We start from the raw sequence: 72,089 nt of genomic DNA, 5'->3' as shown, positions 1-72,089 counted from the left end.
AATTTTAGTTTTTTAGACGGCAAAAAGGGGTCACGGTTTCTCAATCCACCCCGGTGTCAGCAGTCAAGGCCTTGAGGCGTTCCAAAAGATCTCTGCTGGCCGCATTGCCCATGATGGAAGATGGTATGTTCAGTTCCGCCATGGTATTCATAAACACATCCCATCCTTTAGGTACATGTCTGCTAGGAACAGAGCGAGTCTGGGTGACGGCCCTGACTAAGTCGAGCATGTTAGAACCATTAACCACAGAGCCTTTGTAAACAAAAGACCCTTTATCGTTCCATGAAGAGAGATTTTTATCCTGGCCCAGCTTATTTAGCAATTCTAATGCATTTTTATAACGCTTTTCACGTTATCCAACACCTCTTGAGCAACAGAGTCTGAGGTCTTTGGTGTTTCTGGGGGTTTGGCAGTCACACTTTGTTCTTGTTCCAGTAGAAACAGACTTATTTTCCCTTTATCCGCATTGCTCTGCTTCACATACATTAGGTACCTTTGAAGCACGGCACTGTAAAGTTGAGCCTTTTCGTATTCGGCCAAATCAGTTCTTTGAAGAATAGACTTCATTTCTGCATCCAGTAAGTGAGTTGCGGTTGTTCTGATATTTTCCTCTGCCAGAGGGGGAGCCCTTAATTGCTCCAACTGGTGGCTGGGCACCAGGAACATTTTTTTCTGCATACTCCATTATCGATTAGTTAAAAGCCCCGTTATCAGAGGGATAGCAAAACTTAACAGAGGTCTGATAAACCCCCCAGACTGCTTTACCAGATGCTTTTTTCTTTTAAGTGAAACCCTTTTGTTACACAAAGTTTTTATAAGCGTGCGTTTCTTTTTCAGCACACGCACTTGATTCTGTGTTAAAGGTACGTTTCCTTTTAAGGTATCGAGCGCTAGATCATCAGAGGCTGAACACAGTATAGCCCTCCTTTGCTGCGGGGATGATTTGCTAAGTAATTTTAAAAGGCCCAGGTTTCTCTTCACGCAGCTAGACATGTTTTCGGTCAGCAGCCACGGCTGTTAAAAAGCGGCCTGCCGATAAGTCATCTCTTTTTATACCCAGCTGTTGTTCTTTTCAAAGTATAAACTGCCGGCCAGCCTGGAGGGAAAAGACCAGTTCTTAGTCTATAAGCTTCTGGTGTGGAAACATTTAAATCCACCACCAGGTAGCCATAAGGTCTTTTGGTAGCATCCTCAAAAGCTTCTAGAAAGAATTGAGCTTTGCCGGGGTACATTTGCCGAGCGAGCGTAGCAATTTGTAATTTATCCCTGGGTTTTTGAACAGTACCATGTACTTTGTGTTTAGGTAATCGTGCGACTCTTTTTTCCCTGACAAAATACGTTTTGAACTATATACATAATGCTCAGGTTTCTGTGATGCATGTACTTGGTAAAGGCTTTCTCGATTTCATCGCTTTCACAAGCTGAGTTCATCAGATCATCTATGATAATCATATTTACTTTATTAGTAGGAAACAAACTGTCATAGTCAAAAGCATCAGGCAGACCCTCCACAAAATTGATAAAGGGATATTTACAAAGCAGTTCTTTATACAGAGGTTGCCAAAAACTGTAACACCACACGATATTCTCAGGTATAACAGACAGTGTGTGTTTGGCATTATCCAACACGTTTTTTATAAAGTAACTTTTCCCATAGTTGCTAGGCCCCGCGAGAATTGCAGAAAAGGGTTTCCACCTCGTATCCATTTTTTTTCAAAAGCCGTAGGGCAGGGTTTTAAAACCTTCTCCTAGGACCCTCTTGTTGTAAACCACTTTGTGTCTTTTTAAGGGTTTTTGTCTCTATTTGCCACTGGTTTTTGTTTCTTCTGCTGCACCTCTATCTTTTTTAAGGTGTTTTCTTGCAGACCCATGCAATAGTCCAAGATGAGATCTTTCAAACTGTCGAAGTTGATCTTTTCACAGTTTACTACGTTTAGGGTAATACCTTTGCCTTTCATTCAGGCCTTTCCACCCGACAGCTTATACCCATAGGCCTGCCGACACAAACTCGGCGATGTGTTGATCTGGCGGGATCTGACTCGTGAGGTCCCCTAAATAATCCCCCAGAGGGGGATTCCAGTCACCCTCCCTTTTCACAAATATCACCGAGTCAGTGTCGTGGTACAGGCACCGCTCTTGCAAACCGTCTAGGAGGTTGTATAATTCTAAGCAGGCATAAGCGGTGATGAAACAGGCTATGAAAACATTGGTATTGCCAGAGACAGAGTACCGTTCTTTTGTGTGCTTCCATGACATGCACGCTGTTTCATCATCGATAAACTCGCAGGATGAAACCTCATAATTGGGGGAGAACAGGTACTGCAAGAGTTCGTCAGGGTCTCTCACGATACTGGTGTTGGGTAGGTTGGATCTTTGGCTGAATTTACCCCACAGAGAATTTAAAAACAGTTTAGCAATTTGGGATTTAGCAGGGTTTGATCTGATCTCATGTTGGCATAAATGCATGCCTTCTTTCTGGTAGAAATCGCTAACGTAGTTATTTTGTTTCTCCTCGTCTGTGCACCAACTGGGATACCCTGAAGCCTCTTGTTTCTGGCGGAGGTGTAATTTTATGTACTCTGAAAAGAGTTTCAGATTTTTCATTAAAATGCCAGATTTCATAGATTTTAGCCACCGCGTACCCCTTCGCTATGGCCGCGTTCAATTCCACCGTGCACCAAGTCCCCAGGATGGCCCGCTCCTCGTCAATATGGGTACATGTCTCCTGCTGCTCGGTTTCCGCACAGGTTCGGCATAGCGGGAACATAAGCTTGCCACCCACTCTGACAGGTAACAATGGGAAAAAGAGGCCTCGTGGGGGGTACACTAACTTTTGCAATTCCAAAATAATTTGCAAGGGGTCCAAATTTGTCATAGACTATATCGGGGTGTTCGATAGGGTATTCTTTGGTTTTGTTTACGAAAGGGTACAGGCTGGTAAAATCATAAGAGTGGATTTCTTCCCTGGGGTTAGGCTTGTAATATAGGCGGATAGCGTTTGTCCTCCCCCCAAAAATAGCATCCCTAGGCACGAGAGGCTGGGGTAACTGGGCTTGGTTTAAAAAGTCTGCAAGCTCCCTGTCTGTTTCTTTCATCACCTCCCACTCATGCTCCCAAAGAGTCCTCACTACAAAACCAAGTCGTTTCAGATAGTCGGTCTTGAGCTGCGTCTTGTAATAAAGAAACCCAAAAGATGTCCCCGTCATAGGATTTTGTGCTTTTTCCACGATAACAGGTGCCAGAGCCGTGGAAAAAACACCCGTTAAACTCAAAGGCTGTGCGTACCCCATCAACATCAGCATAACTGTCTAAAAAGTAGGGGCCTACCTGTAGTTCCCCACCCTGTAAAGCGTGCCATATTTGTATATCTTCTTTGTGAGAGATATACAACAGCCACTGAATAGATGGGGTCGAATATCTCTTTTTCTGCCTGTGATAGTTGTCTGGAGGAAGAACAGCTACCATGTTAGGCTCCAAAAACATAAACCTGTACATAGCCATGCAGACAGATGCCAGTGTTATGTACCGGAATGGATCTATACACAGTTTTACCTTGGTGAATTTACCAGGTTCTTTCTCTACTACATCTCCCTTCTCCGTCATTTTCATAATCTCTTTTCTGTATAGGATACAGGCCTGTCTCAAAATTTTTACATCCTGCTGACAGTAATACGCGAGCTCATTCTGCAAGTCTAACGCCTCAGAGCTGTGGTCCCGACACCAGTCGAGAAACTGTACTTTTTCTCTGGGCATCATGCTTTCTACACCATAGTGCTCCATGCCGGGCATAGGCCCCACGTAATTTTGATTTTCTAACGTGTTAAAGTGTGGAAAATACCCTTTGCACCCTTCAAACGCCATCGCCTGCGGTAGCTTGCTAAGCTTCATGGGCAAGAAGTTTAAAGAGTCTATAAAATGAATGCCCAGGGCCTTAACTTCCACGCACATTAGTTTACTACCCTGAGTGATCAGTTCTAGGCCCATCTTTTCCGTGAGTAACTGTCTAACAATAAAGTATGCATCATAACCTTTAGAATTATGTGCTAGGAACGTGTAGTCCCAAAACTCTTTGACAGTAAAGGTCTTCACAAACACAGAAAGACACTCATCACCCTTAAATTTCCAGGATTTTTCTGGCTTTAGGGACATAGCAAAAATGTAATTGGGAGTGTGCACTCCGGTCTCCTGCGTGCATTCAAAATCATAAAAAAATATACTTTTCTGAAGATTCGGGCTTTCTAAGGCTGGCTATAAAACAGAGGTGACGGCCTACATCACCAACGATCAAACCCTGACACTGCTTACACCGTCTCCCTTTACACATATGCCGCTTGTCCACGTAAGACTGACACTTCTCACACGAAGTTTTAGACAGGCATTCAACTTGGTTTTCTGATGCACAGTTGATATGTCTGTCTAAACACTCTTTGGACCGACAATACAGTCTACAGCTAGGACACCGCTGCTGCACGCCCACGCTGTCTGAGCACGTTACGCTCAAGCAGGGGCGGCAACGATACCCGCAAGAGTGGTCGTGGCTGTACATCGTGTGGCAAAACTCACAATAAATTTTTCGCTCCAAACAACTTTTTTACATCCAGAACCCCATAGTAATGCTCATCGTGCAACAGGATAAAATAAGTCTTGGGGTACACTGTGCCCCCCGTTTTAAAAAAGCCCCAGCTGCCTTTCACCGTATACAGCACCACCTGTATGTTAACTCCTAAATGCTGTTCAAACTTTGCTATGTCACTGAGCAGAACCTTTTTTTGATCTGACCACCCCAGTTTCTCATGTAACTCTCTCGCCTCCGCTAACAATTCCGCGTCCATAGGTTTACGATCGGACATGAAAGCCAAGAGCCCATGCGCAAAACACAAATTGGTACCGGTGTAAGTCAGGTCTACTAAACACTGTATCTTTTTATGAATAATTTGACTATTAAGGATAGAATTTAAAACTCTACGAGCGCCCCCACCCCTGTTTTTTACAACTGTCACAACAAGGCGCAATGTCCCATTGACATGCAACTCTATTGCTCTGTAGCAGCTTTGAGGTCTGATTTAAGAAATCCTCAGCAGACAGCTCATCCCTAGTTCTTTTGACCGAAAATAAAGAGTTAGTTAAATTACGGCTCTCTAAACGTAACTCAACATAATCATCAGGGCCTACTCTACCATTAATGTCATCGAGCACTAACTGTATTCCCCGGTGTATGGCTTCAACAACCTCCTGAGCTGAATATATTTGCTCAAGATTAACAAAACGAAATTCCTCACAATACACCGACCCCCCAAATCTGAATACTTCACGTTGCCAACTTCTCACTCTCTCCATATACACCTCGGCATTTTCGGGGTTACTTGGGGGTTCCTCTAAGGGATCATTAGCGGCATCTTCTACATCAGATGCTATTTGAGAGTCAGACTCTGAGGTGCCTCCATGAGGGTCATTGGGAGTAGAACGGGACCCGTCTAGAGAGCCCTCTGGGGAATTTGCTAAACCAGAGTCTGAGTCCACCTCCCCATTTTCTGACAGGCCAGTTTGAGAGCCTCCAGTAGGGGGCATTTTTTTTCTTCCCTCATTACCTCTTTAGTCCTTTTTAAAATTTGTACAACAACCCAAGCGTGGAACTTTTTGGCAGCCATCTGTTTATTCCCCAAGCGCTGTCCCCCCTTGTTTACACATGAGCTGATGTGTACCCTGGAGGGTGCCCCTTTTACCCAGGCCCCTTTTCATGACTAGTCATGCCTGCTCAGAGCCACCCTTTCCAGCCCTTATGTTTTTCAGCATGGCTCTGAACCAAGCATCATATTTTCCCCATTTCTTTCTAGAATCCCGTTCTTTTAGACTACCTGAGGATACATCCTCCACCACTTTTCTGAGGGAAGCCTCAACCCCTTCCCAACTACTAGAATATGGGGGAGCTGTGACAAGCTTATGGTTTTGGGAGAATGGTTTGTCAGTTCTTGGTTTTTAATTCACAACCCCTAGAGTGCATGCTCCGGGTTTGCGCACATTCAGAACCCCTAGAGTGCGTGCTCTGGGTTTGTGAATGTGGGTGTTTTCGCTCACAGTTTCCTCAGGGCTTGGTGTGGTGGTGGACACTGAGGAACTGGAGTTGTGGTGGCATGGTTGTTTTTTACCAGAGTCTTTTGTTTTGTCCTTGGGTTTGATGTATATGAGGTTTGGACCGCCCGGATGCTTCACCTGCACTCTTGTGCTGTTTTGCGTTGTTAAAGGTCTCAAAGCAGATTCCTGGTTCGTTGGCAGTTCTGGAGGAGATGTCCTTGTATCTCTGATTACAGCATTGTCAGAAAAGTTGCCCAGGCCTATGAGGGCGAAAAAACAACAACATTTTACAAAAACTGAACTTTACCACCTCTCACCCACACCTATGTATTTACTTAAAATACAAAACCTCATAGAACAACCAAACCAATAAGCAAAATATATTTACAGGGCTTCATCCATCCATCAGTCACTGATGCTGGTGAATTTTCCTTTTCAGCCATCTCTTTCCTTTTTCTTTTCAGCTTGTTTTCCCTCTGGTCTAAGGATCTCTCATGTTTTGACTGTACTGTGGAACAAAGTGAAGAAGGGGTGGATTTTTTGCATGGCCACACCCTGGGGTTGGGAAGGACACACTGAGGAGAAAGGAAAACCAGGGGAGAGGGATAGTTCAGTGGTTTGAGCATTGGCCTGCTAAACCCAGGGTTGTGAGTTCAATCCTTGAGGGGGCCACTTGGGGATCTGTAGCAAAAATCAGTGCTTGGTCCTGCTAGTGAAGGCAGGTGGCTGGACTTGATGACCTTTCAAGGTCCCTTCCAGTTCTAGGAGATGGGATATCTTTTTTATCTTAGTAGTCAAATGCATTTTAATATTTAGGGAGGAGTTGGAAGACACAATGGGTATTGTACAAACAAAAAGTTTCAGAGTAGCAGCCGTGTTAGTCTGTATCTGCAAAAAGAACAGGAGTACTTGTGGCACCTTAGAGACTAACAAATTTATTAGAGCATAAGCTCTCGTGGACTACAGCCCACTTCTTCAGATGCATATTTATTCCATTCTATGCATATTTGTTTCCTGAATATGATTATACTGTATCATTTTGTACTTAAAGTTCTGAAAGCAAGGAACGGCATGTAACCAGCTCATGGAACAGTGGAATCCATCTTGTGTCTGTACTTTTCCACTAACTGTGCTGGGGGCTTTTGCTTGGAAAAATGAAGCTCCCTCTACATGGCAGAAGCTATAAAATCTGGTAGCGACATCATCACTTGGCCTCACTTCACCACAACTCAACACCAAAGATTTTAGAACCTGGGACTGAACTGGGGCTGTAGTCCCAGGCTGAAGGGATTTCTAGCCTGTGTATGGAAGATTGGTGGATTGTTTGTACCATCAGGGTGACACACTGTTTGATTCAAAGCCTGTCTACTGTATAGAACTTAGATTGTGATGTTGTTTATTTCTCAGATTTCAACTTTGTTCTTTACACTATTACTTATAATCACTTAAACAAGTGATCTTTCTGTAATTAATAAATCTCTTTATTTTTTTTACTTAATACAGGATGTAGTATTTATTTATTTATTTATTTATTTTATCTAATACAGGATGTTGTTTGAAATGTAAAAGGATAATCTGCTCCGGCTGATGTATTGTCCTCTCCACATTGAGGGAGGGGCAGACTGGGAAATAAACCTATACTGGTCAGGCTTTTGGCCAGGGCAAGAGGGTACAGCTCTTGGGTCCTAGGCTGGAGAGCTGAGGGGAATTGGTTGGAGACTCTCTATTGTTGTTTCATGGATGGCTAGTGAAAGCATTCATGTACCTGCAGCTGGGTGTGTCCCTGTCTGTGTATAGCTGTGTAAGTGCAAGACCTGAAAGGATTGCAGCTTGTCACAGCCTCATAGTGTGTGAGGGGGCCCAGATCGGTATGACAGAGGGCTCGATGGTCCCCTGTTCCAGGGTGCACCCCAGGGAATTCTTTCACCCTCCCCCCCCTCAGTGAAGAGGCCCTGGAAGACCGTGAGTCCATTTCCTTGTTGTCATGTGATCACTTACTGACAGAGAGACCGTGGTTATGGAAGGGAAATCAAGACACTTGGGTTCTGAGAGACAGTCTCTATATGACTTTGGCAAGTCTTGTCTCCCCGTGCCTCAGTTTACCAATCAGTGAAATGGGAATGGTTCTAGTGACTTTCTTTTGTTAGGTGTTTTGAAGATGACTCAATGAAAGTTGCTACACAGTATGATGATAGTTACTGATGAGAAGCACTGATCTCTGATCCCTTAGTGACTGCCCATGTGTTTGCACTAACTGCTTGTGTCTCATCTTAGTCAACTTTCTCCAGATCTCTCTGTCTACTATCTACCCATCTATCCTGAGAATTTACAGGATATCAGATCCTCAGGAGAGTTGGGCATTATCCCTAGATTTGTACTCATCAATTATAATTTTTAAATATATACACACAAACGTACAGAGCAGCCAATTCCTCTCTGATTCAGCAGAGAGCCCAAGAGTTCTCATCTCCCTTTGGGAAGGTGCCTTAATTACTGTTTACTCCTAAAGATAGATAATTAGGACAAAAGTGGATACATGCTTGCCTACAGCCTGTTTACATTCAGATGCTCTCTTCTCTAGAGGCTGAGCGAACCCCATTGGGACTACACAGAGCTATATTATAAACTGTGCACACCACTGTATCGGGTCTTGGCATGGGATGTTGCAGATGATGCTGGGGTGAGAAAGGTGCGGGTCATGGATACCTGAGTGGGATTCCTAAGGAGGACACTTCCGTCTCAGAATTCACAGGTACCCATCTCTTGCTGAGGAGCTCAGCTGATTGACAAACTTTGTGAAACATGGGTGTGGAGGGATAGAGAGTAAGTCTGTGGTACAGTCCACTCTGAACAAACATGAAACTTCCCAGGGCCCTTCCCATAAGAGATGAGTTTGCTAAAGAATTACTGGCCAAAATGTCACTCTTTTCTGTGCACCCTTGCACATCCTGCCGGATGGACTCCAGCCCCAAGGTGGTGCATTTCAGTGACACAGTGAATCCTTCAGGATGAAAGGTGTTAGTAGATGTGCAATACAAGGCCGTAGTTTGCTCTGTACCCAGTGAGGCAAAATTCCCCTTGGAGAAAGAACTGAGTACAGACATCAGGAGCCAACTGTGTGTTAATGAACAGACACTGTGACACTTTTGGCTTGCATTTCAAGGCTCTGTCTGTTAATGGAGCAGAGGGACAGGGGATGTTACCTGAAGTTTATCTGCTGAAAAGCTTGGAGGTGCTAGGGCTCCACACTAGAACAATAATGATTTTTTTTAAAACATGGTTAACACATACTTTCTCCTAACTTCTTTCGAAAAGTTTGCTGAATTGTTATGCCTGAAACTTTAAAAAAAACAATTCTGATTGAAGCAGATACCTAGCATGGGAAATTTCAGTCTAAACACCTAAAATTTGGCAAACTTATAAGCAACTTAAAAAGAGGTCTTCTAATGGAAGGTGTTAGACAGCCTTAACTACAGGTGATGCCACCAGCACCACCTACAATGGCCAATCCATTTGTGAATCCCATTCTTCTATGCTCTTCGCTCCAATAATATTAGTAGCAAGGAGTTCTACAAGCCAAATATGAATTGTGTTAGCAATTATCTCTTCTCAATGTTATATGTTTAGACCTTAAATTTAACAAAATATTCCCTTGTTCATGTTTTAAGACACATTAAATATAAATGCCTGATCTACTTTCTTAATCAATAGATTCATAGTGTTTAAGGTCAGAAGAGATCATATGATCATCCAGTCTGATCTGCTGTAAAACACAGGCCCATTAAATTTCTTCAGTTACATCTCTATTGAGCCCAAAGACTTGTGTGTGTGACTGAGGCGGGGTCTACACTAGGATTTTACATCATAGAACAATAGAGCCATAGAGTTATAAGGGAATGCAAAGGACAGCTAGTGGTAAGACAGAATAACTTTCCTCCACCTTTTCATGGCAGCTTTTCAAGTATTTCAAGACCACTATCATGTCCCCCATTAATCTCCTCTTTTCCAAATAAACATACTGGTTCCTTTGGCTTGCTCATACGGCTTGCATTCTATCCTTTGCATAACATTTCTTACTTGCCTACGGATCCTTTCCAGATTCTCTATATCCTTTCTATACATTGGTGACCAAGATTGGACACATTACTCCAACTGAGACCTAACCCGCACCGAATAGAGGAATACTATAACGTACTATGACTTGCAGATGATGATTGCCAGGTTTTGACACGATTTGTTCTTGAAAAATCCAAGGTGACCTTTTCACCTTATTATCTTCTAGATGTTTACAAATTGATTCCTTAATTATACCCATTTTCACTGACATTCTCTATGTTAGGTGTCGAAACACCACCAACCTTCTTGATGAAAACAGTGAAGGCATTAAGCACCTCTGCCATTTCCACAATTTTTGTTATTGTTTTCCCCTCTTCATTTAGTAATGGATCTACCCTGTCCTTGGTCTTCCACATTCTTCTAATGTACTTGTAGAATGTTTTCTTGTTACCCTTTATGTCTCCAGCTAGTTTGATCTCGTTTTGTGTCCTGGCCTTTCTAATTTTGCCCATACATAAGTGTGTTATTTGTTTATATTCCTCCTTTGTTATTTGACCTTGTTTCCACGTTTTGTAGGATCCTTTTTTGTTTTATAGATCATTCAAGATCTCCTGGATAAGCCACTGTGGTCCCTTGTCATACATCCTATCTTTCCTACACAGTGGGATAGTTTGCTCTTGTGCCCTTTCTGATGAAGTGGGGGATTTTCATGCAGAGGAAGTGGGACACAGCATCTTTGGGTGTTATTGGTTTAACGAGGTGAGGGGAGAGGGAGTTTGTTGTTATAAAGGACCGGAGAGGGAACTTGGGACCCCAGCCAATGCCCTGGAGAATGGACACCCCAGTGACTGGTGACCTGATGACCCGGAGACGCAGCGCAGGAGTCGCAGTTGGTTCTGGCCAGTGGGAGGACCATGGGCTGCGAAGAGAGGACCCAGTGACCCAACCAGCCGGTTCCAGCCAGAGGAGGCCAGAGGACAGAAGAGGGGAGAGGAGGTCCAGTGACCCTGTTTACGACCCTGTTTACCTGGAGAGAAGACAATGGACAGAGGCGGGGCTTGGGGCCGGTGATATCAGATGCCCAGCTGGGAAGCAGGAGGGCTCTGGGCTGGAAACAGAGAGCAGGCAGAGCCCAGCTGGATGCTGGGAGACTGGGATGTGCAGGGCTGAGGGAGGCCAGGCCTGAGGGTCAGGGAGTTTCCTGTGCTGTGTTCACCTCTCAATAAACCCTCCTGTTTTATGATGGCTAAGAGTCACTCTGGTCTAGAGAACAGGGTTGCATCAACCCCTTCGGGGGGTGGAGGCCCCGGGGGTCCAGAGTGAGTGGACTCCCTGAGGAGGCCCATGGTGAGAGACAGAAGTAAATCAGTTTCAATTTTTATTTCCCTCTGCTATCTCATATGCTCTTTTCTTTGTCTCTTGTGTATCCTAAAGAGTCACGGACTCTTCTATCTGTTTGCATATGGCAGCCTCCCCCATTCTCAAAGCCTGTCTTGGAAATCCCTTTTATATATGCTATATCCTTAACAGAGACTGGGTAACCAAAACTGAACACGTATTCCAAACATGTTATTCTCCGTCCCAAATCTTATGGATCTGAACAATTCTTTTGTTTTGTCCACTGCAGTGAATGAGCAGGTGTTTCTGTTCAGCTGCTATCAATGGCGCCCAGGTCTTTTCCCTGAGGTGTGTTCTAGTTGGGATGTTTCTCCCAGGACATGTCTTAGCAAAAGTTTGTTTTTTCCCACACTCAGATTTCGAGCAACTGGATGAATGGGGAACTCCCTACAGTATGGACTCCCTATCCTGGCTCTCATTGTATAAAGGAACAATGATGGATAACCAGTATCCACATTTCTGTTTCCTGCTGGTGCCTCTTCAGGTTCCCCCACCACAAAGTGTAAGAATTACTAACTCAGGAAGCACCACAAAATATGGAATTAGATTGAGTAGTGTCATTGTTCATAGTTATTTTCTCTGAATAAGAAAAATGTAATTTTAAGTGTGTGAAGAGCGATCAATCTGTTTCTCCCATGAGAACAGCCTCCACTAGTGCATGCAGTGTCTCATATTAACGTTCTCTCCATTCAGGCATTTCTACTGCGACCATCACCTGAGACCCTGGGACACACAGAAAGTCAGGGGAACATACAGTACATGCAGGAGACACCCTTATGCCTCAGAGTTGGACAGTTTCTCCCCTACGCCATGTCAGATTCCAACACAACCAACTTCACCAACCCCTCCACCTTCATCCTACTTGGCATTCCTGGCCTAGAAGCAGCCTATATCTGGATCTCCATTCCCTTCTGCGCTATGTACACCATAGCTATGTTGGGGAACTTCACCATCCTGTTCATCGTGAAGAGGGAGCCGAGCCTCCATGAGCCCATGTTCTATTTCCTCTGCATGCTGGCCATCACCGACCTGGTCATCTCCACCTCTACTGTACCGAAAATGCTGAGCATCTTCTGGTTCAATTCCAGGGAGATCAGTTTCAGTGGCTGCCTCACCCAGATGTACTTCATTCACTCCTTCTCAGCGATGGAATCTGGAATCCTTGTGGCCATGGCTTTTGATCGCTATGTGGCCATCTGCAATCCTCTGAGATATTCCATGACCCTGACAAACTCTGTTGTGGCGAAGATAGGCCTGGCCGTGGTGCTGCGCAGTGGCATACTCGCATTACCCTATCCCTTCCTGGCGAGGCAGTGGCCATATTGCAGAACCAACATCATCCCCCACTCCTATTGTGGGCATATGGCTGTGGTGAAGCTGGCCTGCGCTGACATCCGCATCAGTAGTTACTATGGCCTGTTTGATCTTTTCTCTGAGATTGGAATGGATGTGTTTTTTATCACCGTGTCCTATACTCTGATCCTCAGGGCCATCTTCCGCCTCCCCACAAAAGATGCCCGGCTCAAAACTTTTGGGACCTGCATCTCTCATCTTTGTGCGATCTTAGCTTTGTACATCCCAGATTTATTCTCCTCTCTAACGCAGCGGTTTGGCCAAAATGTGCCACTGCACTTCCTTGTTCTCATTGTCAGTGTATACCTGCTAGTGCCCCCTGTGCTACACCCCATCATTTATGGGGTGAGGACCAAACAGATCCGGGGCAGGCTGCTCCAGCTCTTTACTCATAAAGAGACTTAAATGTTTTCTCCTTGTGCTCTGGCTCTCAGATTGAGCTCTGTGCAGAGCTGGCTGGTCCATGGTGCTGGGGCCTCTTCCCTCAATCACTTACTGGACAGACAGAGAGACATTAAACCCTTCCCTGTCCTTACTGTGCTGTGTCAATGTGATGACCTGGGGAGTCAGTCTATGTAGAGTACACTGGGTTGCCACCTTTGTAATTGCTGGTAGCTGGATCCCTGAAATTGCAATCTTGCCCCATCTCTTCTATCAAGCCTCGACCATGCTGTGTGTCTTCTCCCCAAGGCCCTGACCCTGTCACTTGCTCCTGTCTTTCCCTCCCCTTGTCAGCTGCGACCCAGTCATCTCTAAAACCAGTATGTGTTCACATCTTATGGCAAGTCACTTAAGGGGCACTGATTAGTGTTAACATTTTAATGTTTATTGTTACCTTGTTACTAATTTTGTGGAGAGAGAGACCTCATCAGGACTCCTGGGATCTATCTCAGCTCTGGGAAGGGAGTGGGGTATAGTGGGTTGCAGCAGGAGGCAGATACATCTGGGGTCAAAATAAGAAGATCAGAATGGCCATAATGGTTAAAACCAATGGTCCATGTAGCCCAGTAGCCTGTCTTCTGAGAGTGCCCAGTGCCAGGTGTTTCAGAGGGAATTAACAGAACCTGGCAATCATCATCTGATTCATGTGGAGCAGCTTGGCAGAAGGGGGCTGAAGCCCTGCGCCCAGACTGCTTAGCTTCTACTGGCAGGAGTTCAAGCCTCCAGCCCCAGTAGGAGCTGTGGGGGGAGAGGAAGAGCCCCAGGTGGAGTGGCAAAAGAAGCGTTCAGCTCTGGCTGCCCCAACCCCTAGGAACAGAGCGGCAGGAGGAGAAGTCCTACTTAATTTAGTCTCTTCCATACTCCTCCCACCCAGGGGTTTTCTCATTTCCCCTGTCCTTGGACGAATCTCAGTCTTTTTTTTTTTTGTCTCCCCTCCCTGACCCTTTAGGGGCTGCTCTCTTCCCTTCAGCTGCCTTTCCCTTTCTGGAGATAGAGACGGGTTGCACAGTGCCACCAGTACATTCACCACACCGGTGAGCTGCTTCCTCTTTGCCCATCTCCGTGGGCCACAGGGTTGTAACAGGAGCCCAGCCAGAGGATTATTATAGGTCCACAACAACGTCCCCCACTGTGCTGCAGGATGAGCTTCACCGTTTTCTGGTGGACACTTGTGATTTCAAGGGTAAGGTGAAGCTCCCTCTCCAGCATTGGGGAGACTTCCATCTCATCTTCTGGGCCACAAGGGCTGCTTTGGAGGAGGGATAGCTCAGTGGTTTGAGCATCTGGGGCAAAAATCAGTACTTGGTCCTGCTAGTGAAGGCAGTGGGCTGGACTGGGTGAACTTTCAGGGTCCCTTCAAGTTCCATGAGATAGGCATGTCTTCATATATTAATTATATTATATTAACCAGGAGGTAGGACATCCTGGTCTACCTGTGGGCCTGCAACTTCTGTGACAAGCCTTTTGGGTTGGTCAGCAATCGTTGCAAGGCCGGATGGGGATTCCATGCTCACGAGGATAGCCCTCAGGTTGAAGCCAACCATCTTTTCAACATTGAACACCAGAGGCTCCTGGGATGATCTCCACAGTTGCCAGGTGCTCTCCTTCCTTTGTGACATAGGGTACTCTATGGTTTGCCTGCAGGAAACCCACAATGATCCAGACACTAGTTGGTGGCTGGAGTGGGAGGACCAGGTATATCGTAGACACCTTAGCACTCATTTGGCTGGGGAGGCCACCCTATTCTCCCTTGGCCTACAGCCTGAGATGCTGGGAGTTGCTGAGGTCATGCCAGGTTGCCTGCTGCACATCCATGCGTGTGTGGATGGGCTGACATTGAATCTATTCAATGTCTACCCCCCCCCCCCCCCAGTGCAGTTCCATTTAAAAAGTTCTAGCCTTCCAATTGGCTCTTTTGGCCAGGTGCCCACTCACTTCCTTTTTGCTTTTCATTGCAGTGAGACTTTTTACCATTTACAATTTTACTATTTACCATTTTGGGGAGAGATAGCTCAGTGGTTTGAGCATTGGCCTGCTAAACCCAGGGTTCTGAGTTCAATCCTTGAGGAGGCCACTTAGGGATCTGGGGCAAAATCAGTACTTGGTCCTGCTAGTGAAGGCAAGGGGCTGGACTTGATGACCTTTCAAGGTCCCTTCCAGTTCTAGGAGATAGGATATCTCCATTAATTTATTTATTTTTTATTTTTATTTATTACATGTAAAGCAAGTAGAGAACAGCTACTAAGAGGGATTTTATAGCTAACTGGCTGGCTGGGTCCATAAAAGGGAGCTACCCCCCACTTCATTTATCACAACTACTGAATATAATGCAAAGCAGGGAATACAATAAAGCAAGCTTGTCCACTGAGCTGCAATGTGGGGTCTATAACAGACCATCGGAACGGCCGTACTGAGTAAGACCATTGGTCCATCTAGCCCAGTATGCTGTCTTCCGACAGTGGCCAATAGCAGGTGTTCCAGAGGGAATGAATAGAACAGGCAATCATCAAGGGATTCATCCCCTGTCACCCACTCCCAGCTTTTGGAAAACAGAAGCTAGGGACACTCAGAAGATGGTGTTGGATCCCTGCCCATCATGGCTAATAGCCATTAATGGACCAATTGTCCATTTATTATTTATTTATTATTGGACCCCTGTTATAGTTTTGGCCTTTTCAACATCACCTGGCAAAGAATTCCACAGGTTGATTGGGAAGAAATACTTTATTTTGTTTGTTCTAAATCTGCTGCCTATTAATTTCATTGGGTGATTCCTAGTTTTTGTGTTATGTGAAGGAGTAAATAACTTTTCCTTATTTAATTATTCCACACCAGTCATGGTTTTATAGAATTTCTATAATTTTCCCCCCTTAATCATACCTTTTCCAAACTTCAAAGTATCAGTCTTTTCAAACTTTCCTCACATGGAAGGTGTTCCATACCCCTAAATCATTTCTGTTACCCTTCTCTGGACCTTTCCAAATCCAATATATTTTTTTTGAAATGTGGCGACCATATATGCTGTCAGAAATATAAAGAGTAGGGTAACAACCCTTATGTATGGAGTAACATAAAATCCCTCCTGGCCAAATATAAAGTAGGAAGGATAGCTCAGTGGTTTGAGCATTGACCTATTAAACCCAGGCTTGTTAGTTCAATCTTTGAAGGGGCCATTTAGGGTTCTGAGGGAAAAATCAGTCCTTGGTCCTGCTAGTGAAGACAGGGGGCTGGACTTAATGACCTTTCAGGGTCCCTTCCAGCTTTATGCGATAGTTCAATTAACCGAGTTGGCACCTGACCAGAAAGACCAGTGGGAAATAAAATACTTTTAAATCTGGGGTGTGGGGGAGGTTTTGTTTGTGCTCTCTTTGTTTGTTCCCTCTCAGACAGAGAGGGACCAGAGCAGGGGGGGGGGGGATCTCCTAAAAACATACCTTAAATAAGCATTTAAGATTACAAAAATTATAAGTAAAGCTAGGAAATGCATTAGATTATCTTTTGTTTTAGCTTGTAAAATTTCCCTATGCTAAGAGGTAATTTTATTCCAGTTTTGTAACTGGGAAGCAGTCAGAGCGGAATCCACTGTGGTTTTAAATCTTTTCATTTTTCCGTGTAAAGTTATCTTCCATCCTGATTTTGCAGGTGTGATTCTTTTACTTTTTTTTTAAATAAAAACTTCTTTTAAGAACCTGATTGATTTTCAGTGTCCTAAAAACCAGGGATTTGGTCTGTGCTCACTTTGTTAACCTATTGGTTGGTATATTATTCTCAAGCCTCCCCAGGAAAGGGGGTGAAGCGGCTTGGGGGGATATTTTAGACAGAATAGGGCTGCAAGTGGCCGCTCCCTGAATGTTTGTTTAAATCACTTGGTGGTGGCAGCAATACCATCGAAGGACAAGGAAAGGAATTTTTGCCTTGGGAAAGTTTTTAACATAAACTGGTGGAATATAAGCTTAGGGGGTCTTTCATGCGGGTCCCCACATCTGTCCCCCAGAGTTTAGATTGGGGAGGGAACCCTGACATATGTGGCTGTGTTTGGGTCCCACACACTGGACCCATGTGATTTTAATTTGGAGCAATATTCAGGCCTTTTCTGGCTCTGGGTTTCTAGGCCCACTCTCAGATTGCAGCTTCCATTCTAGCACCTCCATCTGGGAGTGGAGACCTGTCCAGCAAGCACCAAGGCCCTGAGACTAGTTTTGGCCTGGATCCCGCAGGCTCTCCAATTTCTTCAGCACACCCTTCCCAAAGCCTCCTTCCACTGAGCAAAAGGAATGTGAGTGACGTATACAGTAAAAACTCAAAGACATAAGGATACAGATGTTTCATACAATCAAATGTGAGTTAATAGGGTTTCCATCCGTCTGGGTTTTACCCAGAGACTTGGATTTTTGGCTTCTGTGTCTCGGTGCCATTTAGGGTTTCCAGGTACTCGGTTTTCAACTGAAAAGTCCAATCAAAAAGATATCTGGCAGTGCCCAGTTACTGCTGGGCCGGTGGGAAGGAGACAGGTCATTAAGCTTGAGTGGGGCTGTGACAGCAAACAAGGAACTGTTACACAGATGCTAGTGGACTGTGAGTGGAGAGTGTGACTGGGCAGGGAGATGTCCACAAGATGTTCTCTTCACCTAAATATGGCTCCTCTGCCCTTAGTGTTTCCCATGTGGTCTGGTTCCAGGACTGATACAGCTGGGCTCCCCGAAGGAAATTTTTCCTGAACCATGCAGTGTTGGTTTGGGGTCATGGGGAGGATTTCTCTTCTCCATTAGAAAGTGCTCCCCAGAATGAAAGAGGCAGGAAGTCCCTCTTTTAATGGGTTTCATGCCATCTCTCTCTCTCTCTCCATCTCTTCCTTTCCTTTGTAACTCAACTCCCTGCCCCCACCAGACGCCTCTCATTCTCTGCCAATTCTATTCTACATCACACACTGTGTAGCAGTTACAAAAACTAAAGGGGCTGTTATTCCATTAACTTCAGTGGCAACTGCAGGTGTAGCACTGGGAATATGAGAGTTGATCTGGCTGGACAAGAAACAGTGTGCATTAGCCTGGTTATTAATACAGGTAAAGCAAAGTCCCTGGCCATTACTATCAAGCAGCCAGCACCTTCAAACTGTAACTGGATAGATATTAACCCTTCTGGAGGGATTTCTGAGCAGGTGGATGGCTGCTCGAGATGTGGCACTTGGAGAGCAGCAGCTGCTTCCCTGTTCCCTTCTGTAGTCTTTGTGTGGATGTCATGGCATCAGGCTTGCTGCAAAGCTGCAAGTCTATAGAACAATGGCTACCCCAACTCCAGTAGATGGAAGTGAAATGTGGGGGCTGAGAAAGGCTGAGGCACTCCAGCCTGACATTTTCAATGCTCGTTGTCTCTGTCAGCTGCTCCGTATCAAGGAGCAGCACAAGATTAGGAGTGAGGATATATTGAACCCACAATGGCCCCCATCAGTTTGGGCAGCTTTCTTGCTGGACATATATTACTACAAATTCTGAAGTGGGAATCCAAGGAATGCAATGGCCAGCAATCACGTGGGCGCCAAAAGCTTTGGAATCACAACAAGACAGCCACTGCGTGAATATGCAACCAGACCCCCTTAAGCACTTTCCCAGCGAGCGATCGGGGCAGCGCTCGATTTGCACAGAGGCTACATTCCTTTGGGATTTGCATGAAGATGATGATGATGATGACTGACGGGATGAATGGTTCTCCAGATACTGTGGCAAAAGGTCTGTTAAGCCAGTAATGTGTGTGAGGCTGAGGTCTGAAAAACAAAGTGCAGGTGACTATCACTGAATAAGGGAAATTAGACGGACATTTTCAGGGTATCGGTTTGCTTTTCTCCTTTCATGCTGCCAGAGTGTAGTGGCTGGAGATGAGTCAAAGAGGTTGCCAGATCGTTATTTTCTGTTTGCTTATTTCAGAAAAGGGAAGAAAGTAGAGAAAAGCACCATGGTGAGTGAAAACAGTGAAAGGATTGTTAAATTAGAGCTATTCAGACTGCAGGCAGTAGGAAAATTTTGGAGTTAGCACAGACAGAGGCTGCCAGAGAGGAGGCTGAACACAGAAGGGCCATGGAGCTAAAACAACAAAATATTGAGGAGAAGGAGGGAGAGTGAAAACACCAATTGGATTTGCTGGAAAAGGAGAACCAGAATCCCTTCTGATTTCCACCTCTCCAAAACTCCACAAATGGGAACAGCTGTGTCCTGCGTACAATGAGGCAGGTGATCTAGCTGAATACTTCAGTAACTTTGAGAGGCTTTCTGCGAATCATAAGATTCCTGATGACCCAGAGATGCCCACTTTAGTTGCAAAGTTAACTGGTAAAACTCTGGATATATTCAATAAAATGCCAATTGAGGATTCTTTAGATTATTGTACATTCAAAAGAATGGTTTGGAAACAATTTAACTTTACCCCTGAAACATATAGAGAGAAATGAGGCATTTAACAGAGCGGAGTGTCCTCCCACTGAGCCAGAACGGGAGATACCACTCTGTGAACCCTACACCACTGTTCGGGCTGGGATGCAATGGAGTCAGGAAGGCCCATGTCCCCCTACCCCTGCCACCGCAGCCCTGAGGTGGAAGTCCCCTGTCTCTAGGCTAATGAGCCTGCAATTGTCGACTATCCAATGGAGCTAGGATGTCCGACCCTCTTTCTGTTTGGCCCCGAGTACAGGCCTGAGCCATAGACTTTTTGCTGCCCCACCCTGTCTGAGGGCTTGGGGATAATAACGATTCCTTTGTTGCTCAGCCCTGGGTACAGGCCCGAGCCCTAGACCCTTTACCAGCCACCCTGACTGAGGGCCAGGGGCTCAAAACTGACTGCTGCTCAGCCCTGAATACAGGCCAAAGCCATAGACTCTTTGCTGCCCTGCCCTGATGAAGGGCTTGGGCTCATAACTTTCGTTTGTCTCCTTTGCCTGATTGCAGGCTAGAGACCTAATTGACAAACGCTCTGCCAGAACTGCTGACCAGAGACACAGGCTCTGGGTTGCCAGGCAAATTCCCTAACTGTGGGTGACACCAAGCAGTGTAGTGAAACAGAGTGGCCTTGCACTGACCCAGAGAGGGTGGAACCACCACAAAGCCACTACAAGGAATCTCAAGAGGGGTGCTGGTATGAGTAATGTGGAACTAGTAAACAAATTGAACGATATGAAGGGAAACTATTAAGGAGCAAAGGTGTCACAGGGTTGAAGGAATGTTTGAACTTGTTGCTCAGGAGTGTTTCTTAAACATATGTACATTTGATGTAAAACAGTGTCTATGGGACAAAAAGGTGAAAAATATGGATGAAATGGCTTCTCTAGCAGATGATTTTGAGCAGACACAAGCATCTGTTGTGAATAAACCACAGAAAGGGGTATAAACTTGTTGGAAAACAGGGTTCTCTTTTACCCCATTCCTCTAATCCTCGACTCAAATCTCCTGTAAAATCAGAAGAGTAAAGAAGATGCTATCATTGTAATTCCATTGATGGCATGAGGAATCAATGCCCTGTGCTGGAAGGAAGCAGGCAGCAGGTAGCCCATGTGAATGCTGAGACCCTGAGCACAGAAGCCCCTCAGTCACCTGTCACTTATCAAACTGGGTTTGTAAAATTACCCTCTACACATTCACGCATAAAGCACATCAAGGATGTCAGCATCAATTGCTGGGAAGACCTTGGGTGGGAAGACACAGGGGCAGAAGTTTCTGTGGTTAGCAGGGTATAGAGCAAGAAGGTGACATAATGCCAGGACACATGGCAGAACGTCTAGTAGAGGAGGTCAAAAAATCCTTCTACCTTCAGCTAAAGTGCACATACAAACCAAGTGTTTTGAAGCTGTATTATCAGTGTGGGTAGTAGACGATAACCCTATTAATACACTAATTGGTAATGATATTTGTCATGTAGCTTAGGCTGTTAAAGTGTCTGCCTACAATAAGAATCATTCTGCTGGAACCTCAGAGGGGAAGAGGGAATGTCCCAGGAGCTGCTGAAGGAATGAGATTGAGTCTCCTTAATTCCTCTGCATCAGGGGGAAACTGCATGGTTCCAAGAGCAGGCTGGTTCAGACCAGCTCCTGCACTGTAGCTGAAGGCAGAGTCTCCTCCGGGAGGGAGAAGTGTGTGTTACCTATCAAGGAGAAAAATGTCAGGATTGCAGCTAAACGAGGGACATACCCAATGCTAGGAAGCACAGGAAGATGTGTCCCAGAAGGGAGAACAGAGAAGGGAGATGGAATCCTAGAAACCACTGGGGAGGTGGGTATGAGTTCCTTTAACCCAGCAGCAGGAAGCAACAGCACGTCAGGAAGGGAGGGGGGAGTAGCGCTTCTCGGTGAGACAGGTGTCCAGTCTGTTAGCTGTGAGCCCTTCACAACTGAACAGGGGATATATCCCACCCTACAGAGCCAAGGGATATCTGTTTTGGGGGAGGGGGCAGAGAAGGAATCTGGGAAAGGAATAGTGGGAGTACAGAAATATCTCCTCATTGGTGACTTGGGAGAGGATGCCCAGGACAAAATGGCCGATCAGCATCTTGGCATTCAGGCACTCACCCTGTGACTCAAGTTTTGAGAAGGAACAGTGTCACTGACCTCCTGGAGGGGAGCAATCACACAACTGACCTCTTGGGGATAGAGAGAGGGGGGATAGAGGGTACCCCAATCCAGGTCCCAATTTTTCAGGAATTTGTTCCTAATGTTTTTGTGTGAATTAACTCTGTCCCTTTAGAATTATAAAATCACAGAATCACAGAAGATTAGGGTTGGAAGGGACCTCAGGAGGTCATCTAGTACAAATCCCTGCTCAAAGCAGGACCAACATGAACTAAATCATCCCAGCCAGGGCTTTGTCAAGCCACACCTTAAAACCTCTACAGATGCATATTCCACCACCTCCAGAGGTAACCCATTCCAGTGGTTCACCACCCTCCTCATTAAATAGTGTTTCCTAATATCCAACCTAGACCTCGCACACTGCAACTTGAGACAACTGCTCCTTGTTCTGTCATCTGCCACCACTGAGAACAGTCGAGCTCCATCCTCTTTGGAACCCCCCTTCAGGTAGATGAAGCCCTATCAAATCCCCCCTAAGTCTTCTCTTCTGCACACTAAAGAAGCCCAATTCCTTCAGCCTCTCCTCGTAAGTCATGTGCCTCAACCCCCTGATTATTTTCATTGCCCTCCGCTGAACTCCAATTTGTCTACATCCTTTCTTTAGTGGGAGGACCAAAACTGGACGCAATACTCCAGATGTGGCCTTACCAGGGCCGAATAGAGGGGAATAATCACTTCCCTCAATCTGCCAGCAATGCCCCTACTAATGCAGCCTAATAAGCCATTAGCCTTCTTGGCAGCAAGAGCACACTGTTGACTCATATCCAGCTTCTCGTCCACTGTGACCCCTAGGTCCTTTTCTGCAGAACTGCTACCTAGCCATTCGGTCCCTAGTCTGTAACAGTGAATAGGATTCTTCTATCCTAATTTCTGGACTCTGCACTTGTCCTTGTTGAACCTCGTCAGATTTCTTTTGACACATTCCTCCAATTTGTCTAGGTCACTCTGGACCCTATCCCTACCTTCCAGCATATCTACCTCTCCCCCCAGCTTTAAGACAGGATGTAGTTCCAACTGACTATATGGTTGTCTGTGAAAATGGTAATGACCCACCTGACAGAGGGGAGGAGGAAATTCCACGGGCTGGTACGACTCAGAAAGCAGCTATGAAAGAGCTGCTGGGAGAGCACAGATCACCATCACAACACTCTAGGAAAAGTGATTGGAGCGGGGATCAAAAGGAAACCCCAAGATCAGGGGAGGAGGGGGGAGGATTTTTTCCATGGGCATAACCGTGGGTAGGCTCAGTGAGGGCTAGCCAACATGCAAAGTGTCCTTACATCCTTACCTCATCAGAACCTTGAAAACCACGTAATCAATGATGACCTTGAACTGAGATCCTAAGGGGAAAGGAAAACTAGTAACTAAACATATTTTAAGGTTCAGGAAGAAGTTGAAAGACAAAATGCATTTTCAACAAACCAAATTGTCCAAGCAGAAGGCATGGTGCAATAAATATACTGGAAACACCTACCCGTAATAAAAGATTTGATGTTACTGGTAAATATCATTATGCAAAGTTTATTCCTAGTGGTAAATCTTCTAATAAATAATTTGGTATTGATGGTAAATCCTATGAAAAGATGTAACATGCATGATTTTTTGGAAAGGGTTTTGGACATACCAGTGTTGGGAGATATATATATCCCATTGTACACCCAGGCAAACCAAACCAGGCAAACAGAGAAGACTTCTGTTTTACCCCCACTGGCTAACCATAAGTCTTACAAGGAATTCCCTTAGTCACTCCAGTTTCCCAGTATCACCACCAGAGCCACTTGTTATGGGGAGAAATGAAAACCACTAAAAGAAAAAAGTTTCTCCTGATCCCAAAGGACCACGCCCCAGTACCAGGTCAATATACAAATTAGATCTTTCCCACAAATCAAGCTATTGCCAATCCTTTAGTATCTAAAATCGAAAGGTTTATTCATAACCTGGATAGAAAGCTGGCTAGATCGTCGGGCTCAACAGGTAATGATCAATGGCTCTATGTCTAGTTGGCAGCCGGTATCAGGCAGAGTGCCCCAAGGGTCGGTCCTGGGGCTGGTTTTGTTCAATATCTTCATTAATGATCTGGAGGATGGCGTGGACTGCACCCTTGGCAAGTTTGCAGACAACACTAAACTGGGAGGAGTGGTAGATACACTGGAGGGTAGGGATAGGATACAGAGGGACCTAGACAAATTAGAGGATTGGGCCAAAAGAAACCTGATGAGGTTCAAGAAGGACAAGTGCAGAGTCCTGCACTTAGGACGGAAGAATCCCATGCACTGCTACAGACTAGGGACCGAATGGCTAGGCAGCAGTTCTGCAGAAAAGGACCTAGAGGTTACAGTGGACGAGAAGCTGGATTAGTCAACAGTGTGCCCTTGTTGCCAAGAAGGCTAATGGCATTTTGGGCTGTATAAGTAGGGGCATTTCCAGCAGATCGAGGGACGTGATCATTTTACTCTATTCAGCATTGGTGAGGCCTCACCTGGAGTACTGCTTCTAGTTTTGGGCCCCACACCAGAAGAAGGATGTGGAAAAATTGGAAAGAGTCCAGCAGAGGGCAACAAAAATGATTAGGGGCTAGAGCACATGACTTATGAGGAGAGGTTGAGGGAACTGGGATTGTTTAGTCTGCAGAAGAGAAGAATGAGGGGGGATTTGATAGCAGCCTTCAACTACCTGAAAGGGGGTTCCAAGGAGGATGGATCTAGATTGTTCTCAGTGGCAGCAGATGACAGAAAAAGGAGTAATGGTCTCAAGTCGCAGTGGGGGAGGTTTAGGTTGGATATTAGGAAAACTTTTTCACTAGGAGGGTGGTGAATCACTGGAATGGGTTACCTAGGGAGGTGGTGTAATTGCCTTCCTTAGAGGTTTTTAAGGTCAGGCTGGACAAAGCCCTGGCTGGGATGATTTAGTTGGGGTTGGTCCTGCTTTGAGCAGGGGGTTGGACTGGATGACCTCCTGAGGACCCTTCCAAACCTGATAGTGTATGATTCTATGATAAAGGGGAAAAGATCTAGATGGGAGCTAGAATTGGTTAAATGGAATCAATTACATACAGTAATGGCAAAGTTCTTGGTTTAGGCTTGTAGCAGTGATGGAATAAACTACAGGTTCAAATCATGTCTCTGGAACATCCCCAGCTGGGATGGGTCATTCCGTCCTTTGTTCAGAGCTTCTGTTTGTAGCAAAGTCCCTCCAGAGGTAGGAAGCAGGATTTAAGGCAAGGTGGAGATGAGGCAGCTGCCCTTTACAGCCTCTTCCAAGTGTAAGAACTCCTCTTTCTTCTTACTGTGGAAAATTACAGCAACATGGAGTTTGGAGGCACATGGCCAAGTCATAGGTGGCAGCCGTTTCTCACATGCTATCTTGAACATCCCCAGGAAGACTTCATATGTGGATTGGAGTCTTCCAGGGCCCATTGTCAGTTAAATGTTTCTTGATTGGGCATTTAATTTGCAATTTCCTTTCTCAAGAAGCTGACCAAATGCTTTACTAAGGCTACTTCGGAATCAAAACACATTGATATACAGGTACATAGCCAATATTCATAACTTCAACTACAAAAATGATACACACGCACATATATCATAATCATAATTAGCAAATCATAACCTTTCCATAGACACCTTACACGACAACCTTTGTACAATATTTGCACCAATCATCTATAAAGTCACCGGTTATATTAATAATGTCACACACATTTTCAGACTTTTGATCACCGGGCTGATCTACAAAGTGTTAAAAGGTACACAAAACTTTACAGGAACACCTGTGGATAACACTACAATTACAATGGTTTGCAACACTTGGGAGTTATATGTTCAAAATCTAAAGAGGGTCTTTGGCACTCTGCCTCCACATTAGTCAGTGACCAAGGTGGAGAAAGGTGTGGATTTTTTGCATGGCCATAGCCTGGGGTTGGGAAACAGCTCCACAGGGGGCTAGACCACATGGGAAGTCCCCTTATACCTTTATATCACTGGACCCTGGTATACCAAGTTACCAACGATGATCTTAGACTAAGATCTCTACTAAAAGTGACACTGAGGGGAAAGGAAAACCAGTAGTTAAACACGTGTTAAGGTTCAGGAAGATCTTATAACAAAAAAAAATGGTACTGATGGTAAACATATGAAAAGTTGTAGCATGAACGAGTTTGGGGAAAGCTTTTGGACATGCTAGGAATAATCAACAAGAAGCTATACATAGCTATTGCTTCTCAGCTAACACCTGTTCACGGGCTCAAAGCTTGTCACAGAAAGGAAATGATAATAAACCTGGTCTGCTGTCTGGGGGGGGGGGGGGAAACTGAGGCACAACACCTCATGGCTCTAATGAATATCTGTATTGAGTTACCACTAGTTGGAAAAGCACAATGGTTAACAATGATGCACAGAAAGCTGACTTTTGAGATCACTAGGCTTATCTACATAGTGTTGAAAGGTACACAGAAGTTTGCGAGAACATCTGTGGATAAACAGTACAAAGTTTGCAACACTTGGGAGTTGTACTGTCAAAAAGTAAGAAGAGCCTTGAACACACTGCTTCTGCATCAGTCAGTGACGAACACTCCTGCAGTAAACTAAGGAGGGAGATGTGATTCTCTGTTCCCCAAAGCAACACCCTGTCTGCACCATATTTATCATGGTGATATGATTATGATGTGATTTTTACAAAGTATATAAACTATTCCATGTAAGATATCAGTGGAAAATTATGATGTGCTGAATATGATTACCCTATTTGTATGCATGTACCATTTTTAATATATCAAATTTAATGTAATTTAATTTTAATTTAATTTAATTTTTGTACTTAAAGTTCTGAAAGCATGGAAGGGCATGTGACCAGCTCATGGGACAGTGGACTCCATCTTGTGGCTTCTCTTCTGTTTTCCACTAACTGTGCTGGGGGCTTTTGCTTGGAAAAATGAAGCTCCCTCTACATGGCAAAAGCTATAAAATGTGGAAGCAACATCATCACTTGGCCTCACTCCCCCACAACTCAACACCAAAGACTTTAGAACCTGGGACTGAACTGAGGCTGTGGTCCCAGGCTGACGGGATTTCTAGCCTATGTATGGGAGATTGGTGGATTGTTTGTCCCATCAGGGTGACACACTGTTTGATTCAAAGCCTGTCTAGTGTATAGAACTTAGATTGTGATGTTGTTTATTTCTCAGATTTCAACTTTGTTCTTTACACTATTACTTATAATCACGTAAACAATCGATCTTTCTGTAATAATAAGTCTGTTTTATACTGTTTTACTTAATACAGGATGTTTTTTGAAACGTAAAAGGGAAATCTGCTCAGGCTGATGTATTTTCCTCTCCACATTGAGGGAGGGGCAGACTGGGAAATAAACGTATACTGGTCAGACTTTTGGCCAGGGCAAGACGGTACAGCTCTTGGGTCCTAGGCTGGAGAACTGAGGGGAATTGGTTGGAGACTCTCTATTGTTTCATGAATGGCTAATGAATGCATCTCTGTAACTGCAGCTGGGTGTGTCCCTGTCTGTGTATAGCTGTGTGAGTGCAAGACCTGATAGGATTGCAGCTTGTCACAGCCTCACAGTGTGAGGGGGCCCAGATTGGTATGACAGAGGGCTCGGTGGTCCCCTGTTCCAGGGTGCACCCCAGGGAATTCTGTAACCCCCCCCCCCACCAGTGAAGAGGCCCTGGAAGCCCGTGAGTCCATTTCTTTGTTGTCATGTGGTCACTTACTGACAGACCGTGGTTATGGAAGGGAAATCAAGACACTTGGGTTCTGAGAGTCAGTCTCTATATGACTTTGGCAAGTCTTGTCTCCCCGTGACTCAGTTTACAAATCAGTGAAATGGGAATGGTTCATAGTCACTTTCCTTTGCTAGGTGCTTTGAAGATCACTCAATGAAATGTGTTACACAGTCTGATGATAGTTACTGATGAGAAGTACTGATCTCTTAGCGAAAGCCCAATGTGTTTGGTCTAAGTGCTTGTGTCTCCTCCTACTCAATTTTCTCCAGATCTCTCTGAAGCCTGAGAATTTACAGGCCATCAGATCCTCTGGAGACTTCGGCATTATCCCTAGTTTTCTTACTGATCAACAATAATTTTTAAATACATACACACAAATGTAGAGAGCAGCCAATTCCTCTCTGACTCAGCACAGAGCCCAAGAGTTCTCATCTCCCTTTGGGAAGGTTCCGTAATTACTGTTTACTCCTAAGACTAGATAATTAGCATAGAAGCGGAGACATGCTTTTCTGCAGCCTGTTTACATTCAGATGCTCTTTCTCCTTTGGAGGCTGAGTGAACCCCACTGGGAATACACAGAACTATATTATAAACTGCGCACACCCCTGTGTCAGCTCTTGGCATGGGATGTTGCTGGGCTGAGAGAGGTGTTGGTCACGGCTACCTGAGGGGGATTCCCAGGGAAGACACTTCTGTCTCAGAATTCACAGGTACCCATCTCTTGCTGAGGAGCTCACCTGATTGACAAACCCTGTGAAACGTGGGTGTGGTGGGATAGAGAGTAAGTCTGTGGTCCAGTCCACTCTGCACAAACATGAAGCTTGCCATAAGTCATGCGTTTGCTAAAGAATCACTGGCCAAAATGTCACTCTTTTCTGTGCACCCCTGCGCATCCCGCCTGACGGTGTCCAGCCCCAAGGTGGTGCATTTCTGTGGCACATTGAATCCTTCAGGATGAAAGGTGTTAGTAGATGTGCAATACAAGGCCAAATTCTGAGACCACGGCCCGTGCTTTGCTCAGGCCCCAGTGAGGCAAAACTCCGCTTGGAGCAAGAGCTGAGTACAGATGTCAGGAGTCTACTGAGTTTTAATGCACAGACACTGTCACCCTCTCCTCTTGCATTTCAGGGCTCTGTCTGTTAATGGGGTAGAGGAACAGGGGCTGTTACCTGACTTTTATCTGCGGCAAAGCTTGGAGGTGCTAGGGCTCCTCGCTAGAACAATAATGAGATTTTTTTAAAACATGGGTAACACATACTTTCTCCTAATTTCATTCGAAAAGTTGGCTGAACTGTTATGCCTGAAACTTTAAAAAAAAACAATTCTGATTGAAGCAGATACCCAGAATGGGAAATTTCAGTCTAAACACCTAAAATTTGGCAAACTTATAAGAAACTGGAAATTAGGTCCTCTAATGGAAGGTGTCAGACAGCCTAAACTACTGGTGATGCCACCAGCACCACCTACAATGGCCAATCCATTTGTGAATCAGATTCTTCTATGCTCTGTGCTCCAATAATGTTTGTAGCAAGGAGTTCAACAGGTCAAATAGGAATTATGTTAGCAATTATCTTTTCTCAATATTATATGTTCAGAATTTTAATTTAACAAAATGTTTCCTTGTTCATGTTATGAGACACAGTAAATACAAATGCCTCATCTACTGATGGCTATTCACATGACTTTGGAAAACCTCCACAGAAGGCGCTTCCATGAATTCCCTTGGAGTCTGTTCCATTGGCTTCCTGTAGTTAAAGTTCAGAAGATTTTCCTGAAACTTAATTTAAATCTGCTATGCTGGAATTTTGAACCTATTGCCTCTTGTCCTGTCCCTCTGTGGTAAGACAGAATAACGTTCCTCCACCTTTTTATGGCAGTTTTTCAAGTATTTGAAGACCATTATCATGTCCCGTATTAATCTCCTCATTTCCAAATAAACATACTAGTTCTTCAGCTTGCTCATACGGCTTGTATTCCATCCTTTGCATAACATTTCTTACTTGCCTATGGATATTTTCCAGTTTCCCTACATCTTTTCTATACATTGGTGAGAAAAATTGGACACATTACTCCAATTGATACCTAACCTGCTCCAAGTAGATGAATACTATCACATACTGTGACTTGCATGTTATACTTCTGCTAATATAACCTACCATTCCCTTTGCCTTTTTTGAAACAGCAAAAAAATCCACACCCCAAAGAGATGTAGCTATTTCATAGAATCATAGAACTGGAAGGGGGGCTGTAGCACATGGGGCTTGAGCACATGACAGGGGGCTGGAGCACATGACTTATGAGGAGAGGCTGAGGGAACTGGGATTGTTTAGTCTGCAGAAGAGAAGAATGAGGGGGGATTTGATAGCTGCTTTCAACTATCTGAAAGAGGGTTCTAAAGAGGATGGATCTAGACTGTTCTCAGTGATACCTGATGACAGAACATGAAGTAATGGTCTCAAGTTGCATTTGGGGAGGTTTAGGTAGGATATTAGGAAAAACTTTTTCACTAGGAGGGTGGTGAAGCACTGGAGTGGGTTACCTAGGGAGGTGATGGAATCTCCTTCCTTAGAAAAAAGAAGAACAGGAGTACTTGTGGCACCTTAGAGACTAACAAATTTATTTAGAGCATAAGCTTTCGTGGACTACAGCCCACTTCTTCGGTGCCACAAGTACTCCTGTTCTTCTTTTTGCGGATACAGACTAACACGGCTGCTACTCTGAAATCCTTCCTTAGAGATTTTTATGGTCAGGCTTGACAAAGCCCTGGCTGGGATAATTTAGTTGGGAATTGGTCCTGCTTTCAGCAGGGGGTTGGACTAGATGACCTCCTGAGGTCCCTTCCAACCGTGATATTCTATGATTCAATGATTCTAAGGGGCCTCAAGGGGTCATCAAGTCCAGTCCCCTGCATTCATGGAAGGAGCAGCAGCATTTATAACATCGCTGACAGGTGTTTGACTAACCTGCTCTTAAAAATCTCCAGTGATGGAAATTCCGCAGCCTCCTTAGCAACTTATTCCAGTCCCTAACCACCGTGACAGTAATCACCCAACCTGAATCACCCTTGCTGCAATTTAAGTCCATTGCTTCTTGTCTTCTTTTCAGAGGTTAAGGAGAACACTTTTTCTCCCTCCATGTAACGACCTTGTAGGTATTTGAGAACTGTTATCATGTCCCCCTCAGTCTTCTCTTTTTCAGACTATACAAACACAGTTCTTTCAGTCTTCCCTCATAGGTCATGTTTTCAAGACCCCTAATCATCCTTTTCTCCAGATTTCCCAGACTATTTTGAATGTTTATCCGATTCTCCAAAAGACTTGCAACCCCTTCCAACTTGGTATCATCTGAAAACTTAATAAGTGTACTCTCTATGTCATGATCTAAATCGTTGATGAAGACATTGAAAAGAACCAGACCCAGAACTGATCCCAGGGGAACCCCACTTGTTATGCCCTTCCAACATCACTGTGAACCATTCAAAACTACTCTCTGGGAGTGGTTTTCCAACAAGTTATGCACCCACCATATAGTAGCTCCATCGAGGTTGTATTTCCCTAGTTTCTTAATGAGCAAGTCATGTGAGTCTGTATAAAAAGATGTACTAATGTCGAGATATACCACAAGTACTGCTTCCCCTCATCCACAAGGCTTGCTACCCTGTCAAAAAAAGCTATCAGATTGGTTTGACATGATTTTTTCTTGACAAATCCATGCTGACTATCACTTATCACCTTATTATCTTCTAGATATTTGCAAATTGATTCCATAATTATTTGCTCCATTATCTTACATAGTACAGAAGTTAAGCTGACTGGTCTGTAATTGCCTGGGTTGACCTTTTTTCATTTTTGTATAGATAGGCACTATATGTGCTCTTTTCCACTCTTCCTGAATCTCCCCTGTATTCCATGACTTTTCAAAGATAATAGCTAATGGTTCATCTATCTCCTCAGTCAGTTCCTGCAGAGCATTCTAGGACGCATTTCAACAGGCCCTGATGACTTGAAGACATCTAACTTGTCCAAGTAACTTTTAACTTCTTATTTCCTTATTTTAGCATCTGAACCTACCCCCATTTTCACTGGCATTCTCTATGTTAGGTATCCAAACACCGCTAAATGTCTTGATGAAAACCAAAACAAAGAAGTCATTAAACACCTCTGCCATTTCTACATTTCTTGTTATTGTTTTTCCCTCTTCATTTAGTAATGGGCCTGCCCTGTCCTTGGTCTTCCGCTTGCTTCTAATGTATTTGTAGCATGTTTTCTTGTTACCCTCTCTGTCTCTATCTAGTTTGAGCCCGTTTTGTGCCTTTGCCTTTCTAATTTTGCCCCCACGTACATGTGTTATTTGTTTATATTTTTCCTTTGTAATTTGACCTTGTTTCCACTTTTTTAGGATCCTTTTTTTTGTTGTTTTTTAGATCATTCAGGATCTTCTGGTTAAGCCACTCTGGTCTCTTGCCATACATCCTTTCTTTCCTAGGCAGTGGGATAGTTTGCTCTTGTGCCCTTAATAATATCTCTCTGAAAAACTATCTGCTGTCTTCTATTGTTTTCCCCTTAGACTTGTTTCCCATGAGATCTTACCTACCAACTCCCTGAGTTTGCTAAAGTCTGCCTTCTTGAAACACATTGTCTTTAGAATCATAGAATATCAGGGTTGGAAGGGACCTCAAGAGGTCATCTAGTCCAACCCCCTGCTCAAAGCAGGACCAATTCCCAACTAAATCATCCCAACCAGGGTTTTGTCAAGCCGGGCCTTAAAAACCTCCAAGGAAGGAGACTCCACCACCTCCCTAGGTAACGCATTCCAGTGTTTCACCACCCTCCTAGTGAAATAGTTTTTCCTGATATCCAACCTGGACCTCCCCCACTGCAACTTGAGACCATTGCTCCTTGTTCTGTCTTTATTTTGCTGTTTTCCCTCCTACCATTCCTTAGAGTCTTGAACTCTGTTATTTCATGATCACTTTGACTCAAGATGCCTTTCACTTTGAAATTCCCAATGAGTTCCTCCTTCTATGTCAAAATGAAGTCTAGAACAGCCTCTCCACTAGTAGCTTTCTCCAGCTTTTGGAATTTTTTTTGTCTCCAATACATTCAAGAATTTGCTGGATAATCTGTACCCTGGTGTAGACAGCATGAGATGAATTCTTCTATCGACCTAGCTACCACCTCTCGGGGATTACCTATGCTGAGGGGAGAACCCTTCCATCTGTGTAAGTAGCGTCTATATTGAAGCGCTATGGCAGTAATGCTGTAGCATTATAAGTGTAAACAACCCTTCAAGCAGATCTTCCAGAAAAACATCCAGTCTGGATGTGCCAACATGGGGAATTGGAGAATCCAACACTTCCCTTTTCAGTGTGTCCCAATGGTTAATCACCCTCAGTGCTAAATATTTGGCCCTAATTTCTGGCTGAAATTTGCCTGCCTTCAGCTTCCAGCCCTTCGGTCTTGCTCAGCCTTTCTCTGCTAGATTACAGAGCCCATTATTTTCCATGATTTTCTCCCCATGAAAGTCTCCGCTTGATCATCTTTTTGATAAGTTAAAGAGATACACAACTTGAAGTCTAACAATCCGGCCTTTTCTCCTCCAATCATTTTTGTAGCTCTTTTCTGTACCCTCTCCAAGTTTTCAACATCTTTTTTTCAAAGGTGGACTCCAGAACTGGATGCAGTTTGTTTCACCAATCCCATGTGCTGAGGTAAAATCCTTTTCCTGCTCCAACTCTCCACTCCCCTGTTAATGCATCCGAGCACCATGTCATCCCTTTATACTACAGTGTCGCACTGGGCACTCACGATGAGTTGGTTGTCCACAATGTCCCCTAAATCCTTTTCAGGGTCCTTGGATTCCATTATATAGTGCCCTAGCCTGTAGGTCGGGCCTGCATTCCCTGTTCTGAGAGGATCATTTTGCATTTGCCTGTATTAAAACATTTTGTTTACATGGGCCCCACTTCCCAAATGCTCCAGATCAATCAGTATGCCTGCCCTGGCTGCCTCATTGCAACCACTCTGCCAATCTTTGGGTCATCTGCACATTTTATCTGCAGTGATTTTCTATTTGCTTCCAGATCATTGATGAAAATATTGAATAGCATGGGGCCTAGACATGATTCCTACAGAACCCCACTAGAAACAGCCGCATTCACTGACAATGGCCTATTGACAACAACTTTCTGAGATCCATCAGTTAGCCAACTTTCAGTCCATTTAACATGTTCACTATTGATATTGTAGAGTGTTAAGTTTTTAACTCAATATTTCCCCGAGTAAATCAAATGCCTCTGGGTTGTTCTCTTGATCAACCAATGTGTACTCTCATAAAGGGATGAAATCAGGTTTATTTGACAAGATCTGTTTAAAATGAACCCTGTTGGTGACTGGCATTACTTACAATTCTAGATTTTTTTGTTTTAACTAACCCCATGCCAGCTTTTCCATTGTTTCTTAATGTTGTCAATTCTTTTTTTTTAAACTTTCAATTTATTTTTAATACTTTTTATTTAATGCTTATTTTTAAATACATTTAACACAGGAATTGACATAAAGCTTTTCTAGGATTTCCCTTGTTGTTAACATACTTAATAACCTCCTTTTTGTGATCCATAGCCCTGCCAAGTATGGAGTTTTCCCGGATGTCTCAATATCCCTTATTAATTTTCTTAACTTCTGATTTCTATGGTTGGCTAGCTATTTTCCCTTTTTCTTTCTTTGTTACATATTGCTTCCCAAGTCCCCACCAAATTGCTGCCTTCACTTTCTCACTGAACTGGGTTTTTACCCATAGTTGTTCACTTTGTTGACTATGGAAGCATGAGTTTTCCACCATCTAATACATTTTTTCAAAGAATCACCATTTTCATTCATATTTTTCTGTCAAAAATTTTCCTGCCAATCAACTTTGCTGACAATTTTCCTCAGATTTGGGTAATTAGTCTTCTTGGAGTACTAACTGCCTACAGATAGTACTGGTTGGGAACTGCTGATCTGAATGTAAATCTGTTTCACTTTTTATTTTCCACTCTTATATCATTTGCTCTCTTCTTTGTCTTTTGTGTAAACTAACCAGTCCCAGACTTTTCTATATGTTTGCATATGGCAGCCTCCCCCATTCTCAAAGCCTGTCTTGGAAATCCCTTTTATATAAGCTATAGCCTTAACAGAGACTGGGTGACCAAAACTGAACACGTATCCCGAACATGATATTCTCTGTCCCATATCTTATGGATCTGAACATTTCTTTTGTTTTGTCCACTGCTGTGAATGAGCAGGTGTTTCTCTTGAGCTGCTATCAATAGCGCCCGGATCTTTTCCCTGAGCTATGTTCTAGTTGGGATGTTTCTCCCAGAACATGTCTTAGCAAAAGTTTGTTTTTTCCCACACTCAGATTTCGAGCAACTGGATGAATGGGGAACTCCCTACAATATGGACTCCCTATCCTGGCTCTCATTGTATTAAGGAACAATGATGGATAACCAGTATCCACATTTGTGTTTCCTGCTGGTGCCTCTTAAGCTTCCTCCACCACAAAGTGTAGGAATTATTAATGCAGAGAGCACCACAAAATATGGAATTGGATTTAGTAGGTTCATTGTTCATAGTTATTTTCTCTGGATTAGGAAAATGTAATTTTTCAGGGTATGAAGATGCTCAATCTGCTTCTCCCATGAACAGTCTGCACTAGTGCATGAAGTGTCTCATATTAACGTTGTCTCTCCATTCAGGCATTTCTACTGCGACCATCACCCAAGACCCTGGGGACACACAGAAAGTCAGGGGAGCCTACGGTACATGCAGGAGAAACCCTTATGCCTTAGAGTTGGGCACTTTCTTCCATACTCCATGTCAAATTCCAACACAACCAACTTCACCAACCCCTCCACCTTCATCCTACTTGGTATTCCAGGCCTAGAGGCAGCACATATCTGGATTTCCATTCCCTTCTGCGCTATGTACGCCATAGCCGTGTTGGGGAACTTCACTATCCTATTTATTGTGAAGAGGGAGTCAAGCCTCCATGGGCCCATGTTCTATTTCCTCTGCATGCTGGCCATTACCGACCTGGTCATCTCCACATCCACTCTACCGAAAATGCTGAGCATCTTCTGGTTCAATTCCAGGGAGATCAGTTTCAGAGCCTGCCTCACTCAGATGTACTTCATTCACGCCTTCTCAACGATGGAGTCTGGAATCCTCATGGCCATGGCTTTCGATCGCTACGTGGCCATCTGCCATCCCCTGAGACATTCCACGATCCTGTCAACCTCTGTTGTGGCCAAGATAGGCCTGGCGGTGGTGCTGCGCAGTGGCATACTCACATTACCCTATCCCTTATTGGCAAGGCAGTGGCCATATTGCAGAACCAACATCATCCCCCACTCCTATTGTGGGCATATGGCTGTGGTGAAGCTGGCCTGTGCTGACATCAGCATCAGTAGTTACTATGGCCTGTTTGATCTTCTCTCTGTGATCGGAATGGATGTATTTTTTATCGCCGTGTCCTATACTCTGATCCTCCAGGCCATCTTCCACCTACCCACAAAGGATGCCCGGCTCAAAACTTTTGGGACCTGCATCTCTCATCTTTTTGCCATCTTAGCTTTGTACATCCCAGGTTTATTCTCCTCTCTCACGCAGCGGTTTGGCCACAATGTGCCACTTCATTGCCACGTTCTCATTGTCAGTGTATACCTGCTGGTGCCCCCCGTGCTACACCCCATCATTTACGGGGTGAGGACCAAACAGATCTGGGGCAGGCTGCTCCAGCTCTTTACTCATAAAGAGATTTAAATGTTTTCTCTTTGTGCTCTGGCTCTCAGATTGAGCTCTGTGCAGAGCTGGCTGGTGCATGGTGCTGGTGCATCTTCCCTGAATCACTTACTGGACAGACAGAGAGACATTAAACCCGTTACTGTCCTTACTGTGCTGTGTCAATGTGAAGACCTGGGGAGTCAGTCTATGCACACTCCAATGGGTTGCCACCTTTGTAATTCCTGGTAGCTTGGTCTCTGAAATTGCAATCTTCCCCCATCTCTTCTGTTTATTCTGTTACTAACTCTGTGGAGAGAGAGACCCCCTCAGGACTCCTGGGACCTGTCTCAGCTCTGGGAGGGGAATGGGGTACAGTGGGTTACAGCAGGAGGCAGATACATCTGGGGTCTAACTAAGAAGATCAGAATGACCATACTGGGTAAAACCAATGGTCCATGTAGCCCAGTAGCCTGTCTTCTGACAGTGCCCAGTGCCAGGTGCTTCAGAGGGAATGAACAGAACATGGCAATCACCATGTGATTCATGTGGCACAGCTGAGCAAAAGGGCTGCCTCAGCTTCAGCTGGCAGGAGTTCAAGCCTCTCGCCCCAGTAGGAGCTGCAGGGGGAGGGGAAGAGAGCAGGCTGCCCGGCTGGAGCCGCAGAAGAAGCCCTCATCTCAGGCTGCCCTGAGCTCTGGCAGGAGCTGTGCGGGGAGGAGAGGGGAGAAGTCCTACTAATTTTTGTCCCCTACATTTCCATAGTGCTGCCCCTGAGGGGTTTTCTCATTTCCCCTGTCCTTGGACAAATGTCAGGGGGTAGTTTTTGTCCCCCCTCCCTGACCCTTTAGAAGCTTCTCTCTTCCCTTCACCTCCCTTTACCTTTCTGGAGATAGAGACAGGTTGCGCAGTGCCACTGGTACAGTCGCCACACTGGTAGTCTGATCCCTCTTTGCCCATCTCCGTGGGCCACAGAGTCATAAAATGGACCCAGCCAGAGGATCATCATAGATCCACTACCCTGTCCCCCACTGTGTTGCGGGATGAGCATGACGGCTTTCTGGTGGACCCCTGTGATTTCAAGGGTAAGGCGAAGCTCCCTCTCCAGAGTTGGGGAGACTTCCATCTCGCCTTCTGGGCCACAAGGGCTGTTTTGGAGGAGTGGAGGGGAAACGGGAGGTAGGACATCCTGGTCTACCAGGGGGCCTGAAACTTCTGTGACAAGCCTTTCAGGTTGGTCAGCGATTGTTGCAAGGCTGGGTGGGGATGCTTCTGCTCACAAGGATCCTTCTCAGCCCCTTAGGATGAACCCAACCATCTTTTCAACATTGAACACCAGAGGCTCTAGGGTGGGTCTCCACAGTTGCCAGGTATCCTCCTTTCTGATGTAGGGTACTCTGTGGTTTACCTGCAGGAAACCCACATGGATCCAGCCGCCGAGACTAGTTGGCGGCTGGAGTCGGGGGACCAGGTATATTTTAGACACCTCAGCGCTCATTCAGCTGGGGTGGCCACCCTGTTCTCACCCCGTCTACAGCCTGAAATGCTGGGAGTTGTCGAGGTCATGCCAGGTTGCCTGCTGCACCTCCAGGCCTGTGTGGACGGGCTGACATTGAATCTATTTAATGTCTACCATCCGAATTCAGACCTGGAGTGGGTGTTTCTATCAACAGGTGTCTGCCTTCCTCGGCACTTTGGATCATCACTAGTGCCTGGACCTGCGAGGCATTTTAAATTCCTTCTTTGAGGACCAGAATCACTCAGGGATCGAGAGCAGCCAGGTGCTGCAGGCATCCTCAGAGAGATCATCAATAATCATTCCCTTGTGGACGTCTGACATGACCAACACCCGGATGAGAATTCCATCTTTACCTACATCCAGGTGGAGATCGATCGGTTGTGACCTGGTTGGACTGTATATATGTATTTTCTTTCCATCTTGCCCCCATTCGAGATGCCTGCCCGTTTTGCAGCATGAGGCAGACCCTGGCACATGCCTATCTACAATGCACTTGAAAGCAGCTCACAGAAGTGTTCCTGTCTTTAACACTCAGATGCCCAACTCCCAATGGGGTTTAAAACCCAAATAAATCCGTTTTACCCTGTATAAAGCTTATACAAGGTAAATTCATAAATTGTTCGCTCTCTATAACACTGATAGAGAGATACGCACCTCCCCCAGGTATTAACACTTCTGTTAGCTGCTTTCAGGTAAACCTGCAGCTTTGGGGCAAGTAATTCAGACCCTGGGTCTTTGTTGGAGCAGACGGGTGTGTCTGGCTCAGCAAGGCAGGGTGCTGGGGTCCCAAGCTGGCAGGGAAAGCAGGGGCAGAGGTAGTCTTGGCACATCGAGTGGCAGCTCCAAAGGGGGTGGGGGGTCCGTGATCCAACCCGTCACACCCTTGTATTAAGCTCCTATGGTTATAACTTTTCCTTACATTGGATTGGTAGATACTGCCACCACCCAAGTGCAAAACTCCTCTTAGAACCCAGGAAGGCGCACTTGGGAATTCCTTCCTGTGGGGTACCCTCAAGCCCTTTCACACACACACACCCTCCAGGGAATATCTGAGAAAGAAAACCAAAGGATATCAGCTGTTGCCACCAGCTAATTAAACAACATGTTCACAAACCTCTTAGGACACAAAAATCCAGTCCTGTTCTAAAAAAAGGTAAATTTTATTAAAAAACAAAAAGAAAGAAAATACATCTGAAAACTCAGGCTATTGCTAGATTTAAAAAAAAAAACTTACAAGGACTAAGCATCAGGAATAGCATTCTTGAGATCCAGCTTAAACCACACAAGCAAAACAAAAGAATTTGGGGTTATCACAGAGGAGTCCACAAGCCATAAAGAAATAAAGGAGGTAAACCTGATCGCATCTTCCTAGACATTTCCTGATCTACTTACATATCTGGTGTTTCAAATGAGTAGTTTCCAGGTATGATACCGATGATTTTTTATACCTGGCCCAAAGCTTCTTACAGCATAACTACAGCCCTGTCTGCCTCTCTCCAAGAACAACAAGAGACAGACAAAAGGGGAGGCTTATTTCAATTTTAAAAAATTCCAGCCTTCCCATTGGCTCTTTTGGCCAGGTGCCCACTCACTTCGTTTTTGCTTTTCATCGCAGTGAGACTTTTTACCATTTACAGGTAAAGCAAGTAGAGAACAGCTATTAAGAGGGATTGTGGGGGAGGGATAGCTCAGTGGTTTGAGCATTGGTCTACTAAACCCAGGGTTGTGAGCCCAATCCTGGGGATCTGGGGCAAAATCAGTACTTGGTCCTGCTAGTGAAGGCAGGGGGCTGGACTCAATGACCTTTCAAAGTACCTTCCAGTTCTAGGAGATGGGATAACTAAAAAAAATTATAGCTACCTGTCTGGCTGGGTCCAGAAAAGGGAGCTACTACCCCCGCTCTTCAGTTATCACAACTGCTGAATATAATGCAAATGTAAGCGGGGGAATGGCCCAGCTATTATGGGGAACTTTCCTGGCTTCTGCACTACCCTGTTGAAGTGGGCTAGTGAAAGGATCTGAGACCTCGCTCCCACTTCCTTTACCCAGAGGCCTCCCTGCCCTTGAGGACTCCCCTTCCACTCTCCTGTCTGGCAGTGTCCTCGTAACCCCGACAAGGCTGGGCCCAGGATTCCTGGGGGGCGCGACCCCCAACCTGCTGTGGTCACCCAGGACAGGGGCTAGGGTGTCCCCACTCCGGGATACTCTCTCTGCACTGGGCACCTCCCTGACCCACTGATCATTTCATACAATTTAAAGCAAATACAAGTTGTTTAATTAACAATTAATTTTAAAAAAGAATAAGGAAAAATGGGAAAGGTTAAAGGAAAACACATCACCCGGCTCTGTGGCCGGGAACATCACAACCAGTGTCTGGAATGTCAGGGCAGTTCAGTCTGTGCCTCGTAGGTCCCAGGCTCCTTCTCAGGCCCTGGCTGTGCTGCAGAGACGCTGCGGGTTGGACACTTGCTCTGGCGGTGGCCACACGCTCTCAGGCTCTAGGTGGCAGGACCCTTCTTCCCAGCGTTGCCCCTGCCCGGTCGGGGTTATGATCCCCTCCAAGTCTGGCCTGCAGAGCCTCTTGGCTGAGGCGTCTCCCTGCGCTGGGTCCACTGTCCAGGGTCCCCCTCCTCTCCCCAGCTGCTCCCCGCACCCAGCTCCGGACGGCTCCAGCCCCAGCTCCAGCTCCACTCGGCCTCAGCACGGCTGCTGCTGCTGCTCTGCCTCCAGCCCCCTGGGCTGCTTCTCTGGCCTCTCTGGCTCTGGTTGCTCCCAGGACAGCTCTGCTCTCTCTGGGCTGTCCTCTGGCTTTGGGGCTGCAGCTCTGCTCCTAGCAGCTTAGCTCGGCCCCACTCTGTCTGACTCAGGCCATTCCAGTTCACACGGAGGGCGGGACACCCCCTGGCCTCCTGACTCCCTGATTAGCCTGCCCGCCCTGTCAATCAGGCTGATCTGGAGCATTGGCCTCTCCCCACTGTCCCTGGGGACTGTCAGTCTCAGGCTCCTGATTTCCCATCGACCCTTCCCCTTTTAGTGCTGGGAGCTAGCAACCAAAACACCCCCACGGAGTGTTAGTAAGGGGGCAACAGTCCCCTTACACAAAGCAGTGAATATAGTAAAGCAAGCTAGCCCACTGGGCTGCAATGTGGGTCTATATCAGACCATCAGAATGGCCATATTGGGTAAGACCGAAGGTCCATCTAACCCCTTATCCTGTCTTCCCACAGTGGCCAATAGCAGGTGCCCAGAGGGAATGAATAGAACAGGCAATCATGAATCAGGGGGTAGCCGGGGTAGTCTGTATCTACAAAAACTACAAGGAGTCTGGTGGCACCTTAAAGACTAACAGATTTATTTGGGCATAAGCTTTAGCATCTGAAGAAGTGAAGTTTTTACCCACGAAAGCTTATGCCCAAATAAATCTGTTAGTCTTTAAGGTGCCACCAGACTCCTTGTTGTTTAGGCAATCATGAAGTGATTCATCCCGTCACCCACTCCCAGCTTTTGGAAAACAGAGGCCAGGAACACTCAGAACATGGTGTTGGATCCCTGCCCAACATGGCTAATAGCCATTAATGGACCGATAGTCCATGAATTTATATCATTATTATTGAACCCCGTTATAGTTTTGACTTTTACAACATCACCTGGCAAAGAATTCCACAGGTTGACTGTGAAGAAATACTTTATTTTTGTTTGTTCTAAATCTGCTGCCTATTAATTTAATTGGGTGACCCCTAGTTGTTGTGTTATGTGAAGGAATAAATAACTTTTCCTTATCTAATTTTTTCCACACCATTCATGATTTTATAAAAAGAACAGGAGTACTTGTGGCACCTTAGAGACTAACAAATTTATTTGAGCATAAGCTTTCATGGGCTACAGCCCACTTCATGGGTACTCCTGTTCTTTTTGCAGATACACACTAACACTGCTGCTACTCTGAAAGCTGTCATGATTTTACAGAATTCTTATAATATCCTCCCCATAGTTATCCCTTTTCCAAACTGTAAAGCCTCTGTCTTTTTAATCTCTCCTCACATGGAAGGTGTTCCATACCCCTAATCATTTCTGTTACCCTTTGCTGTACCTTTTCCAAATCCAATGTATCTTTTTTGAAATGGGGCGACCAGATATGCACACTGTATTCAAGGTGTGGGATGTACCATGGATTTATAGAGGGAGTATGATATTTTCTGTCCTATTATCTATCTCTTTCTTAGTGATTCCCAACATTCTCCTAGCTTTTTTGATTGCCACTGTACATTGCTCACATGTTTTCAGAGAACTATTCACAGTGACTCCATGAGCTCTTCCTTAATGGGTAGCAGCTAATTTAGACAATATCATTTGGTGTATATAGTTGGGATTATATTTAGCCATGTGCATTACTTTGCATTTATCAACACTGGAATTCATCTACCAATCAGTTGCCCCTTCCCCCCAGTTTTGTGAGATCTCTTTGTCATTCTTCAGAGTCTTCTTTGGACTGAACTATCTTTATTAATTTTATACCATCTGCAAATTTTGCCACCTCACTAGTTACCCCTTTTCCTGATCATTTATGAATATGCTGAAAAGCACTGGTACAGTACAGACCCCTGGGGGACACCACTCTTTACCTCTTTCCATTTTCATGATTTATTCCTACCCTTTGTTTCCTTTCTTTTAATGGGAGTGCCTGGTAACACTTTCAGGATCATATAAAGAGCCTTAATTTAATTTAATGACAAGCCTTTTGTTATCTTAATCACCCTGCCTCTGTTTATAAACAAACTCCCTGCCCCAAAGGCCGAAGCTGGGAGAAGCACAGAACTCATCATATATCACACTCAAGCAGTGTTGCAGGTAACAGCTCCTTCTGAGGCTAGGGCCTGGGCTGTGAACAGGCCTCAGGTACGAAACTCAGACGGGCTAGAGGCCTCTGACTTCCCAAATGGTGCCTCTGCCCAGCTGAGATCTCTCTGCTCTGGGACTGGGATGGAAGCTATTGCTGTCTCACAAGGAGAGTGCCTGCAGGTACGAGGTGGCCACAGGAGAGCATGGGCTGCAATGGGTTAATCACCCGTCGCCTCCCTCCCGGCCCAGTAGTAACTGGACACTCCCAGATCCCTTTTTGACTTGACCTTCCAGTTGAAAACTGGTTACCTGGCAACCCTAAATGGCACTGAAACACAGAAGCCAAAAAGTCAACTCTCTGGGTAAAACCCAGATGGATGGAAAACCTATTAACTCACGTTTGATTGTATGAACCATCTGATTCAGGCTTGTAGCAGTGATGGAATCAAGTTCAAGTTCAAATCAAGTCTCTGGAGTACATCCACAGCTGGGATGGGTCTTTCAGTCCTTTGTTCAGAGCTTCGGTTTGAAGCAAAGTCCCGCTAGAGGTATGAAGCAGGATTGAAGACATGATGGAGATGAGACAGCTGCCTTTTATAGCCTCTTCAAGGTGTAAGAACACCTCTTTGTTCTTACAGTGGAAAATTAAAGCAAAATGGAGTTTGGAGTCACATGGGCAAATCACATGTCCATGCAACACTTAGTTCTTTATATCTCCAGGAAAACTTCTTATGTGGATTGGAGTCTTCCAGGACCCATTGTCAGTTAAGTCTTTCTTGATTGGGCATTTAATTTGCTACTTCAGAATCAAAACACATTGATATACAGGGACATAGCCAATATGCATAACTTAAACTACAAAATGATACACACACATATATCATAATCATAATTAGCAAATCATAACCTTTCCACAGACAATTTACACGACAACCTTTATACAATATTTGCTGCAAATATATAACAGTGGTTGCACCAATGATCTATATGGTCACAGGTTATATTAATAATGTCACATACATTTTCAGACTTTTGATCACAGGGCTGATCTACAAAGTGTTAAAAGATACACAGAATTTTACAAAAACACCTGTGGGTAATACTACAATTACAATGATTTGCAATTTGGGATTTATATGTTCAAAATCTAAGGAGGGTCTTCGGCACTCTGCCTCCACATTAGTCAATGACCAAAGTGAAGAAGGGGTGGATTTTTTGCATGGCCATACCCTAGGGATGGGAAGGAGCTCCACACAGGGCTAGCCAACATGGGAATTTCCCTTACATCCTTATCTCACTGGACTCTGACATACCAAGATCCCAAAGATGATCTTGGGCAGAGATTCCTATTGAAGGACACACTGAGGGGAAAGGAAAACCAGTAGCTAAACACATGTTAAGGTTTAAGCAACACCCTGTCTTCACCATATTTACCATGGTGATATGATTATGATGTAATTTTACAAAGTATATAAAATATGTCATGTAAGATATCAATATAAACTTATGATTTGCTGAATATGATTAACCTATTTGTATGCATGCATCATTTTTGTACTTAAAGTTCTGAAAGCATGCAAGGGCAGGTGACCAGCTCATGGGACACTGGACTCCATCTTGTGGCTTTTCTTTTCCACTAACTATGCTAGGGGCTTTTGCTTGGAAAAATGAAGCTCCCTCTACATGGCAGAAGCTATGAAATGTGGAAGTGACATCATCACTTGGCCTCACTCCCCCCACAACTCAACAACAAAGGACTGAACTGGGGCTGTGGTCCCAGGCTGAAGGGATTTCTAGCCTGTGTATGGAAGATTGGTGGATTGTTTGTCCCATCAGGGTGAGACACTGTTTGATTCAAAGCCTGTCTAGTGTATAGAACTTAGATTGTGATGTTGTTTATTTCTCAGATTTCAACTTTGTTCTTTACACTATTACTTATATTCACGTAAAGAATTGATCTTTCTGTAATTAATAAATCTGTTTTATATTGTTTTACTTAGTACAGGATGCTGTTTGAAACGTAAAAGGGAAATCTGCTCAGGCTGATGCATTGTCCTTTCTACATTGAGGGAGGGGCAGACTGGGAAATAAACTGATACTGGTCAGGCTTTTGGCGAGGGCAAGATGGTACAGCTCTTGGGTCCTAGGCTGGAGAACTGAGGCAAACTGGCTGGAGCCTCTCTATTGTTGTTTCATGGATGGCTAGTAAAGTCATTCATGTAACTGCAGCTGGATGTGTCCCTGTCTGTGTATAGCTGTGTAAACACAATACCTGAGAGGATCCCAGCTTGTCACAGCCTCACAGTGTGAGAGGGGGCCCAGATTGGTATGTCAGAGGGATCGGCTGTCCCCAATTCCAGGTTGCTCCCCAGGGAATTCCCCCCACACACACCACAGTGAACAGGCCCCATAAGGCCGTGATTCCATTTCCCTGTTGTCATGTGGTCACTTACTGACAGAGAGACCGTGGTTATGGAAGGGAAGTCAGGACACTTGGCTTCTGTTAGTCAGTCTCTGTGTAACCTTGGACAAGTCATGTTTCTCCGTGCATCAGTTTACCATTCAGTGAAATGGGGATGGTGCATAGTGATTTTTTTTTTGCTAGGTATTTTGAAGATGACTCAATGAAAGGTGCTGCACAGTATGATGATAGTTACTGATGAGAAACACTGATCTCTGATCCCTTAGTGACAGCCCATGTGTTTGCACTAACTGCTTGTGTCTCATCTTAGCCAACTTTCTCCAGATCTCTCTGTCTACTATCTACCCATCTATCCTGAGAATTGACAGGATATCAGATCCTCAGGAGAGTTAGGCATTATCCCTACTTTTCTTACTCATCAACTATAATTTTTAAATATATACGCACAAACGTACAGAGCAGCCAATTCCTCTCTGACTCAGCACAGAGCCCAAGAGTTCTCATCTCCCTTTGGGAAGGTCCCTTAATTACTGTTTACTCCCAAAGTTGGAAAATTAGCACAGACGGAGAGACATGCTTGTCTAAAGCTTGTTTACATTCAGATGCTCTCTTCTCCTCTAGAGGCTGAGCGAACCCCATTGGGATTACACAGAGCTATATTATGAACTGTGCACACAGTGTGTCGGCTCTCGGCATAGAATGCAGCTGCAGATGCTGGGCTGAGAGAGGTGTGGGACACGGCTAACAGAGGGGGATTCCCAGGGAGGACACTTCCATCTCAGAACTCACAGGTACCCATCTCTTGCTGAGGAGCTCACCTGATTGACAAACCCAGTGTAACGTGGGTGTGATGGGAGAGATAGTAAGTCTGTGGACCTTTCCGCTGTGCACAACCATGAAACATGCCAGAGCCCTTGCCATAAGTGATGAGTTTGCTAAAGAATCACTGGCCAAAATGTCACTCTTTTCTGTGCACCCCTGTGCATCCCACCTGATGGACTCCAGCTCCGAAGTGGTGCATTTCAGTGGCACAGTGAATTCTTCAGGATGAAAGATGTTAGTAGATGTGCAATACAAGGTCAAATTCTGAGACCATGGCCTGTGGTTTGCTCAGGCCCCAGTGAGTCAAAACTCCCCTTGGAGCAAAAGCTGAGTACAGACGTCAGGAGCCAGCTGTGTGCTTATACACAGACATTGTCACCCCCTCCTCTTGAATTTCAGGGCTCTGTCTGTACTGTCGGGCTGAGGAACAAGGGCTGTTACCTGAAGTTTATCTGCTGGGAAACTTGGAGGTGCTAGGGCTCCTCGCTAGAACAATAATGAGAATTTTGCAACATGGGTAACACATACTTTCTCCTAGCTTCATTTGAGAAGTTGGCTGAACTCTTATGCCTGAAACTTTCAAAAAACTATTCTGCTTGAAGCAGACACCCAACATGGAAAACTTCAGTCCAATCACCTAAAATTTGGCAAACTATTAAGCAACTGGAAATGAGGTCTTCTAATGGAAGGTGTCAGACAGCCTTAACTACAGGTGATGCCACCAGCACCACCTCCAATGGCCAATCCATTTGTAAAGCCCATTTTTCTATGCTCTTTGCTCCAATAATATTGGTAGCAAGGCGTTCTACTGGCCAAATATGAATTACATTAGCAATTACCTTTTTTCAAAGTTATATGTTCAGACTTTCAATTTAACTAAATGTTCCCTTGTTCATGTTATGAGACACATTAAATAGAAATGCCTGATCTACTTCCTTTATCAATAGATTCATAGGGTTTAAGGTCAGAAGCGACCATTTGATCATCCAGTCTGACCTCCTGTAAAACACAGGCCCATTACATTTCACTCAGTTAGCCCTGCATTGAGTCAAAAGACTTGTGTGTGACTAAGGCCCAGTCTACACTAGGATTTTACACCATAGAATGATAGAGCCATAGCGTTATAAGGGAATGCAAAGGACAGATAGTTTATCCCCCTGACAAGATCCAGGATTTGTTTTGTCTTAGTCATCTAAGGCTAGGGTAACACTAGGGGGGGGGTTGATTTAAGATACCCAAATTCAGCTACGTGAATAGCATAGCTGAATTCGAAGTATCCGAACCGACTTACCCTGCTGTGAGGATGGTGGCAAATCGAACACCGCAGCTCCCCTGTCGATGGCGCTTACTCCTACCTGCGCTGGTGGAGTACGCACGTCGATTTGGGGATCGATTGTGGCATCCCGACGAGACGCGATAATTCGATCCCCGAGAGATCGATTTCTACCCGCCAATCCAGGCAGATAGTGAAGACAAGCCCTAAGACTGATGGCTATTCACACATCTTTGGAAAACCTCCATAGAATGAGCTTCCATGACTTCCCTGGGTGTCTGTTCCATTGGCCTCCTGTGCTTAAAGTTAGGTAGATTTTCCTGAAATTTAATTTAAATCTGCTAGGCTTGAATTTTAAGCCATTGCCTCTTGTCCTGCCCCCCTGTGGTAAGACAGAATAACTTTCCTCCATCTTTTTATGGCTGCCTTTCAAGTATTTGAGGACCACTATCATGTCCCCCATTAATCTCCTCTTTTCCAAATAAACATGCTGGTTCCCTCGGCTTGCTCATATGGCTTGCATTCCATCCCTTGTGTAACATTTCCAGGTTCTCTATATCCTTTCTATACATTGGTGAGCAAAATTGGACACATAACTCAAGTTGCAGTGGGGGAGGTCCAGGTTGGATATCAGGAAAAACTATTTCACTAGGAGGGTGGTGAAACACTGGAATGCGTTACTTAGGGAGGTGGTGGAGTCTCCTTCCTTGGAGGTTTTTAAGGCCCGGCTTGACAAAGCCCCGGCTGGGATGATTTAGCTGGGAATTGGTCCTGCTTTGAGCAGGGGGTTGGACTAGATGACCTCTTGAGGTCCCTTCCAACTCTGATATTCTATGATTCTATGATTCTATGAATTGAGACCTAGCCCACACCTAGTAGAGGAATGCTATCATGTACCTTGACTTGCATGATATACTTCTGCTAATATAACCTAACATTACATTTGCCTTTTTTGAAACATTTTTCCTAGTCCATTGCTTCTTGTCTTCTCTCAGAGGTTAAAGATAAACACTTTTTCTCCCTCCTTGAAAAAAACCTTTTTGGTTTTTGGAAACTGTTATCATTTCCCCCCTCAGTTTTCTCCTTTTCAGACTAAACAAGCCTATCTCTTTCGTACTTCCCTCATAGGTCGTGTTTTTAAGAGCCCTAATCATCCTTTTCTCCAGTTTCTCCAGAACATTTTGCATGTTTGTCTGATTCTCCAAAGACTTGCAACCCCTCCCAACTTAGTATCATCTGCAAATTTAATAAGTGTACTCTCTATGCCATGATCTAAATCATTGATGAAGATATTAAAAAGCACGGGACCTAGAACTGATCCTTGCAACACCCCACTTGTTATGCCCTTCCAGCATCACTGTGAAGCATTGATAACTACTCTCTGGGAGCGGTTTTACAACCAGTTATGCATTCACCTTATAGTGGGTCAATCTAGCTTGTATTTCCCTAGTTTGTTAATGAGAAGGTCATGTGAGACTGTATCAAAAGCTGTACTAATGTCTACATATACCACATTTACTGTTTCTCCCCATCCAGAGGGCTTGTTACACTGTCAAAGAAAGCTATGAGGTTGGTTTGACATGATTTGTTCTTCACAAATCCATGCAGACTATCACTTATTACCTTACTATCTTCTGGATGTTTGCAAATTGATTCCATAATTATTCGGTCCATAATCTTATCTGATTCATAAATTAAGCTGACTGGTCTGTAATTGCCTGGGATTCCCTTATTTCCCTTTTTATAGATAGGCACTATATGTGCTCTTTTCCAGTTTTCTGGAATCTCCCATGACGTTTCAATGATAATAGCTAATAGCTCAGATATTTCCTCAGTCAGTTCCTTAAGAGTATTCCAGGATGCATTTTGTCAGGCCCTGGTGACTTGAAGACATCTAACTTGTCCAAGTAACTTTTAACTCGATATTCCCCTATTTTAGAATCTGAACCTACCCCATTTTCATTGGCATTCTCTATGTTAGGTGTCCAAATACCACCAACCATCTTCGCGAAAATCAACACAAACAATGGTTAATCACCCTCACTGCTAAATATTTGGCCCTAATTTCGAGCTGGAATTTGCTTGGCTTCGGCTTCGAGCCCATCGCTCTTGCTCAGCCTTTCTCTAGTAGATTACAAAGCCCATTACTCATCAACTCAATATTTTCCTCTACTAAATCAAATGCCTTTGAGAAATCAAGATTCTTTACATCTGCGATATTCCCTTCATCCATCAAATGTGTACCCTTGATCAACCAATGTGTACTCTCATAAAAAGATGAAATGAGGTTTATTTGACAAGATCTGTTTTGCATAAACCCTGTTGGTGACTGGCATTACTTACATTTCTAGATTTTTTTTTAACTAATCTCATACCAGCTTTTCCATTGTTTCTTAATCTTGTCAATTCTTTTATAAATAAACCTTTCCCTTTATTTTTTAATTCTTTAAATTTAACAAATGATTTGACATAAAACTTTTCTAGGATTTCATTTGTTCTTAATATACTTAATAACCTCCTTTTTGTAATCCATAACCTCGCCAAACAAGGAGTTTTCCCTGATGCCTTAACGTTCCTTATTAATTTTCCTTACTTCCGATTTCTATTCTTGCTACATATTTTCCCTTTTTCCCCTTTGTTACATATTGCTTCTCAGCCTCTAATTGCTGCTTCACTTTACTAGTAAACTGAGTTTTTACCCAGAGTTGTTCACTTTGTTGATTCTGGAATCATTAGTTTTTCACTATCTAATAAAATGTTATCAAAGAACTACCCAGATTCATTCATATTTTTCTGTCTAAATTTTTCCTCACAATCAGTTTTGCTGACTATTTTCCTCAGCTTTGGGGAATTAGTCCTCTTGGAGCACTAAGTGTCTATAGATAGTACTGGTTGGGAACTGTCCATCTGAATGTAATCCAGTTTCATTTTTTATTTTCCTTTCCTATATCATAAGGATAATGAGTCTTATGGATAAGGGAGAAGCTGTGGATGTGGTATACCTAGACTTTAGTAAGGCATTTGATACGGTCTCGCATGATATTCTTATCGATAAACTAGGCAAATACAATTTAGATGGGGCTACTATAAGGTGGGTGCATAACTGGCTGGATAACCGTACTCAGAGAGTTGTTATTAATGGTTCCCAATCCTGCTGGAAAGGCATAACAAGTGGGGTTCCGCGGGGGTCTGTTTTGGGACCAGCTCTGTTCAATATCTTCATCAACGACTTAGATATTGGCATAGAAAGTACGCTTATAAGTTTGCAGATGATACCAAACTGGGAGGGATTGCAACTGCTTTGGAGGACAGGGTCATAATTCAAAATGATCTGGACAAATTGGAGAAATGGTCTGAGGTAAACAGGATGAAGTTTAACAAAGACAAATGCAAAGTGCTCCACTTAGGAAGGAAAAATCAGTTTCACACATACAGAATGGGAAGATACTGTCTAGGAAGGAGTATGGCAGAAAGGGATCTAGGGGTTATAGTTGACCACAAGCTAAATATGAGTCAACAGTGTGATGCTGTTGCAAAAAAAGCAAACATGATTCTGGGATGTATTAACAGGTGTGTTGTGAGCAAGACACGAGAAGTCATTCTTCCGCTCTACTCTGCGCTGGTTAGGCCTCAGCTGGAGTATTGTGTCCAGTTCTGGGCACCGCATTTCAAGAAAGATGTGGAGAAATTGAAGAGGGTCCAGAGAAGAGCAACAGGACTAATTAAATGTCTTGAGAACATGACCTATGAAGGAAGGCTGAAAGAATTGGGTTTGTTTAGTTTGGAAAAGACAAGACTGCGAGGGGACATGATAGCAGTTTTCAGGTATCTAAAAGGGTGTCATAAGGAGGAGGGAGAAAACTTGTTCACCTTAGCCTCTAAGGATAGAACAAGAAGCAAGGGTCTTAAACTGCAGCAAGAGAGATTTAGGTTGGACATTAGGAAAAAGTTCCTAACTGTCAGAGTGGTTAAACACTGAAATAAATTGCCTAGGGAGGTTGTGGAATCTCCATCTCTGGAGATATTTAAGAGTAGCTTAGATAAATGTCTATCAGGGATAGTCTAGACAGTATTTGGTCCTGCCATGAGGGCAGGGGACTGGACTCGATGACCTCTCGAGGTCCCTTCCAGTCCTAGAATCTATGAATCATATGCTCTCATCTTTGTCTCTTGTGTAAACTAAAGAGTCACAGACTTTTCTATCCGTAATAGAGACTGCATGACCAAAACTGACCAAATATCCAGAACATGTTATGCTCCATCCCATATCTTAGGGATCTGAACATTGTTTTGTTTTGTCCACTGCTGTGAATGAGCAGGTGTTTCTCTTGAGCTGCTATCAATGGCACTCAGGTCTTTTCCCTGAGGTATGTTCTAGTTGGGATGTTTCTCTTAGCACATGTCTTCGCAAAAGTTTGTTTTTTTCCCCGCTCTGATTTTGAGCAACTGGATGAATGGGGAACTCCCTTAAGATGGGACTCCCTGTCCTGGCTCTCATTACATTAAGAAAGAATGATGGGGAAACGGTGATCAATCTCCTATGAGAACAGCCTCCACTAGTGCATGCAGTGTCTCATATTAACGTTGTGTCTCCATTCAGGCCTTTCTGCTGCGACCATCCACCGGAACACAGAGAAAGTCCTGGGAACACACAGAAAGATAGGGGAGCATACGGTATATGCAGGAGACACAGTTCTGTCTCAGAGTTGGACATTTTCTCCCCTACACCATGTCATATTCGAACACAACCAACTTCACCAACCCCTCCACCTTCATCCTGCAGGGCATTCCTGGCCTAGAGGCAGCCCATATCTGGATCTCTATCCCCTTCTGTGCTATGTACGCCATAGCTGTGTTAGGGAACTTCACCATTCTGTTCATTGTGAAGAGGGAGTCGAGCCTCCACAGACCCATGTTCTATTTCCTCTGTATGCTGGCCGTCACCGACCTGGTCATGTCCACATCCACCCTGCCCAAAATGCTGAGCATCTTCTGGTTCAATTCCAGGGAGATCAGTTTCAGTGCCTGCCTCACTCAGATGTACTTTGTTCTATCCTTCTCAGTGATGGAGTCTGGAATCCTTCTGGCCATGGCTTTTGATCGCTACGTGGCCATCTGCCATCCCCTGAGACATTCCACCATCCTGACAAACTCTGCTGTGGCCAAGATAGGCCTGGCCATGGTGCTGCGCAGTGGCATACTCACATTACCCTATCCCTTCCTGGTGAGGCAGTGGCCATATTGCAGAACCAACATCATCCCCCACTTCTATTGTGCGCATATAGCTGTAGTGAAACTGGCCTGTGCTGACATCCGCATCAGTAGTTACTATGGCTTATTTCATCTTTTCTCTGTGAGCGGAATGGATGTATTTTTTATCGCCGTGTCCTATACTCTGATCCTCCGGGCCATCTTCCGCCTCCCCACAAAGGATGCCCGGCTGAAAACTTTTGGGACCTGCATCTCTCATCTTTGTGCCATCTCAGCTTTGTACATCCCAGATTTCTTCTCCTCTCTCATTCAGCGGTTTGGCCACAATGTGCCATTGCATTTCCTCATTCTCATTACCACTGTGTATCAGCTGGTGCCCCCCATGCTACACCCCATCATTTATGGGGTGAGGACCAAACAGATCCGGGACAGGCTGCTGCAGCTGTGTACTCATAAATGGACCTAAATGTTTTCTCCTTGTGCTCTTGCTCTCAGATTGAGCTCTGTGCAGAACTGGCTGGTCCATGGTGCTGGGGACTCTTCCCTCAGTGTCTTTGTTATGGAGCATTGGGGGAGACAAGGCCCTGCACCCCCGGCTTCCTGTGATCACCATGACTCTCAGCCAGCCAGTAAAACAGAAGGTTTATTTAGACGACAGGAACACGGTCTAAAACAGAGCTTGTAGGTACAGAGAATGGGACCCCTCTGCCAGGTCCATTTTGGGGTACAGTGAGCCAGACGGACACCCACATCTGTGCCCACTCCACGTCCCCAGCCATCTCCAAACTGACTTCCCCTCCAGCCCCTCCTCCTTTTCTTTGTCCCTTTCTGGAACAGGAGGTCACCTGATTCCTTTGTTCTCCAACACCTTTAGCTATCACCTTGATGGGGGGGGAAGGGCCCCTGCCATTAGTTGCCAGGAGAGAGACTGTCAGCCATTTATGCATATTGGCCTTTATCCCACCACCTAGAGACTTAAGAAATGCATATGGGAAACTGAGCCACTCCTACAATATTCAGAGGAAACATTAAGAATAGTCCCAGTTCGTCACTCACTTACTGGACAGACAGACACACATTAAACACTTCCTTGTCCTTACTGTGCTGTGTCAATGTGATGAACTGGGGAGTCAGTCTATGTATACTACACTGAGTGGCTTCATTTCAAGCATGCGTCATTTATACCAGGCCTCAGTGACCTATAACATATTAAATTGATATATAAATCACTATATATATTGCTGAAAATACATTTTAGGTTTCAACTACTTCCTGAACCTTACATATGTTTAGTTACTGGTTTTCCTTACCCCTCAGTGTCCCCTTCAGTAGGGATCTCAGTTCAAGGTCATCATTGAGTACTTGGTATTCAACGGTGTGGGGAAATAGAGCAGGGGGGCTTCTTTTTAATAGCCAGAGCTGTGAATCTAAAGGCCCCAAAATAAACCCTCCAACAGAGATCTGTTATGCTAACTACCCTTACACAAAGCAGTACAGGCCAGGGCCCAGGCCAGGGCCTGAACTAGACTAGACTGCACAATTCCCTGCCAAACTCAGTCAAGGGTCATGACCAGAGGAGGGGGGGGCAAGGAGGGAAAGAATATATAAAAAAAGCCCCAGCAGCAGCACTAATGAAATATAATAACCACTTGTGTGAAGCAATAGGTAACTTTAGCTAAATGCAATTTCTTGACTCGTGCAGCTTCTCCTTTGGGTGATCTGTGACCCACTCCGTGATTCCAGATATCTGCAAAAATAGCCAATCATAGATCCTCTTTAGGCATCCCATGGAACCCCCCCCCCAAACTTTAACCAAAAGACCCCGGAAAATAACATGTGTCTTGAGAAATGTACCCAAACTGGTGCCAAGTACCACCCCTGGGGAAAACCACCAAGTGCCCCTCTACCCAAATAAACACCCACTTCTCAGAAAAATGAGGAAGGTACCTAGGGGGGAGTGGGGGAACTGACCCCGACCCTAGTTTCTTAACTCGCGGTTTAGGGGAGGAACTGATCCCAACCCTAATTTCTTAACTCATGATGCATTGTTTGTACTTCTTTTGCGGTTTGACGAAATAAAAGCCCACCTGCGAGCGGCCCTCGGGGGTCAGTCTTCGGACTGCACCCCAGTGCACTGGTATGTATGTCAATAAACTGGCCTCAGGCTTGAGTCTTTGAACTAAAATCATTGCATGGGTGTCTTTGACCACAACAATTTGGGGGCTCGTCCGGGATCACTCTACGTCCCACCGGACCGGAGGACCATGGACCGCTTCCACACCGATCCCAGGCGCCAGGTAAGAGACCCTTGTCTCCATTTGGGCTTCGGTGAGGAGCTGCCCATAGGCTCTGGGTTCAGGTAAGGACGCGCTGTGATCCGAACCTTTTGAGGTTAGATTTATTTGCCTGACGCCTGTTTGTTTTGTGTGTGTCTGTTCTGTAACTTGTCTGTTTAATTTTTTGCATAATGCTGTGCTATCTCTATCATTGTTTACTTAGGCTATAAGCTAGGGGGGCGTAGGGAACTGTCTGTTTTGTGGTGTGTACACGAGGGTTTTAGACCCGACGGTTTCTTTGGGACAGCCTCAGTGAAATTACTGGGACATCCGTCTGGCAGTTAAACACTTTTAGAGTGCCAGCCCAGAATAAAAACAAGTTTCGGATGACAGGAGATTATTCAGGCAGGAACAGAGGCTGAATAGGCTGGGTGATCTCTCTGGGACATGAAGGAAACCACCACGGACTCCAGAAATGAGTGGCGCGAGGACTAGAGGTAAACAACTAGAGGGAGGCATTTAATGCCTTCTCCCTATGTCCGGGCCTTGCTCACTAGCCTATTAAGGGGAAGGCTGTGCACGGACAGCGTAAGAGAGTGTAAATTGAGGTTTATGGAATTTAGCATTTAATCTTTAAGGTAACTTAATGCTTTATAAGATATAAATTGTTTTAAATAAAGACCAAAGTTGTGGGTGCAGCAGGGTAGTCAAAGCCAGGAGAATGGAAATTTTTTAAATCTGTTTTGGTAACAAATAGCAAGTAAAAGCTAATATCAACTAAAAAGCCACAAATAGAAATCTTGAAGTGTTGCTGGGTACACCTTATACCCTGATCACCTTTGGCGCTCCCTGGACGGTTCCGCCTCAGGTGGTCTGGCCCTATTTGCTCGCGTGCATCACCGGATGACTATGCACCGTTAATTGCTGCAGTTAAGTAAAACTTTTCCTCTGTGGCCCAGCACTACTGCCAGTGATGTAATAATTGGGCAGGCAGCACTTTTCCTCTTTGGGAACTCTTTCTAAATATTTGGATTAATTCTATTCAAATGTTTAAATGTTATAATTGTAAATATGTGTTAGTTTTAGTAATGTACTTTCTTGTAAAAAGGGCAAATGCAGGATCTTGGGCAGAGGTTTTGCAACAGTTTTGCATTGGTAGAATGTGTCATGTGGGGGCTGTTGTAGAGCTTTTGCTTAAGAATTTTATATCACAATCTGGCATATCTGAACTAATTATAAAAGAGCTATGTGCAGCTTCACAGATCCAGTATATGTGCGGCTTCACAGATCCAGTATGGCCAAATGCCCTTTGAAGGCCACTCCCAATCAAAAGACCAAATTCAGCCCTCATAAAAAATTTTACGAGAGCACCCAATGCAGCTACCGACAGTGCCCTGCTGGCCCTAGCTCAAATGTTCAGTCATTTAATAAATTACACCATAGCCAGGCACTAACAAATTGTGTTGGGTCCTTGTGTGGACCCAGTCTTCTAGTTTCAGTAAGTGGCAGGGAACCAAAGGGCTGGGTCTACATAAGGTTCCATCAGCAAAGAACTGCCCTGGCCCCATGCTAAGGGACTCTTGTCCACTGACAAATCCATTAAGCCTTTGGACCTTGCTAAGAAAACAACTTCTCCACCTGAGGCCATAATAAAGCCTCCAACCAAGCAAGGTGATTGTGCTAGTAACCCCTCCCTTGCAGCCTCATTGCCAGACAGCTAAGTGAACTAAGACTATGAAAACTTGAAGAATAGCTTGTGGAGGCTAGCCAAAACTACCTGCGACAGAGTGTTGGAAATTTTATCTTCAGGTAGTTTGACAAAAGAGAATGGAGCCAGAGCTGCCCGGGGATGAGACTTTTAATATTCCTCAGCCTCTCCTCCTGGACAAACTTGGGGTAGAAAGGGAAAAAATCTAAACTTTAGCCAATCGGTGACCTCCGGTTTGGCCTGTGTCGTATTGCAGTGTATCCCAGCTCAACATGGTTGCCCATCATTATAGTCCCCACTCCCCAGCTACTCCCCCTCATATCTTCCCCAATTCCCATACAAATCTGTCTGGCCATGGCCTCAAAGAAATTCAAGTTTTAAACCAGCAAATGTGGTATAGCACACCTTACCGATGAAATTATCATTTCCAATGGTGCATTGTGCTAAATGCTACTATAGGAACAATCATTTTCTCCTTTCCCCTTTCTGCTTTCCAAATAACTACTCCATACCCCAATTGTTCCCAGGGAGCAGCCATTCAACTGGCCCAGCTTGTGCAGTGGGAAAGTTTTTATTTGGGGAAAAAGAGGCTTGGTGGAAGGAGTCTTACATGGTCTTACTGGAGCGGCTGCTATTTGGAACATAGTCAAAGCCCAAGACCATAAAGAACGCCTGGGAAATTTAGAAAGGGCATCGGGCCTTATTCCTGAGGCAGGACTCACTAACACCCAATCAGATATAAAAACTCTCCATACCTTATCAGGGTTGGGAACAACAACCCAAATCCTCTTAACAAGGTTAATAAACACCCTCGTTTTAACAGGGAAAGGACACTGGCTGGGATTCAGCTTGTAGTCAAATGCAGGATTTCTTTAATGGTCTCTTAGAAAAAATGCAAACCGATGTTTTAAATCAGCGGTGGCCTGAAACCCTTACCACTACTGTGGGAGTGCCACCCGAGCTGTGGAAGTGGAGAAATACGTGAACATTGTCAAAATGGAGCTGTGACTCTGTTGCATGTACCTTCCAAGCTTTCAGAGTAGCAGCCGTGTCAGTCTGTATCCGCAAAAAGAACAGGAGGACTTGTGGCACCTTAGAGACTAACAAATTTATTAGAGCATAAGCTTTCGTGGACTACAGCCCACTTCTTCGGATGCATGTCTCTAAGGTGCCACAAGTACTCCTCTTCTTCCAAGCTTTGGGACCTATCAATGGCACCTGGGCTCCAGTGCACTTACTTGTGCCAGAACCCAGGGCGAATTGTCTATGGGACTGGGTTATCCACCAGCAGGTATGGGAAGTTAAACCATGATTCTATGATTCTATGATTCTAAGTTAAACCACCCCATGAACCTAGCCGTTTCATCACCACTCCCTATGATTTCGCTGCTCAACATATCTGGGTGGGTATCGGAACCTTGTGGTCATTATGGCCTTGGAACCCCCACAGCTATTTTGCTTCCGCAAATTGTATCCTGGAAAAGTGGTTAACGTTTTTAATTTGGCATGTTGGGAAGGGGAAGCGATAGGTAAAAATCCAGAGGGAAAATTACTTTTGAGCAGGAACCATGGATGTGCCCTGCCATCAGACCCCCACATCCCTATCCCCTTTCACCTTAACTTAACCCCTGACAAGGAAGCCGCTTTATTGTATGGCCTGCTAATCCTCAAGTTTATGTAACCCTCCATCCAAGTGTTCCTTTTACATTTGATTGGACTTCCCCATCCCAAACCGCTTCCTAAACCTCACTTCTCTACTCCCTCTGCTCTCCAACTTATCTCACCTGCAAAACCAAATGCATGTAATAGAAATAGAATATAACAAAAAGACCAAAGCCTTCCAAACTGCTTATCAAGTACATACCTTATGCTCCTCCCATGACATTGCGTGCTTTGCCTCTAAGGAAATCGCCCAAGTTACACCCAGTTGGCTAACCTCTTCTGCCCTTCACATTCTATTTTGGATTGTTCTAGTAATTTGTTGCAGATTAATGTTGGCTGTTGCTTGTTGTCTATGTAAATTTTTCCGTTTGCACCGGCTCCCGGTTCTGCCCAGATCACCACCGGAAGCCCTTTTTATTTTCCCAGATGTTCCCCACCCCACACTATATTGTCCCTCAGATCCAGAAATCGACCAGCTTAGTGTCATTTCTAAATCCGAATACTGTCCTATGCCCCTTTGTTTAATCAGAGTAGTGATGCCTATAGGGCACCAGAGGAGGGAAATTGTGGGGAAATAGAGCAGGGGGGCTTCTTTTTAATAGCCAGAGCTGTGAATCTAAAGGCTCCAAAATAAACCCTCCAACAGAGATCTGTTATGCTAACTACCCTTACACAAAGCAGTACAGGCCAGGGCCCAGGCCAGGGCCTGAACTAGACTGGACTGCACAATTCCCTGCAAACTCAGTCAAGGGTCATGACCAGAGGAGGGGGGGGCAAGGAGGGAAAGAAAATATAAAAAAAGCTCCAGCAGCAGCACTAATGAAATATAATAACCACTTGTGTGAAGCAATAGGTAACATTAGCTGAATGCAATTTCTTGACTCATGCAGCTTCTCCTTTGGGTGATCTGTGACCCACCCGTGATTCCAGATATCTGCAAAAATAGCCAATCATAGATCCTCTTTAGGCATCCCATGGAAACCCCCCCCCCAAACTTTAACCAAAAGACCCCGGAAAATAACATGTGTCTTGAGAAATGTACCCAAACTGGTGCCAAGTACCACCCCTGGGGAAAACCACCAAATGCCCCTCTACCCAAATAAACATCCAATTCTCGGAAAAATGAGGAAGGTACCTGGGGGGGGGGGGAACTGACTCCGACCCTAGTTTCTTAACTCGCGGTTTAGGGGAGGGACTGACCCCAACCCTAATTTCTTTACTCATGACGCATTGTTTGTACTTCGTTTGCGGTTTGATGAAATAAAAGCCCGCCTGCGAGCGGCCCTCGGGGGTCAGTCTTTGGACTGCACCCCAGTGCACTGGTATGTATGTCAATAAACTGGCCTCAGGCTTGAGTCTTTGAACTAAAATCATTGCGTGGGTGTCTTTGACCACAACAAAGGTCTGAAGAGGTAAGGATTGAAGGGCACTTTGCATGTTGGCTAGCCCCCACTGAAGCTGCTTCCCAACCAAGGGTTATGCCCATGGAAAAAGTCCACTATATATATTGTGATATATATATATATATCCATTAAATAAGTTATAGGTCATTGATGCAGAAAAGGAAACAACACCAGTGGGACTGATATAAAATAGTGTAAGAATTGGAGGAAATGGCACCCCTTGGACCCTGGCAGCCCTCCCAGCAATTGTGTGGGTAAAAGTCCTAGGAAACAAAGGCAAAGAACTGATGACACGACGGAATGGACTATAAATGGTTGCCTATGATTTCCACAAATCAGAGTCGTTTACTGATCCAGAGCCCCATGTGGATAGAGATGTGGTTTTCACCAGGTCTCCGTATCTTATGAAGTTATGATCGGAGGGAATCTCGACTGGCCATCAGGACCATTCGGACATTTGGACTCTGGAATAATATGTTTGGGGTGTGAATGTGGAGTGAGCAAGGTTTGTTTTATAATCAATAAAGAGCATTTAGAGTATTATATACCAACACTGTGTCCGGAATCTGCTTGCTCCCCATCCCATAGGGAGACCTCTATTGCAAGTCTAACACTAGGAGTAGTAAACAAGAATCCCTAGGGGATACTGCTTCTCAGCTAATACCAGTAAAAAGGCTCAAAGCTTATCACAGCAGGGAAACTATGATAAACCTGGTCTGCTGTATGGAATTGGAAACTGAGGAACAGTGTCTCATGGCATTGATGAATATCTCTATTGAAAGAAGAAGAACAGGAGTACTTGTGGCACCTTAGAGACTAACAAATTTATTAGAGCATAAGCTTTCGTGGACTACAGCCCACTTCTTCGGATGCATATAGAATGGAACATATATTGAGGAGATATATACACACACATACAGAGAGCATAAACAGGTGGGAGTTGTCTTACCAACTCTGAGAGGCCAATTAATTAAGAGAAAAAAAACTTTTGAAGTGATAATCAAGCTAGGCCAGTACAGACAGTTTGATAATAGGTGTGAGAGTACTTACAAGGGGAGATAGAGTCAATGTTTGTAATGGCTGTAATGGATCACAAGGGACATTTCACTGACATCAGCGTGGGATGGCTGGGAAAGGTGCATGACGCTCGCATCTTCCGGAACTCTGGTCTGTTTGAACAGCTGTAGGAAGGGACTTACTTCCCAGATCAGAAAATTACTGTTTGGAATGTTGAAATGCCTGTAGTTATCCTCGGGGACCCAGCCTACCCCTTAATGCCATGGCTCATGAAGCCATACACAGGCACCCTGGACAGTAGTAACGAACTGTTCAACTATAGGTCGAGCAAGTGCAGAATGGTGGTAGAATGTGCCTTTGGATGTTTAAAAGTGCGCTGGCGCAGTTTACTGACTCGGTTAGATCTCAGCACAACCAATATTCCAATTGTAATTGCTGCTTGTTGTGTGCTCCCCAATATCTGTGAGAGTAAGGAGGAGACATTTATGGGGGGGAGGTTGGAGGTTGAGGCAACTCTCCTGGTAGCCAATTTTGCACAGCCAGACAACAGGGCAATTAGAAGAGCGCAGCAGGGCTCGCTGCACAGCAGGGAAGCTTTGAAAGCCAGTTTCATGACTGGCCAGGGTACGGTGTGACAGTTGTGTTTGTTTCTCTTGAAGTTACCTGCCCCCTATATATATGAAAGGAAATAAAGTCAAAATTGTTTAAAAACCGTTCTTTATTATTTGTTGCACAACACACTGAGAGAAATTAGAAGGTAGACAGGTGAGTGGGGGAGTATTGGGTTAGTGGGGTGGAGGAGGAGGGAAGGACAAGTCCAGAAACCAAACCAAAGGTTCGCATATGCCAGCTTTGTGCTGCTTGGGTGATGCTCTGGGGTTGAATGTGTGGGTCCCCATAGCCTCCCTCCTCGTGTTCCTGGGCATCTGGGTGAGGACACTATGGAAATTGGGGAGGATGGAGGGCGGTTATACAGGGGCTGCAGCGGCAGTCTGTGGTCTTGCTGCCTTTCCCGCTTTAGATCCATCATATAGCGGAGCATGTCAGCTTGACCATAGCTTCGTGTTCCTGTAATGCTTTATGGGACTCCGCAATTGTTCACCTCCACGCATTCAGCTGGGCCCTATCAGTGCGGGAGGATTGCATGAGCTTGGCGAACATGTCATCCTGAGTTCATTTTTTCTGCCTTCTAATCTGGACGAGCCTCTGGGACGGAGTAGACAGGGGCCACGTTGAAACATTTGCACCTGTGGGAGGAGAAAAAGGGAGGGTAATATTTTAAAAGATACAATTCAGAGAACAAAGGGGACACTCCTTCTCAGTGAAGCTGGCAATTCATAGTACACAGCACATGTTCTTTCTGTACAAGTTAGCATTTTGCCTCTTATACTGAAGTGCCTGGCACTTTGCTGTGAGTAAGCCATCACACACGGGCGGGCAACAGAATTGAGCTTGCAGGCATGGGGTTCTGCTTCTTCTACATTCATTTCAATGCTTTCAAACTGCTGGGGCCCCTTTCCCATGCCTGGTGGGCTTTCCATATAAAAGGAGGGCCTGCGGGATCTCTGGGATGATCGCTTCACAGAACACACACACATACACAGCCCGCACCCACCGCATAGCTCCAATGAGGCTGTGAGCAGGGATGAGCCCTTTAAACTTAATGCGAACAGCCCAGCATGGCTGGGTTTCCCTCCCGCCCCCCACCGCGTGGCTCCGGTCAGGCTCTCACTCACCAGAAGTTCCTTCTCCAGGGTCATCGTCCGGGAGCCTGCCTTGGGAGTGGGGGGAGGTTATTGGCTCAAGCGTTAAAAATAGTTCCTGGCTAGGAGGGAAAAAGAATTCCCCACTTGCTGCCTGTGCACTGTCCTCCTCCTCCTCTTCATCCTCCGATGATTCTTCCTCCTCCCTTTGTGCAACTCCCCCCTTGCAGTAGTCCATGGACAGTGGAGGGGTAGTGGTGGCGTCACCCCCCATAATTGCATGCAGCTCATGGTAGAAGCGGAACGTATGGGGCTGTGATGCAGAGCACCCACTCACCTCCCTGGCTTATTGGTACTCTTGCCTGAGCTCCGTGATTTTTGTATGACACTGCTTTGTGTCCCTGGAATAGCCTCTTTCTGTCATGGCCCTGGAGACTTTAGTGGACGTATTTGTGTTCCATTTTTTGGAACGTAGTTCTGCCATAACAGAACTACGTCTCCCCAGCATGTGATGAAATTCAGTACCTCCCATTCGGACCATGCTGGAGATTGTCTGTGAATCTGGGACTGCGTGATCTCTTGTGATGGTGGACTCTGCATGGTCGCCTGTGATGGTGGATTGTGCTGATGGTCACCTGTGCTGATGGTGACCAAACAGTAAATGAAATTCAAAAGTTCCTGGGGCTTTTCCTGCCCACCTGGCTAGTGCATCCGATTTGACAGTGTTGTCCAGAGCAGTCACAAGGGAGCATTCTGGGATAGCTCCCGGAGGCCAATAATGTCGAATTGCGTCCACAAAACCTTTAACTTGGGATTGCAATCTTGATTTAAGCGCTACTCCACTTGCCGAGGTGGAGTACAGAAATCAGATTAAAGAGCCCTTGAAATGGAAAAAAAACAGTTTGGTCATGTGGATGGAATCTTTTTTTTTTTAATTAACTCAGCTAATTCTGAAATAACTGACTAGTGTAGATCAGGCCTTAGACTGAGATCCCTACTGAGGGGAAAGGAAAGGAACACCAGTAGTTAAATACATGTTAAGGTTTAGGAAGGAGTTGAAAGACACAATGGGTATTGAACAAACCAAACTTTTCTAACACAAGCTGTGGTATAATAACTGTGATGGGTTGGATCACAGAACCCCCCTTGGGAGCTGCCACCCAGTGTGCCAAGACTACTTCTGCCCCTGCTTTCCTGCCCTGGCAGCCTGGGACTTCAGTACCCTGCCTGGTTTGAGCCAGACTTGCTATCCCACTCAAACCCGACCCAGGTCTGAATCACGTCCCTTAACAGCTGTAGGCTTGACTAAAAGCAGCTAACACAAGTGTTCTTGTCTTCAACACTGAGATGCCCAACTCCCAATGGGGTCTAAATACAAATTAATCCATTTTACCCTGTATAAGGCTTACACAGGGTAAACTCATAAATTGTCCACCCTCTATAACACTGATAGAGAGATATGCACAGCTCTTTGCCAACCCAGGTGTCATAGGTTTCACCCCCACTCTGGACTTTGGAGTACAGATATGGGGACCTGCATGTGAACCCCTAAACTGAATTACCAGCTTAGATCTGGTTTTGCTGCCACCACTCCCAAGTTCTAATTCCTTTCCCTGGAGGCTTGAGAGACTTCTTCACCAATTTCCTGGTGAACACCGATCCAAACCCTTGGATCTTAACACAAGGAGAATTTTACCATTCCCCCTCCTTTCCCCCACCAATTCCTGGTGAGCCCAGATCCAACTCCCTTGGATCTAAAAACAAGGAAAAATCAATTAGGTTCTTAAAAAAGGCTTTTAATTAAAGAAAAAAAGGTAAAAGAAACCCTCTGGGAGATAGCATACAAGCTGATCTCACAGACAACAGATACAAAACACAGAGGATGTTCCCCTGGGCTAAAACTTAGTTACACAAAAAATACCCAATTTGATTATTCCCTAATGCCCAAGATAAGTTACAAAGAAATAAACATAAACCTATTTATTTCCTTCACTAATACTCACTACTAGATAAGAGGCTGAATTCCAGACCTTTCCCACTCCGGTCAAAACTTAAACTGAAACTAAACAAAGGAAGCTTCCCTGCTTCCTTTTGAAACATCTTATCTCTCCATTGGTTCCTCTGGTCAGGTGTCAGCTAGGCTAGGTGAACAGGTAAAAGAGTCATTAACCCTTAACTGTCTGTTTATGACCAGGTATTAACACATACTTTGGATTAATTAATAAGTAAAAAGTAATTTTATTAAATACAGAAAGTAGGATTTAATTGGTTTAAAGTAGTAACAGGCAAAACAAAGTAAGTTACCAAGCAAAATAAAATAAAACAAGCAAACCTATCTCTAATCCAACTGAATACAGATGAGATCCTCACCAGTTCCAGAATGCTACCTTTTACAGGCTAATCTCCTGTTACTCTGGGTCCAGCAATCACTCACACCCCTTTAAGTCACTGTCCTTTGTTCCAGTTTCTTTCAGGTATCTTTGGAGGTGGAGAGTCTCTCTATTTAGCCAGGTGAAGACAAAATGGAGGAGTCTCCCATGGGCTCAAATAGACTTTCTCTTGTGGGTGTAGAGCCCCTCCTCTCTCCTATGCAAATTCCAGCTACAAAATGGAGTTTTGAGTCACCTGGACAAGTCACATGTCAATGCATGACTCAGTTCCTTACCAGCCAAGCCACATTCCCGGGAAAGTCCAAGTTCATTGTTGGTTGAAATGTTTCTTGATGGGGCACTTACTGAGAATAGTCTTTTCTCAGGAAGGTGACAAACTGCTTCACTACAACCTACTTAGAATCAAACAAGTATGCTGCCAATATTCAATACAAAAATGACACATGCATACAAATAGGATTAATAGATTCAGTAGATTATGACTTTTACAGAGATATGTTAAATGGCATATGTAGCATAAAACGCATCCTAGTTTTGTTAAATATATATACACATACATAATCATATTTCCATTAAGCCTTATGGGTGGCACTGTCACAATAACAATACTTGGAAATGCCTACCTGTGATAAAAGATTTGGTGCTATTGTTAAATCTCATAATGCAAAGTTAGTTGCTAATGGTAAATCTTAGGATAAAAAAAATAGGTACTGATGGTAAACCTATGAAAAGGTGTAGCAGGCATGATTTTGGAGGAAAGCTTTTGGACATACTAGGAGTAATCAACAAGAAGCCGTACATGGCTGTTGCTTCTCAGAGAACACCTGTTCATATGGAAGCGACATCGTCACTTGGCCTCACTCCCCAAACAACAGAACACGAAAGATGTTAGAACCAGGGATTGAACTGGGGCTGTGGTCCCAGGCTGAAGGGATTTCTAGTCTGCGTATGGAAGATTGGTGGAGTGTTTGTACCATCAGGGAGACACACTGTTTGATTCAAAGCCTAAATGAAAAAGGGAAATCTCCTCAGGCTGTTGTATTGTCCTCTCCACATTGATATTGATCAGGCTTTTGGCCAGGGCCAGATGGTACAGCTCTTTGATGCTAGGCTGGAGAACTGAGGGGAATTGGCTGGAGTCTATCTATTGTTGTTTCATGGATGGCTAGTGAAAGCATGCATGGAACTGGAGCTGGGTGTGTCCCTGTTTGTGTATAGGTGTGTAAACACAAGACGTGAGAGGATTTCAGCTTGTCACAGCCTCACAGTGTGAGTGGGGGCCCAGATTGGTATGCCACAGGGAATTCCTTTCCCCCCCCCTACCCCAGTGAACAGGCCCTGCAAGACCGTAAGTCCATTTCCCCATTTTCAGGTGGTCACTTACTGACAGAGAGACCGTGGTTATGGAAGGGAAATCAGGAAACTTGGATTCTGTCAGTCCATCTCTGTGTGGCATTGGACAAATCATGTCTCCCCATGCCTCAGTTCACTGATCAATGATATGCGGATGGCTTCTTGTGTGTTTCCTTTGCTAGGTGTTTTGAAGATCGATCAATGAAAGGTGCTGCACAGTATGATGATAGTTACTGATGGGAAGTACTGATCTCTGATCCCTTAGCGACAGCCCTAAGTGTTTGCTGTAAGTGCTTGTGTCTCCTCTTAGTCAAGTTTCTCCATATCTCTCTGTCTACTATCTACCCATCTATCCTGAGAATTAGGCATTATCCCTAATTTTCTTTCTCATCAACTATAATTTTTAAATACATACACACAAACGTACAGAGCAGCCAATTCCTCTCTGACTCAGCACAGAGCCCAAGAGTTCTCATCTCCCTTTGGGAAGGTTCCTTAATTGCTGTTTACTCCTAAAGTTGGATAATTAGCACAGAAGCGGAGAGTTGCTTGTCCACAGCCTGTTTACACTCAGATCCTCCTTTCTCCTCTAGAGGCCGAACAAACTCCCCTGGGATTACACAGAGCTATACTATAAACTGTGCACAACGTGTGCTGGCTCTTGGCGTGGGATGCTGCTGCATATGCTGGGTTCAGAGAGGTGACGGTCACGGATACCTGAGGGGGATTACTAAGGAGGACACTTCCATCTCCGAATTCACAGGTACCCATCCCTTGCTGCGGAGTTCAACTGATTGACAAACCCTGTGTAATGTGGTGTGGTGAGAGAGATAGTAAGTCTGTGGTACTTTCCGCTCTGCACAATCATGACACTTCCCAGGGCCCTTGCCATAAGTGATGAGTTTGCTAAAGAATCACTGGCCAAAATGTCACTCTTTTCTGTGCACCCCTGCGCATCCCGCCTGATGGACTACAGCCCCAAGGTGGTGCATTTCAGTGGCACAGTGAATCCTTCAGTATGAAAGATGTTAGTAGATGTGCAATACAAGGCCAAATTCTGAGACCACGACCCGTGCCTTGCTCAGGCCCGAGTGAGGCAAAACTCCCCTTGGTGCAAGAACTGAGTAGATACATCAGGAGCCAACTGTGTATTAATGCACAGATACTGTCACCCCCTCTTCTTGCATTTCAGGGCTTTGTCTATTAATGGAGCAGAGGGACAGGGGATGTTACCTGACTTTATCTGCTGTAAAGCTTGGATGTGCTAGGGGTCCTAGCTAGAACAATAATGAGAATTTTTCAACATAGGTAACACATATTTTCTCCTAGCTTCATTCGAGAAGTCTGCTGAACTGTAATTCCTGAAACTTAAAAAAAAAAAGAAAAAGAAAAAAAAAGCAATTCTGCTCAAAGCAGACACCCAGCATGGGAAATTTCAGTCCAAATAACTAAAAACTGGCAAACTTATAAGCAACTGGAAATGAGGTCTTCTAACGGAAGGTGTCAGACAGCCTTAACGACAGGTGATGGCACCAGCACCACCTACAATGGCCAATCCATTTGTGAATCCCATTCTTCTATGCTCTTTGTTCCAATAATGTTAGTAGCAGGGAGCTCTACAGGCCCAATATGAATTATGTTAACTATTACCTTTTCTCAATGATATATTTTCAGATTTTCAATTTAACTAAATGTTCCCTTGTTCATTTATGTGACACATTAAATATAAATGCCTGGTCTACTTTATTTATCAGTAGATCCTTTTAAGGTCAAAAGGGACCATTTCATCATCCAGTCTGACATGCTGTAAAACACAGGCCCATTAAATTTCACTCAGTTACCTCTGGATTGAGCCGAAAGATTTCTATGTAACTAAGACCTGGTCTACACTAGGATTTTACATCATAGTATGATAGAGCCATACAGTTATAAGGGAATGCAAAGGACAGCTAGTCTATCCCCCTGACAAGATACAGGATTTGTTTTGTCTTAGTCATCTAAGACTGATGGCTATTCACACGTCTGTGAAAAACCTCCACAGAAGAAGCTTCCATGACTTCCCTGGGAGTCTGTTCCATTGGCCTCCTGTAGTTAAAGTTAGGAAGATTTTCCTGAAATTTAATTTAAATCTGCTAGGCTGGAATTTGAACCCATTGCATCTTTTCCTGCCCCTTTGTGGTAAGACAGTATAACTTTCCTCCACCTTTTTATGGCTGCCTTCCAAGTATTTGAGGACCACTTTCATGTCCCATAGTAATTTCCTCTTTTCCTAATAAACATATTGGTTCCTTTGGCTTGCTCATTTAGCTTGCATTCCATCCCTTGGATATCATTTGTTACTTGTCTATGGATCCTTTCCAGGTTCCCTACATCCTTTCTATACATTGGCGAGAAAAATTGGACACATTACTCCAGTTGAGACCTAACCCACACCGAGTAGAGGAATACTATCACGTACCATGATTTGCATGTTATACTTCTGCTAATATAAACAACCATAGTATTTGCCTTTTTTGAAACATTTTTCCTAATATCCAACGTAAACCATTCTTGCTGGAGTTTAAGTCCATTGCTTCTTGTCTTCTCTTCAGAGGTTAAGGAGAACAGTTTTCTCCCTCCTTGTAACAACCTTTTTGGTATTTGAAAATTGTGATCATGTCCCCCCTCAGTCTTTTCTTATTCAGACTAAACAAACCTAGATCTTTCAGTCTTCCCTCATAGGTCGTGTTTTCAAAACCCCTAATCGTCCTTTTCTCCAGTTTTCCCAGATCATTTTGAATGTTTATCCAATTCTCAAAAAGCTTGCAATCCCTCCCAACTTAGTATCATCTGCAAACTTAATAAATCTACGCTCTATGCCATGATCTAAATTGTTGATGAAGACATTGAAAAGAACTGGACCCAGAACTGATCCCTGCCGAACCCCATTTGTTATGCCCTTTTCAGCATCACTGTGAACCATTGATAACTACTCTCTGGGAGCGGTTTTTCAATCAGTTATGCATTCACCTTATAGTAGCTCCATTTGGTTTTATTTCCCTACTTTGTTAATGAGAAGGTCATGCAATACGGTATCAAAAGTTGTACTAATGTCTACATACACCACATCTACTCCTCCTCCCCATCCACAGGGCTTGTTACCCTGTCAAAGAAAGCTATCAGGTTGGTTTGACATGATTTGTTTTTCATTAATCCATGCTGACTATCACTTATCACTTTATTATCTCCCAGATGCTTGCAAATTGATTCCATAATTATTTGCTTCATTATCTTACCTCGTACAAAAGTTAAGCTGACCTGTCTGTAATTGCCTGGGTTTCCCTTCTTTCTCTTTATAGACGGGAACTATATGTGCTCTTTTCCAGTCTTCTGGAATCTCCCCTGTCTCCCATCACTTTTCAAAGATAAAAGCTAATTGCTCAGATGTCTCCTCAGTCAGTTCCTTCAGAGTGCTCTAGGATGTATTTCATTAGGCCCTTGTGACGTGAAGACATCAAACTTTTCCAAGTAAATTTTAACTTGTTCGTTCCCTATTTTAGCATCTGAACCTACCCCATTTTCACTGGCATTCTCTATGTTAGGTGTCCAAATACCACCAACCATCTTGGTGAAAACTGAAATAAGCAATGGTTAATCACCCTCACTGCTAAATATTTGGCCCTAATTTCGAGCTGGAATTTGCTTGGCTTCAGATTCCAGCCCCATCGGTCTTGCTCAGCCTTCGTCTGGTAGATTACAGAGCCCATTATGACCTATGATTTTCTCCCTATGAAAGTCTTCACTTGATCAACTTTTTGATAAGTTAAAGAGCTATACACCCTGAAGTCTAACGATCCAGCTTTTTGTCTATCCTCCAATAATTTTTGTGGCTTTTTCTGACCCCTCTCCAAGTTTTCAACATCTTTTTTTCACATGTGGACTCCAGAACTGGATGCAGTTTGTTTCACCAATCCCATATGCAGAAGTAAAATCCTTCCCTTGCTCCAACTCACCAACTCAATATTTTCCACTACTAAAGCAAATGCCTCAAAGAAATCAAGGTACATTGTATCTTCATTGTTCCCTTGATCCTCCAGATATGTACCCTTGATCAAATAATGTGTACTCTCAAAAAGGGATGGAATCAGGTTTATTTGACAAGATCTGTTTTGCATAAACCCTGTTGGTGATTGGCATTACTAACATTTTTAGACTTTTTAAAATTAATTCCAAACCAGTTTTTCCATTCTTTCTAAACCTTTTCAATTATTTTATTAAAATAATAATAATAATAAACTTGCCCTTTATTTTTAATACTTTACATTTAACACAGGAATTGACATAAATCTTTTCTAGGATTTCATTTGTTCTCAATATACTTAATAACCTCCTTTTTATGATCCATAACCCTGCCAAACTTCCCTGATGTCTTAATGTTCCTGATACATTTTCTTAACTTCTGATTTTTATTCTTGACTAGCTATTATTCCTTTTTCTTCTTTGTTACATATTGCTTCCCTCCCCCTAAATGCTGCCTTCACTTTACCACTAAACTGAGTTTTTACCCAAAGTTGTTCACTTTGTTGACTGTGGAATCATGAGTTTTCTGCTATCAAATAAACTGTTATTAAAGAATTACCAATATTCATTCATATTTTTCATATTTTTCTGTCTAAATCCGCCCCCCCCCATCAGTTCTGCTAACAATTTTCTTCAACTTTGGGGAAATAGTCCTCTTGGAGCACTAAGTGTCTATAGATAATACTGGTTGGGAACTGTCCATTTGAATGTAAATCAGTTTCCTTTTTTTATTTTCCTCTCCTATATCATATGCTCTCTTCTTTGTCTCTTGTGTAAACTAAAGAGTCCCACACTTTAATATCCTTAATAGAGACTGGGTGACCAAAACTGAACACATATCCAGAACATGTTATTCCCCATCCCATATCTTAGAAATCTGAACATTGTTTTGTTTTGCCCACTGCTGCGAATAAGCAGGTGTTTCTCTTGATGTGCTATCAATGGCGCTTAGTTCTTTTCCCTGAGGTATGTTCTAGTTGGGATGTTTCTCACAGCATGTCTTTGAAAAAGTTTTTTTTTTTTTGCCCTCTCTGATTTTGAGCAACTTGTTGAATGGGGAACTCCCTTCAGTATGGACTCCCTATCCAGACTCTCATTGCATTAAGGAACAATGATGGATATCCAGTTTCCTGATGGTGCCTCTTAAGGTTCCCCCACCACAAAGTGTATGAATTATTAATGCAGGGAGCAGAATAAAATTATGGAATTGGATTTAGTAGGGTCATTGTTCATAGTTATTTTCTCTGAATAATGAAAATGCCATTTTTCAGTGTGTGAAGAGCGACCAATCTGCTTCTCCCATAAGAACAGCCTCCACTAGTGCTCGCAGTGTCTCATATTAACATTTTCTCTCCATTCAGGCATTTCCACTGCGACCATCACCCGAGATCCTGGGAACACACAGAAAGATAGGAGAGCATACGATATATGCAGGAGACACCGTTCTGTCTCAGAGTTGGACATTTTCTAACCTACACCATGTCATATTCTAACACAACCGACTTCACCAACCCCTCCACCTTCATCCTACGTGGGATTCCTGGCCTAGAGGCAGCCCATATCTGGATCTCCATTCCCTTCTGTGCTATATACTCCATAGCCCTATTGGGGAACTTCAGCATCCTTTTCATTGTGATGAGGGAGCCAAGCCTCCACGGGCCCATGTTCTATTTCCTCTGCATGCTGGCCGTCAGCGACCTGGTCATGTCCACATCCACCGTACCCAAAATTCTGAGCATCTTCTGGTTCAATTCGAGGGAGATCAGTTTCAGTGCCTGCCTCACACAGATGTATTTCGTTCACTCCTTCTCAAAGATGGAGTCTGGAATCCTCGTGGCCATGGCTTTTGATCGCTATGTGGCCATCTGCAATCCTCTGAGATATTCCACAATCCTGAAAAACTCTGTTGTGGCGAAGATAGGCCTGGCCGTGGTGCTGCGTAGTGGCATAATCACATTACCCTATCCCTTCCTGGTGAGGCAGTGGCCATATTGCAGAACCAACATCA

At 44.4% G+C, this 72,089-nt stretch overlaps 4 protein-coding genes across 4 annotated transcripts in view; all 4 read left to right on the top strand.

Annotated features, from left to right (window-relative positions):
- The first annotated feature begins 12,285 nt into the window (after window positions 1–12,285).
- On the top strand, window positions 12,286–13,284 carry LOC135972546 (olfactory receptor 52E4-like). Its single transcript, XM_065550882.1, has one exon. It carries the CDS (start codon window positions 12,286–12,288, stop codon window positions 13,282–13,284), a length of 999 nt encoding a protein of 332 aa, XP_065406954.1.
- A 22,183-nt stretch (window positions 13,285–35,467) lies between these two features.
- On the top strand, window positions 35,468–36,466 carry LOC101941730 (olfactory receptor 52R1-like). Its single transcript, XM_005310465.3, has one exon. It carries the CDS (start codon window positions 35,468–35,470, stop codon window positions 36,464–36,466), a length of 999 nt encoding a protein of 332 aa, XP_005310522.2.
- A 15,511-nt stretch (window positions 36,467–51,977) lies between these two features.
- On the top strand, window positions 51,978–52,976 carry LOC101949375 (olfactory receptor 52R1-like). Its single transcript, XM_005310492.2, has one exon. It carries the CDS (start codon window positions 51,978–51,980, stop codon window positions 52,974–52,976), a length of 999 nt encoding a protein of 332 aa, XP_005310549.2.
- Window positions 52,977–71,509: 18,533 nt separating this feature from the next.
- LOC101949111 (olfactory receptor 52E4-like) overlaps window positions 71,510–72,089 on the top strand; it is a 999-nt gene continuing 419 nt past the window's right edge. The window contains exon 1 of the mRNA XM_005310491.2: window positions 71,510–72,089. This exon is cut by the window's right edge and continues 419 nt beyond it. Coding sequence (XP_005310548.2) covers window positions 71,510–72,089 — 580 coding nt within the window.

The sequence above is a fragment of the Chrysemys picta genome, chromosome 1 (genome assembly GCF_011386835.1).
Source record: "Chrysemys picta bellii isolate R12L10 chromosome 1, ASM1138683v2, whole genome shotgun sequence".
In the NCBI taxonomy this organism is placed as follows: Eukaryota; Metazoa; Chordata; order Testudines; family Emydidae; genus Chrysemys; species Chrysemys picta.
The sequence above is the reverse complement of the archived record's forward strand: the minus strand, read 5'-3'. Positions and strand labels throughout refer to the sequence as shown.

Bases quoted from the DNA above. Each gene is read 5' to 3' on its own strand.
- LOC135972546 (XM_065550882.1), top strand. From the start codon at position 12,286: ATGCAGGAGACACCCTTATGCCTCAGAGTTGGACAGTTTCTCCCCTAC.
- LOC101941730 (XM_005310465.3), top strand. From the start codon at position 35,468: ATGCAGGAGAAACCCTTATGCCTTAGAGTTGGGCACTTTCTTCCATAC.
- LOC101949375 (XM_005310492.2), top strand. From the start codon at position 51,978: ATGCAGGAGACACAGTTCTGTCTCAGAGTTGGACATTTTCTCCCCTAC.